We start from the raw sequence: 71,426 nt of genomic DNA on the forward strand, positions 1-71,426 counted from the left end.
ACAGCCAGCCTTGAACTCCAGTTCCGTTCCATTGTGAGGAAATCCGGCGCACCCGGAGCGTGATGCGACGGGCGCACCTTCCCCGTCGCTTCGGCACAGCGGTGGTCGTCACAGCTCCGTGACTACGCGTGCGTGCGCGTAAACTACAACGGCCCCCGAGCCCCGGGCGTTCAACCGAGCATGGGGCACGCCGCGCTGGGAGCTCCGACGAATTTCGCTCTCGGCACCAAAGAGGCCGCCCCCCTCGAGCGGCGACAGCGTGCGTGTCTGTTGAGGTTTATACGTACCGGGCGTAGTGTGTCCTGAACTGGAATGGCAGTTTGAGCACTTTCACAATGGGAGACGGAGCTGTAGCGCAGACGTGGCCGAACAGGCCACCCCTGCTAACACAGTTGGTGGTTGCAGTGAATGCCCCTCATGCAGCGATTGCTCATTGTGCTTCTGCATTGTGCTTTCCCATTCGTGGAGCAAGCACCTTGGAGTGACCGATCGATATCCCCAGTGCACTTTCTCTTCTTCTTTTATTCTTTCACTCCCCTTTTCTCTTTCCCCAGTGTAGGGTAGCCAACCCCGCTCAGTCCTGGTTAACCTCCCTGCCTCTCATTTGTGATATGTTCTCTCTCTCTCTCTCTTGGAGTTCCTCTTGCTGGTGGTACCAGCATGGTCCGTCAAAATAGAGGTTAAAGAAGTCACATGTACCATCAACGATAGCTGATGAACTGGTAGCCCTCCGTGCGGCTCTTCATTTCATTCAGGAGCAACCACTCCATGCATGGCCAATCATCTGTGATTCCAAGGCCGCCCTCCAGAGTTTACTCTCAGCACTGCGCCGTGGATCACATGAGCAGCTGGTCGCTAAGATCAGACTAGTCCACCATCGAGCAGTTGACGACGGACACGACATGCTGTATCAATGGTTGCTTAGTCGCTGTGGCATACGTCTCAATGATCAAGCGGACGCAGCTGCCTGACCTGCACATGACGGCGTCAACAGCGTTGACGTTCCTCTTTCGAGAGCCGACGCAGCGAAAAAAAGCTTTCCGAGCTTGTGTGTAACCTAACGTTGGTTCAATGGATAAAATCCGATTTCACAAGTGCACGCCTTTACACCCTGGACCCTAATTCAGAGCTTCGTATTCCATCCGAGCTTCCACGACATGACTGCACTGTTCTAGAACGTTTGTGGCTTGGAGCAGGATCTTCAAATGCGTACTCCTTAATTATCGGAAGGGGCAATAGCCCACTTTGTGACTTCTATCACATCCGTTTACCCTCCCCCGGTACAGGGTAGCCAACCGGAGATAATCTCTGGTCAACCTCCCGGTCTTTCCTTTGTATTTCTCTCTCTCTCTCCCTTTGAAGTTCTTCTAGAACAAAAAAGGAATCTTGTCTTTAGGGTCAGAAACATGAGCGGGGGAGGGGGGGGGGAGTTACAGATGCCAGAGAGTCGCGAGCCACACTTGTACCCGCAAGGAGCCGCGTGAGGCTCGCGAGCCAGTTTCGCCACCTATGCTATAGTGTACTAGAGAGATTTAGCTCAATGCCGTTCTTTCTTTACCTCTACTTTGCTATAACTTTACCTCCCCTCTCCTCTTTCCCCAGCCTAGGGTAGCAAACCGGATCTTCCCCTCTGGTTAATCCCCCTGCCTTACCCCTTTCCTCTCTCTCTCTCTAGCTCGTTGCTACGCGTGTTATCCGTTAGAGAGTTTTTAACTTGCCCGTAAGCTCGTCGCAGTTAACGGAATGCCGTAACACCGAGAGTAGTCGACGCCGCCATCTGCGCTGCAGTATGACGCCACTCTGTGACGTCTTATCTAACCACGGCGAGTTATAATCTGCTTCGTAGTGAATCGTGCTTGCGTAGCAGAGAAATAAAAAAGAAACAGCTCCTCTGTGCGCCCGCGATTGATGGCGGTGAGGTGTTTGCACAAGGCACTAGTCGGGACATGGCCGTTCCAAGCGGCCAAAATAATCTGCAGCCTTGACTGCGGCGTCGCTCTTAAATGTCTGTGCAATTTCGGATTGTTAGGACTCGCAATTTCATTTAATTTATCACGGCAATTTAGCTCGGCTTAAATTCGCAAAGTTGAGAAAGTTACACCGAAAGGAAAGAAAAAATAAAGAAAAAGGTCACTCACCTGACAGCGGAACGTGTTAGAGTGACCGCCCAGGAAAGACGTTGATCCTCGGTTCAATCCCTGGACCAGGATAAGGGTTCCGGTCAACCTGTATGGGTTTTCTCTGTAGCTCTGTGGTATTGTCAGGTGAATGACGTGTTTTCTTCCTTTGGCGTGCCGGGAATGACGTTTCCAGCAAAAGCACCTGCTTTCAGTATAGTGGCTGACTTCGAATCCTCCAATTATAAGTTGCCCCCAAAGTCAGTTCGTTTGTGACAGGTTGTAAATTCTTGATATAATCTCAAAGGTGGCCCGAATTACGTGCTCCGCCGCTGCGGTGTACAGCTTTTTTAACAAAAATAAGTTTCGATCGAGTTCCTTATTTACACAATGTTTTCAAGAAACTTTCCCCGCTGTTTTATTTTGAGGGCTTTCATATGTTTGTCATGTGTTCATAAGCGTCATTCGAACTTTTTCTGCTTAGAACCATGAATTAACCTTGATCGGATTCGCAAATGTTGTATAATAGTAGTGCTTTGTTGTGATCCTGATGCTCTTTCTTGTGCATGTTTTACCTTGGACTTTATTTTCCACTCTTCGGTGTGATGCGATTGACTCTGAGGATACCGTAAGTGAAGTAAATGTTAAGGGTAAACTATTACACTCACAGAAGAAAGCAGCCTCAAGAACACGCTGTATTCTAAGCAACCCATATTTATTCGTACGTAATGAAGCAGAGCAGTCTTTCGTTTTCACCTACTCACGTTCCGCACCACGTGCTCAGTCGTCGATCATTAGGTAAGGCTCCGAAGGTCCTTGTGTCATACAAACATTTAGACTATTAAACACATTTGTTTATTTGCTACGGGACTGCTCTTAACAATTGTTACGAAATTTAGGACACGTCCTCAGCTGCAGGGACTTCTGGTGATTTAATTGTTCCGCATGCACGTCCTACAATTATTTCCACGTGGCGCATAAGAACATTTCTAGCTTCTGCAATTCTTGACACGGCAAGACATACTTAAGTACTCCACTTCATACATATTGCGTGAACAAATTTAAAGAATATTCTGACGAAACGAACTGTTCAGCTTAGTATTAAACATTTTATACCGGCAACTTTCTCGGGTACTGCAACGACGTGTCGCAACGCCTATCAGCGAACAACATATCTGAACAGGAAAAAAAGAATTGACGACCATGGTCGTCAGTTCTTTTTCGTCAAAACATTATCTTCGATATGCACAACTGCACATTTTGGTTCCGCTCGCTGTCATATGTGACACGCATGGAAATTTACAACGGGTAACGCAGCGACGAATGGGCGAGTTTTCGTGCCGGCGGGAATGATGCATTCGTGTAGTACCGGTAATGTCTGCTCTTAACAGCGTACAAAGTGTCACGGATAGTGCAGAGGTCTTCCTCCTACAGCACCCGCCTTCAACGCGCAGACAGTCCGGTACTCGTCGCAGCCGCCCTCACGTTCAAGGTGCCCGTCACAGAGCGATCCTTTCGGTATGTACTGGCTGCCTTTGCACGCGACCTCTTTGGACGAGCCTTTGCAGTTCCTCTCGTCGGATCGGCCGTCGCAGCCTGCGAAGCCGTCGCAATGCGACCAGGGCGTCGCGCGCGACCAGGGCGTCGCGCGCTCGCCGTCTTCGCTGCAAATGTTTGCCCGTGGAACTGATTACCGAGCAGCCCTTCTCGTCCTTCCCGTCTGCGCAGTCTCCGTAGCCGTCGCACTGGAACGTCGCGGGGACGCATCCACCGCCGGCGGGACCGCAGGCGAACTCGTCCTCGCGACACCCGGCGGGAACGCACGTGGTTGACTTGTCTTCGTCCGACGCGTCTGCACAATCCAGACGGCCGTTGCACAGCAACGCCCTCCTGATGCACCGGCCGTTGGAGCATTGAAATTCCCTCGAAGAGCAGGCCCTGCGCGGACACATCAACTCGTCCGAGCCGTCGGCGCAGTCCAGGGTCCCGTCGCAGCGCCACTCCGACGGGATGCATGGACCGCCGTGGTCCTTGCACCGAAAGAGGTCAGGCCGACACGTCTCGGCCCCGCAGAAGGGCGCGGTTTCGTCCGAGTGGTCGTCGCAGTCGTACTGGCCGTCGCACCGCCGCCAGCTCGAGATGCACTGCCGACTGGTGCACTGAAACTGCGTGGCCGAGCACTTTCGAGCCCCCGCGCAGTTCTCCTCGTCGGAGCCGTCGCCGCAGTCCATCACGCCATCGCAAAGCCGCGCTGCTGGGATGCAGACGCCGCTTCCGACGCACTCGAACTCGCTCGCCGAACAAGGACTGGCCAATTTTTTTACATTGGTGCCTTCGATGGCGCTCCTTAAAACGACGGTGCAATTCAGCAGACACAGAAGGTACATTGGGTGCGCGCACAACTTGAGGATGTTCATGTTTGCGGGAATTTCGCCCTTGTATGCCACTGGTGTCAAATAAAGCTGTTTGGCTGAACCGAAATTCAAGCTCCGATTAGCGACTTTTTTTTGTCTTGCAAGCATCACCGGCCCACGCGGCGCTTTTAAACTTTAGAGACTCGTCAGCGGGCTCCTGTGCAGTTTGAATTGTGAAGCTCGCTTAGCGTATGGCGTCCAGGGAATGCAAGTCGTGCAGCCAGTCTGTCTGTCCCGCCTAGTGGCGCACAAACTTCGAAAAACAACTCACCTTTCCCGAAAAGCAAGTGATGCCTGTGCTGGGCAAGAGAGAAGAAGAAAAAAAGTGCAAAGAAAACAAAGACACTCAATCGGCCACAGTGAAGAGTGGCTTTGTGGAATACGAGAATTGCGCAATCAGTGCGCTTTGCGTGCGTGGGTGCCTCGGATCTCCCCTAGCCGTGTACGTGTAGCGTGTTTAGATTGAAGCTCAGATTTCAAGCTGACTCAGTCAGGCGACAGACAATTCACTGCACCCCCCGTCCAATTCGCAAATTGTCGACAGGGGATGAACAAATGGAAGCCTAAAGTGCGTGTGAGTGCGTATATCACAGTACGTTGCCCACTCAACAGTTGTGTGAATTACCTGCAACCGTCGATAACAGTAAATATCAGTAACAGTGGCCGTCGATAACAGTAAATATCAAGTTTGCTACGTGGCGGCAAACTGGTTAACACTCGACGAAGCACTCTAAAGCATGCGTCTGGCGAGGTATCACGTTGATGGCGGGTATGTGAGCGTTTCCTGTGCGCCAGACGTTCATCAAGTTTCGTACGATGCCGGTACGCGTTGTCGAAGCTTTTCGAAGCAGCGAATGCGAAAAAGAAAAGGTGGGGGAAGGTGGGGGAATGTAGGAAGGTTTAGGCGCTCCAGTGTGACGTGCAGTCCTTGCCTAGACTACGCATTTACCTGTCATTTTGTGCTGTGCTTGTGCCTTTTATTGATATGGTTAGTAGAAGAAGTTGGCGCCTTTATGATGGCACCGGATACTCCTTGTCACTCCGCAAAGAAAAAAGAAGACTAAAAAAGGGTGACTAATGTCACAAGATACGGCACTCAGTGGAACATCAGATGTACAAACAGAATATGATCCAACAGCACTTGAATCATGAAGTTCTGTGGATGACATCAGTACATATGTGCATATACAGGGTGTTTCAGCGAACACTTTTAAATATCTTTAAAGGTTGCCTGTGCCAAATATCACAATTCTAGTTCATGAGCTGGTCTACTCGAAGTGGCGGACACAATTTGCACAAAAAGTTAAAATGCAAAATCAACTAATTAACAAAATATCATTGATTAACTTTAAAACTAATTGTATTATTGTCCATGTTGCAATATACAAATTCTAGCCGTGGAGTTTGCAAGGCGGATCCACTGGGAACGAATTCTCAGGAGGACAACAGTTTCGAGATATTAATTCCCGAACTTTGCGGAGAAATGCATCGGCGTTCCAGTGAATTTGTTAACAAAACGTCGTTTTATACATTGAGGCACAGAAGTAAATGGATTACCTATCTGTCTGTCTGTTTTGTCTGCATGTTTTGTCTGTATGTTTGTCGTGTCTGTCTGTTTCAATTAACTCTAACCGCACACTACACCTGACTGGATGTAACTGTAGGCAATTTGTATAATTGTAGCACGTTTCTATTTGCACTCTTTGGTAGGAGCAGACGGCTTCTCTCAAGATGAACGCAAGAACATCGTTGCACTGCGCAAGACCAGACAGCTACAGGCACAGGTATCTACGAATGCGGGGCGGCAAGGTAACCAGCGAGAATCTCCCAACATCCGCTAGGTTACGGATCTCGGAGGTCGCGTAACCACTAGAGGCAGCGCGAGCGATGAAGTTCGCTGCCAGTCACGTTTCTTCGAACCATGCCCCTCGCGTTTCTGTCCCATACATTTGTCAGCAAGGCTTCATTTATAAGTTTTTTACTGTCCGGTGATGCACCACGTCACGCACGCCTCCTGCACTTTTCCGGTTTCTCCGTTCACCGGCTGCCATCTACGAATCTCCCTCGTTGGGCTTACTTTATTTATTACGCTACGGGGTCACGCTATTCGGTGCTTCTCTCCATCGGTGCGAACGTGCGAGGAATACGAAAGTGTTTTAGCGGTACTGCTTTATTGTTTTTCCTCTCTTAGTACGCCGAGTTGAAGCACGCGGAGCATACTCGTTACCCCGACGCAGGATCCCAAGTCCATTGCCAAACTCATCGTCTGCTGCAGGCCGTTGAGTATAAGCAGACGAACCATAAATGTATAGGCCGTCTGCTACTCGTAAACTGGATTAGTCGGTCCGTGTAGACTAGAAAGCTCGTTATGTGCGATGTTCATCAACGAGGAAACGTTCACAGGTTAATACACATCTGCTTTCGTCTGTTCATGTACGTGCTGCTGAACGGTGGGGAGCGTGAACATGATTTGTCTCAGAGCGACGTGTGACGTGAGAGGCGGCATACACTTGATATTTAGGGGACAAGCTAAACAAAAAGAAGTCACTGGAAATCTGATCACGTGATCTCTGTCGATTCCACGGAGAGCAACAGACGCCAATGTTTACCAGAAAGATGGTCGGTTTGCTCCTTAATAGAGTACACTGATAGGACATTTTCCAATTCTCATCTTTTGTTAGGGTAAGTAAAGGTACAAAGCATCTAAATCATAGTCATTACTGTGGGGAGCGTCACGTTGTAATAAGTAATTTACTATATTACTTGCTCCTACGAATCAAGCTCGGTTGCAGTACCCAGGAGTTGAATGCGTCATGACGTCATGGTGCACTCGGGTGCTCTGTTCCTTCGAACGCTGCGGCTGCGCTACCAAGTGAGCACAACCAGAAGAAAGTCATGCGGCTCTTTTTTAAAATTTATTTATAAGCAACATCATCGTACCTTGCATTGGTGCTACAGGCCGTCAGCAAGTTCTTGCTCTCTTTCATGCCTTACCGATAATGTCAATAACGCAGGAACAGTATTTTGACACAAATATTACTGTTAAATTAAACATTTTTTATCAAAGTTTTGCAACCGTCATAACCTCGCAGTGTCATCGTTTTACGCACACCTGGCTATGACAGTCCACACAAGTTTCTACAAAGTATGCTTGCGTGCTGCTTTAAATGACAGACTGCAAACTCTCAGTTTGCCGCAGGAGTTTAGCACCAATTAGCATCAAGCCGGGGACAAGGGGAGGGGGGTGTTGCATGTTGTGTTTCACAGCTTTCATTGTTAATGAACTGTCGGCTACGTGCCTTAGGGGGCGTTTAATCACACAGTATGTAAAGTGTGATCAATTTCGCGATTAAACGTTCGTGCAAGTGAACCCAGGACCGATGAAGAAGTTCTCTTGCGTAAGAGACGTCTATTTAAATGCAGGCCCCGGTCGGCTGATCTTGTTTTTTTTTTACTACTGCGCTGCTGAATTTAGCATAGCCCGTCGGAACGCCTTGGTATGTACTCGAGCCTCGAGCTCTGGCACCCCAGAATATACAAAGAGCAGTTCCTGAATCTTTGTTCGAGAACGTGCAACGACGCTGTATACGAAAACACGATGTGCGCAGCCAGGCGATTAAAATCTACTTTTTAATCTGCACACCGGACTTTCCATCTTACCTGCATTACGAAAGCTGTCAGTGAAGCCCTGTTTCCTATGAGGCTTTATGACTTTATCCTGTATATAATCTCTTGCCTCCACTTTGCTGGAGCTATCGCGAATGCTGGTTGCATCCTTGCTTGAAGGCTCTAAACTGAACCGTTTACGAAATGTTGATTGAAGTATCATTGTGCTCTATATTATCATATTCTGTCATATTCTATATTCTATTGTTATATTCTATAATAGGGCGATTGTTAGTGATGTACTCTGTTGTGAGGATCGATAAGTTTCATCACTCTCTTGCTTGGTCTTTGCCAAACTTACCGCAAATTGCGGCTGCATGGCTGCTGGAAAGGTCAAAGCTGCACTATTTTAATCAAATGTTGATAGCAATATCTTATGCACAGAAACTTACCGGCCACGTGATTCGTTGGGAGGGTCTGTAAGTTCGCCTAATCTCTTGCGTGATCTTTGCCGACGTGCCAAAACGTCTTGGAATGTGTTGAGCACTCGCTTCAGAATGTACACAAATGAGTTACGTAATCTACGTAGAGCACGCCATGCGAAAAGAGGTTCTGTACGCACCATTACAACTTCATTTTGAATGTGTATCGCTGGCGTATTGCGTCCATCGGTACACCTGTCAGTGGAGAACTTACTTGTTGTGAGGATTTATAACTATTTTACGCTCGTTGCCTGGACTTTGCCAAGCTACCGAAGTTCTGGTTGCAAGTTTACTCGAAGCTTCAAAGCCGAACTTTCCGAGAAATATTTATTGAAATATCTTATGTATATGGAAAAAGCTTATGAGAGATATGCTCCGCGGCGACTGCCAGTGAGCTTGTTCGATCTCTTGCCTGGACTTCGTCGAAGCCACCACTAATTTTGATTGCATTGTTTCCTCAGACTCAAACCTAAAACTTTTGTTAAATTGGTTGCATAGCAGTGAATCTTAATTTTGGTGCAACCGAGCGTGAGAAACCGCCACTGCGAAACCTATTTGTTGGAACAGTCTCTAAGTATGCGTCACACGTCACAAAAAGCTGTCAGCAGGGTGCTTCATTGTGAGGCTTGGAGACTAACTTAAGTATCGGATGGACTTTTTTCCCGGTTCACTACAAACGTCGAATAGCAGTAAAACACTGCTTCGGCGTGATAGGCTGCGTTGAACTGCCGCCTCACATTATCTTGGTGTGGCTAAGTATACGAAGCCGCCTTGGTATGAACAGTGGGCAGAGGAAGGAATTCTTGTACCTTTTAAGTTCTCATGTCGCCATTCGAGGACGCACAGATAAGTTACAAACTGTCAGCGGGAATCGTTGTCTTGCATTAAAGAAGATAGCGTCGAGGACAATACAGTGGGACGCGCCGTGAAGGCTGATGACCCGCTAGAATGTGAGGAATTTTATGATTACGTTTCTAAGAAAAAAAAATAATGTCATGTAGAAAAAGGCAAGGAAAGAGGCTCTGTAAAATTGTGAACTGCATTCCGAAAACCAGCAAATAATCGTCCGTAAACGAAATAAACTACTGAAAACTAAGTGAAATCCTAGCTTACGACCTGCCAATTCCCTGCTATCCTTCAGAGCCGGTGTGGCAGACCTGACGACTACAGTCATCAAATTAAACTAACCTTTGTTTGAAATCAACTGCTGGAGATCAGTTACAGGCTAAAAGCTCGAAGCTTCGCCTTGACAGGGCCTCGCCCTGTAAGGTGCAAATTTTATGGCACAAGTGCTACTTCTAGTAAAACAAATAGCAGGTACAAACGCAAAAATACTACTAGTAATCGGGCACAAGATTCAGTTCCAACGAGAAAACTCCAGTTTGTGTTCCACCTTATCGTTCCATGGCAAATATAGTGCCACATAAACAATTGTTGTTGTCCTCTCAACTCGTGGCCGATGCTCGCTATGGGGGATTCGCCAACTCACAGGTGGATAGAGCTAAATTAACACAGAAACTACATTTCACTTGCAACTTTGCGAAAACTGATCCATACAGTGTAACAGATGAAAGGCATAATGAGTGCGTCTTTCTTCTCTGCCGTCGTTTTACGTTTTGCCAGTTCTTGAATTCTGCCGGTTAGCAAGTGCTTTTATTTATTTGCTTCATGGCTTATGTAATACGCGCCTTTTTGTTCCAGTTTTTTTTTCGGCATATCAATTACAGTGTCGCTGTGGTTGTGTCTTCCGCTTCCATGATCGGGAGCTTTGTGGTTTTCACCCAGCTGGCGGCAGCATAATTTCTATCGGGGTGGAATGCAAAATCATTCGTCCACCGCGCTTCAAGTGCCTTTGTAAGGGACACTCAAGAAAAAATGTTAGGTCGAACTAGGTCTAAAGATCAAGCCTGTTTATTAACGAATTCCTCATTAACAGCGAGGACAGAGCTCTTGCAACCCAGAAAATGACTAAAATGGAAAGTCTGAGTGGCACCAGTTGCTTTTCTTTGACTATGGCGCCTCTCCTGTGAAGTCAGCACTGGCTGACTCACGGAGATGCGGCAGAGAAGGGTGGTCACGTGGGGACTACGTCAACTCGTCCGCTTTGGCGTGGCCGATTCAAATTCACGGGCAGCAGTGAGGCCTCGGGCGGCAATATTCTATGCAACAGTGACATGTATTGGCCGACAGGAGGCGATGATTGCCTTCTGTACGAATAATCTTTAGGTCTATCTCGGCGTAATATTTTTCTTCAGTGCTGCTTTAATTAACCCCAGGGGCTCAAAAATATTTTGGCGCTCGCCATTACGGCACCATTCACAGCCTGGATGTATGGGGCGTTCCCACGAGTCAAAACGAAACTATCAAGTCAAGCACTAAATCACGTTAAACTGATAAGGTATTCGTAAAAAAAAATCTTTTGTTGATTTCGTGGTAATAGTTTGATTACGAGCCAAGGGCATTGAGGCCAAATTGGCTTTACGTTTTTTTTTCCATCTAGCTCCGAAACTCCTGTGCCGGTACGCCAGACCAACATTATGGATTTTCAGCCGTCTTCTCATATTAGGGCCTTTGTGGCACAGTAAAAGCGATCGACGCTCGCTCGAATCTCTCTAGCTTTTTCGGGTCATTTAGCATACCTTGGCTTATATGCGTGGCTAAATGCTAAATATGCGAAACATGCTAAATGCGTGGCCACGTCACGACGAGCTGCTACAGGAGGTTCAAGGTTCAAGGCCACCCGTATCTAATATTTTTTTTTTCAGTTATCGTTTCTGTCTTTTCTCCAGTTCGCAGCCTTCTCTCGCGGTAACAGTGGTCTTTTCGGTGTAGTGAAAGCGTACTTTGTTAATGTAGATTTCTCACCCGCTGTGGTTGCTTAGTGGCTATGTTGTTGGGCTGCTAAACACAAGGTGAAGGGATCGAATCCCGGCCACGGCGGCCGCATTTGGATGGGGGCGAAATGCGAAGACGCCCGTGTACTTAGATTTAGGTGCACGTTAAAGAACCCCAGGTGTTCCAAATTTCCGCGTCCCCCATTATGACGTACCTCATAATCAGAAAGTGGTTGTTGGCACGTAAAACCCGGTAATTTTAATGTAACATAGCTTTGGCGTGTCTTCGAGTTTTAGATGTAGCATATTATGTCGTAGTTTTTTATTCTTCTTTTGAGGGAGGGGGGGACGAAATCGATGGTCTGACCCGATTTAGTCTGGTTGGGGGACATCACACAGAGCTAATTCAGAACAAGATCCCAATTGGCGGGAAGGGGGGCTAGGCGATACATCTTTTTAAAAACATTTTATACCCTGGTCGTTGCTGTGCTACCGCAAACAACAGCACTAAACGTGCTGTGGCACTCTCGTCTCGGCGAGCTACAGCCAGGCGGCAAAATGATAAAAAAAAAACGAAAGGAATTTCCTGGGGAGGGTCGAGATTGAAGGCGTCGCCGCTGTTGACACAGGCGGGTGTACACGGCGTATTTGAGCTTCGCGTAGTTTTGCTACGCCTGGATGCACGCAACTATGCATCGGACGCTCGCTGGTGCTCGTCGTCGTGGGCGGAGTCCCGCAAGGCCGAAGGTCAGGCGACGGGGTCACGGTGGATGAACGACCCCGGGAGGAGCCCCTTTCCCGACCAAGGCGAGACGCGTGCATGATGGATGGATCCATCACACGCGCCATGTAACACTGGGATAGGGTCAGGACGTACGGAGAAGTATCGCCACGGGCGCGTCCCGTGGGTGCCGGGATGTGCAGTTTTCGCACTCGCCTAGAGGGCCGTGAGTTCGAATCCTTGCCCCGTCAAATTAGGTGTGTCTGAGAAGCGGTAGCGATCGAAGCATCGTCGCAGTTAACGAGTTGGTTTTTGCTTTTCTGTCCTTAGAAAACGGACACGCGCTGTAATGAGGTGCATTGGCCACAGAGTGAGGGTCAAAATCTGCACAGCTTTGGAATAAGCCGAGGAAACGTAGACGACAGATAAGCGAGGGCAAACAGGTGCGTTGACGGTGGTATCAGAAAGAAGTGCAATAAAATGCCAATAATCAACAACGCACGTGCAAGCAAAGTTGATTGTATGATCGCTCTACAGACAACAGCCGGAGCACCTTATCTTACCGTAGGCCACAGGCAATCAGTGAAGGACAGCATGAATGACCTTCATTAGGGTCAAGCGGAAAAAGCACCAAACGTGCGTTGAAATTTGCGTAAATATCAGTGTTTCGCTGAAAACGCAGCTTGTTCAGATGTTTGTTCAATGAATGTATCGCGCTAGAAGCGTGAAGCGCCATGTGCAAGAAGGTGCTCACCTTTCTTTTGGTGATGGCAAAAGATTCGGAGACACAAGTTCAATCCGCCGTGCTGGTGAGGTTAGCAATTCAGAGACGCCGCGCTCGAGGCGGAAGCCATCCATCGTCAGCTCACGCTGAGAGAAAACGCTTTGATGCGTTTGTCAAAGAAACTTCGTGTAAGGGAAAACCTATGAGAACTAGGGGGATGTACGAATACCTTCATCCATTTATCACCAACGGACGCGAAACGCATATTGAAAGTAGTAAAGAAGGACTCGCGCATGTCAACCTGGTTTAATGAAAATACTCAGGAATCAATTCTTTACGAAGTGGACCCTCAACTCAAATACCAGCTGGATGTAGAACTTCCGGAAAGTACCGAGACACTAATTCATCGACTGCGCCTTGGGACAGTATACACCAAACATTTCCTGTATCGAATAAAATGGGCTCCTTCCACGGCTTGCTCCTGTGGCCACGACGATGAGGATGTTCGCCATCTCCTCCTCGAATGTCCCATATACGCGATGCAAAGACGGCAGCTAGAACAAAAGCTACACTCCATTGATCCTCGGTGGCCTTTCTCACTCGCGAAATTGATGGACCCATGGCCATCGAAAAGAGCCCAGCGAAAAGCGTTGAACGCACTTGAACATTTTTACTAAGAGGAAGGCATCCTTAACACTGTTGCGTTTCGCCTGCGACACGTGGTTTTGCCGGCGCGACTGCGGCGGGGCGGCAGACATTTTGGCCCGATCGTCGTCGCCGCAACACTCATCGCCAGGTGTTTCCAGGCGCGACTGCGGCGATGCGACCGCCTAGGGATCATCCTCGCATTCCAGTCATTGTGCCCGAAACAGGCGATGCCAAAGCAGGGATCTCATTCCAGTCATTGTGCCCGAAACAGGCGATGCCAAAGCAGGGATCTCATTCCAGTCATTGTGCCCGAAACAGGCGATGCCAAAGCAGGGACCATCCTCTCATTACAGTCATTGTGTCCGACCGGCAGCGCCACGACAGGGTGCTACGAGATCGTGCTCGTCATGGTGCTACGGCATCGCTACGACAGTGTGCGTCACCATTAGCCCATTGTACATTCACGTGCTCGTCTTTTGAGGGGTTCCTTCTTGCCCTCAACTGCGAGAGTATAAAAACAGCTGCCCCCGGACGCCAAAAGGAGGGCTCCGATTTCTTCTGTTGAGTGAAGTGCTCTCCCGTCTCTCTACTTCGGTCAAACTGACCGCCAACTCTTTGCGATGTTAAAATAAACAAGTTGTTTCGTTGTTACCAGTCGACTCATGCTTTGCCGGGACCTTCGGATGCTTCCAGTTGTACCCCAGGCCGCCAGGCCAACGCTACCCTTGGGGCTTGCGACCCAGGTACAACCACGGGCGTCAGCGCCGAGTTCCCAACAGATCGTACCAGCGGTCCGATCCCAAACATCTGGTTGGCAGCGGTGAGATCGCCTCCGACTTCAAACAACTGTCTGCCAGCGGCGAGATCGCGACAACGGAGGCCAGCAGCAAAGAGATGCAGTTGACAGTATGCTGAGCAGCTCAACGACGATCCGGGAGCAGTGCAACGAGCCCTGTGTGACGACTGGTTGCCTGCAGCGGAACGACTGCGCGGAATTCCTGCCTGCGAGGTTTGGTGAGTGCGGGACTTTCTTCTTCTGAGCTTTGCCAGGCTTTTTGTTAGTGTCAGAAACAGAGCTGGTAATTGTGGTTGTCGTTGCTGCCGGGTTAGTTGCGGCAAGACAATAGTAAGCAGTAGAGAAAGCAGCATTCAGAGCAGCCATGGATTTGAAGTCGTTGCGCAAACCGAAATTGTTGGAGCTTGCAAGAGAGTTGGGTCTGGATGTCTCAGACAAACTAAGAAAACCGGAACTGATAAAGGCTATTCTTGAGTTAGAGGCTGAGGATGACGAGCTGTCGGAATGCCTTGAGACCATTGAAGAGAGAGAGACTGCAAAAAGACAGGAGCGCGAACTTAAAGAGCAAAAAGAAAAGGAAGAGCGCGAACTTAAAGAACAGAAAGAAAAAGAAGAGCGTGAACGTAAAGAACAGAAAGAAAAAGAAGAGCGTGAACGTAAAGAACAGAAAGAGCGAGAGCAACAAGAGCGTGACCGTCAACACGCTTTGGAAATGAAGCGTCTTGAGGTAGAGATGGAACGCGCTCGTAATGGAAGTCAGGCACACGGTGCAGGAGAACGCGTATTGTTCAAAATGACGGACCTGATGCGGCCGTTTAAGCTTGGAGAGGACATTGGTTTGTTCCTGGTTAACTTTGAGCGAACGTGCGAGAAGCAGGGGTTCTCTCGGGAAACGTGGCCACAGCGCTTGCTCACTTTGTTACCCGGCGAGGCGGCCGACGTAGTCGCTCGCTTGGATAGAGAGGAAGCAGAGGATTTCGACAAAGTAAAATCGAGTCTGCTAAAAAAGTACCGGCTGTCTGCGGAGGCGTTCCGTCGGAAGTTTCGGGAAAATGAGAAAGGCAGAAGTGAGTCATATACAGAGTTTGCGTATAGGCTTATGTCAAACATGCAGGAGTGGCTCAAAGAAGAGAAAGCGTTTGGTGACCACGATAAAGTTCTGCAGTGTTTCGGGCTAGAACAGTTTTATAGTCGGTTACCGGAGAACGTGCGATACTGGGTCTTGGATAGGCCAGACGTTTGTACGGTGGCTAAAGCCGCTGAGCTAGCCGAGGAGTTTGTGACGCGTCGGGCTCGCGGAGCTAAGGACGGTCAAAAGGGTGAATTTGGCTCGAAGTTTGAGAGGCCAAAGTTCACACCCATGAGATTAAAGGGGGACACGCGTAGTGCGGATGCGAGCGAAAGCAGTCCGACCAAACGTAAAGAGACGGCGGCAGCCAAACGCAGAAAGCGGTTCGAGATGAGGCGAGCGCGCTTGTGTTATACGTGCCAGAAGCCGGGTCACTTTTCGGCGCAGTGTCCGGAAACGACACCAAAAGTTGTGTTTTTTTCAATAGGCAGCACTGACGAGAACATGAAGCTTCTCGAGCCTTACATGCGAGACCTCCTCATGAACGGGAAAGAGTGCCGAGTGCTTCGCGATTCCGCAGCTACGATGGATGTAGTTCACCCGTCTTACGTAGAACCCCATATGTTCACGGGCGAGTGCGCGTGGATCAAGCAAGCCGTGGAAGCTCATAGCGTGTGTCTGCCGGTAGCAAAAGTGCTTATTGAAGGACCTTTCGGAGCGCTTGAGACGGAGGCGGCAGTGTCATCTATGCTGCCACCCCAGTACCCGTACCTATTTTCAAACAGGTCCGATCACCTCCTGCGCGAGAAGGGGCTTTTGTTTGGTGAAGCTAGTGTTCAGGCCTTAACCAGATCGAAGGTTCGGGAGCTCGCTGCAAAGGCGGTAGTTGCGGGGCCGACGTTATCAAACAACGAAAAAGGGTCAGAGGCGCAGCAAGCTGATATTCCGAGCACGCCCGAACTGAATAAACTTGAGTCTGTAACGTTAAAGGCGCCAGATACTGGAGAGGAAACGCCCGACGCGGGAAAGTTAGAAGAGCTATCTACTGATTTGCTCATCGCGCCTACGTCAGACGGACTTGATAGGTTGCTAAAAGTCAGCCGGACGGCTTTGATAGCCGAGCAAAAAAAGGATGGCAGCCTGGAAAACGTGCGCTGCAATGTCAAAGAAGGTATCGCCAGGAAAACTGCGCGTTTTGTGGAAAGAGGTGGAGTCCTGTACCGGAAGTATCTAGACCGCCGAGGAGTGGAGTTCGATCAGCTGGTCGTGCCTCAATGCTATCGTCAGGATCTGTTGCGCTTGTCACACGGGGGTTCGTGGTCCGGACACCTAGGAGTTAAGAAAACTAAGGACCGTCTCTTGCAAGAGTACTATTGGCCAGGGTGTTTTCGGGACGCAGACCATTTCGTGAGGACATGTGACACTTGTCAGCGGGTGGGCAAACCAGGGGACAAATCAAGGGCGCCGTTGAAATTGGTACCTATCATTACGGAGCCTTTTAGACGGCTCGTTATTGATACAGTGGGACCTCTGCCGGTAACAGCCACGGGGTACAGACACATTTTGACTGTGATCTGCCCAGCGACAAAGTTCCCTGAAGCAGTGCCGCTTAAAGAACTCAGCTCAGTTGAGATAGTCAATGCACTACTGTCCATATTTGCGCGAGTTGGTTTTCCTGCAGAAATTCAATCAGATCAGGGCACAGTGTTTACTAGCGCTTTGACGACAACTTTTCTCGAAAGGTGTGGGGTAAAGCTGTTACACAGCTCAGTGTACCACCCACAGTCGAATTCCGTTGAGAAGCTCCACTCCGTCATGAAGCGCGTGTTGAGAGCCTTGTGTTTTGAACATCAAACTGACTGGGAGCTGTGTCTGCCTGGGGTGATGTTTGCTTTAAGGACCGCGCCGCATGCAGCTACGGGGTTTTCGCCAGCTGAACTGGTGTACGGTCGCTCGCTTCGGTCTCCGCTTCGCATGCTTCGAGAATCATGGGAAGGTAGGGGCGACGACCCAGTCGTGGTGGAGTACGTGCTTAAGCTCCTCGAACGCTTAAGAAGGGCACAGGAGTTGTCAGGTGAAGCAATGGCAAAGGCCCAGCAGAGGGCCAAGGTTTATTATGATCGGACAGCCAGGGCCCGTCGTTTTGAGGTTGGCGATGAGGTCATGATATTGCGCACATCGCTAAACAACAAACTAGACGTGCAGTGGGAGGGCCCAGCACGAATTGTTCAGAAACTGTCGGACGTTAACTACGTGGTAAGTCTGCCAGGAAAGCGGAAAGCACAGCAAGTTTACCACTGTAATCTGCTCAAACCTTATAGACAACGGGAAGCAGTGGTGTGCATGATGATAAACGTTCCTGAAGAGCTTCCAGTCGAGCTTCCGGGACTAGGCTCAGTGACGAACAGGGAAGACACCGGTCAAGTCATTAGTGACCTTATCAGTAAAGCACCGCTGTCGCCCGAGCAGAAAACCGAACTACACCAGCTATTACAAGAGTTTCAAGGTCTGTTCTCTGAGAGGCCTGGTAGGACTTCTGTACTTACTCATGATATTGAACTTACCTCCCCAGAGCCAGTACGATCCAAGGCATATCGGGTGTCACCCCGCCAGAGCGATATTATGGAGGCTGAGGTAAAGAAAATGCTACAGCTCGGTGTTATTGAGGCAGGTGAGAGTGATTATACCTCCCCTTTGATTTTAGTTGAGGTACCGGGCAAGGAACCTCGTCCTTGCGTCGACTACCGCAGGCTTAATTCCATCACTAAGGATCAAATTTATCCGATCCCTAACATCGAGGAGCGCCTTGAGAAAGTTAGTAGCGCTCAGTTTATTTCCACCCTAGATCTTGTCAGGGGTTATTGGCAGGTTCCACTTACAGAAGAGGCTAGTAGGTATGCGGCGTTCATTTCACCAATGGGAACATTCCGTCCTAAAGTGTTGAGTTTTGGTTTGAAGAACGCGCCATACTGTTTTTCAAGTCTCATGGATAAAGTGTTGCGGGGACAGCAAGAATTCGCTTTACCGTATCTAGACGACGTAGCGATATTCTCCGCATCCTGGTCTGAGCATATGGCACACTTGCGGGCAGTGCTAACCCGCCTGCGCGAAGCGGGCTTGACAGTCAAGGCTCCTAAGTGCCAGTTAGCACAGGCCGAGGTTGTCTACCTCGGTCACGTGATTGGTCAGGGTCGTCGCCGCCCCTCTGAAATAAAAGTGGCCGCTGTGCGAGACTTTCCGCAACCGCGCACCAAGACCGATATTCGGTCGTTCTTGGGTGTCGCCGGCTACTATCAGAGGTACATCCCTAGGTACTCTGATATCGCGGCTCCCCTGACGGATGCTCTAAGAAAGACAGAGCCTCAAACAGTCGTCTGGGACGAGACCAAGGAAAGAGCTTTTAGCGCCCTAAAGAGTGCCCGAACAAACCAGCCTGTGCTACGATCGCCAGACTATACAAAAGGGTTCGTTGTTCAGTGCGATGCTAGTGAGCGAGGCATGGGCGTTGTACTGTGCCAACGGGAAAATGGAGAAGTAGAACACCCCGTCCTGTATGCTAGTCGTAAGCTGACCAGTCGTGAGCAGGCGTATAGCGCCACCGAGAAAGAGTGTGCATGTCTCGTGTGGGCCGTTCAGAAATTGTCATGCTATCTAGCCGGCTCAAGGTTTATCATTGAGACGGATCACTGCCCTCTCCAATGGCTGCAGACCATCTCTCCCAAAAATGGCCGCCTCCTGCGCTGGAGCCTCGCTTTACAACAATATTCCTTTGAGGTGCGTTACAAAAAGGGGAGTCTCAACGGTAACGCCGATGGCTTAAGTCGAAGCCCCTAACGTAGGAATCAGCCTCAAAATTGTTTGTTACTGATGTTTTTCTTCCTGAGGCAGGATTTTTTTTTAACATATTGCTTTTGTTTAGTGTTTCAAAGTGATGATATGCTTTCTAGTGCAATTTTTCAATTTGTGGACGCGTTCTGAGTGATGCTAGACTACTGTAAGGAACTAGGCAGTGGTATAAAAAGGGGAAAGAGCCTGGCAGGGCTTAGTGAGGGTTGTGCCGTGCTTGCTGACTGAGCGGTTGAGTTTCAGCGTAGTTCTAACGCTTGCCGGGAACGAGAACAAAAATGTGAACTCTCCCGAAGTCACTTTGCAGTGTCCCGTGCGAACCTGAACGAGAGAACGAGGCCTTCTCTGTGCGCTGCGCTCAAGAAACGTCGAGGGACGCCCGACTTCGGTTATGAGCATCATCGAGCGACATCCCTCCGGACAGCGGATGCAGTCCCCTGTCCATCGGGATCTCCTTCCCCCGGCGGGGCGGTCTGTTGCGTTTCGCCTGCGACACGTGGTTTTGCCGGCGCGACTGCGGCGGGGCGGCAGACATTTTGGCCCGATCGTCGTCGCCGCAACACTCATCGCCAGGTGTTTCCAGGCGCGACTGCGGCGATGCGACCGCCTAGGGATCATCCTCGCATTCCAGTCATTGTGCCCGAAACAGGCGATGCCAAAGCAGGGATCTCATTCCAGTCATTGTGCCCGAAACAGGCGATGCCAAAGCAGGGATCTCATTCCAGTCATTGTGCCCGAAACAGGCGATGCCAAAGCAGGGACCATCCTCTCATTACAGTCATTGTGTCCGACCGGCAGCGCCACGACAGGGTGCTACGAGATCGTGCTCGTCATGGTGCTACGGCATCGCTACGACAGTGTGCGTCACCATTAGCCCATTGTACATTCACGTGCTCGTCTTTTGAGGGGTTCCTTCTTGCCCTCAACTGCGAGAGTATAAAAACAGCTGCCCCCGGACGCCAAAAGGAGGGCTCCGATTTCTTCTGTTGAGTGAAGTGCTCTCCCGTCTCTCTACTTCGGTCAAACTGACCGCCAACTCTTTGCGATGTTAAAATAAACAAGTTGTTTCGTTGTTACCAGTCGACTCATGCTTTGCCGGGACCTTCGGATGCTTCCAGTTGTACCCCAGGCCGCCAGGCCAACGCTACCCTTGGGGCTTGCGACCCAGGTACAACCACGGGCGTCAGCGCCGAGTTCCCAACAGATCGTACCAGCAGTCAGATCCAAACAACACGTACCAGATATTTCACTGAATAATCACACCGTGTTACTACAACTTGCTTCTATTATTTGTAATTATTAGTGCTTCTATATTACGTCCTATACATTTTCTTTAATTCTGTGCATGCATTATTTTAAGTATGCGTAATTCCTCATCATGCTCATCGTAGTCTACATCACGACCGTTTGCGCGTGTTTGTGACTGTTTACAAACCCGTTGTGGTACAACTTGCATTTGACTTTTATGTTGTTATGTTCATGGGTGTATGAGGCTGTATGCTGTGGATTGCTGACCCTATGACGTGGTTTCTTTTCATTTTCTTACGTATGTTTTTATATTGTTGTCTCGCCTATGAGAAAAGGAGTAGCCGTCGCAATTATAAGGTGACCACGTCTCTTTCTTTTATTTTCATTTCAATAAAAAAACAGCGAAAAATGAACGTTACAATGACGAAGAAAAGCAGGCGAACGTACAGGATATACTCGCCAGCGAACTCCAGGGTTGAGGGTCCAGATCGCGGAGCAGCAAAATATATGGAGCGTCTCTCGCCTATCCAATGGCCAGGCACTTTGGCAAACCATACACGAGTGAGTGTTACAAATGATATCAGTCCTTGGGCAGCTCTTATTACCTACGTACATAGATGGGGCTGAAAAGGAGTTTTTGCCTCTAATTCACAGAGGTACCTGCGGTACACAGGCCGGCTTTTTCCCTCGTTTGTTGCGACACAACGGCCGAAAGTCAGTTTTCTCAGAAGCTTTCCCGCAAGGGTAACATTAAGCCACTTTCCATAATTTCTGCGTGCCTCAGATATCATATCCGGAGTGGGTATGTTACGTAATCACTTCCTAGATAATTTTGAGAAGTATTGGAGGCAACGGGAAATATAATGCACGCTGGGCATTGGGAGGATATGGCACCTTAATATATCGCGGATGTGATACAAACCTCAGATGCAAACCTGTAGAGTCGACAACGGGCAGTAGCCAATTTTGAATCTCCTTGCCTCATCCGTCAGCTACGAGGTGAACGGGGAAACACGAACATCCACCGGTCTTGTAGTACGAGGCAACAAAGAAGCCCCATGCGGGTTTCTCAGAAAGAAGGCTTCGTAGTTGATAAAAAAACATTTGTACTGGTTCGCGATTCGAACGCGGGACCAACGGGTTTCCGGGGTGGTTGCTCTATCATCTGAGCTAACCAGGATATTTCAGAGCGCGGCTCTAAGGCGCCCGTTCCTGCGGTTAGCGTCGGCCTAACCGAGCGAACGGGCGCAGCGGATGAAAGAGCGAAAGCGGAACGCAGCAACGGATGAAAAAAGCGGCGAGAGCGAAGAGAATTCGAGGAGAAAAGCGGAGGACGAGGGTGCAGCGGAAGCATGAGGCGGAAAGCGGAGGAAGAGGACATGACGAAAAGCGTGAGAAGAAAAGCGTAGCACCCAGATGATGCCACCCTCCTTTTAACAAGAAAGAAGCACCTCCGGCGCCGCACGCGTGCTCTCATACCTCCGCGTGCGGTAAACCTCCCCCGCGGTCTTACTCGTGCAGAGGAGGTTGCGCTTCGGAGGATACGAGTCGGGGTTGTCCTGACTCCTGCCGTGACTCGGAAGTGGCCTCACTTTCGCCAGTTATATCCTCGCCCTGGGTGTCCAGTCTGCGAGTCGCGAAATGCTGAAGCCGACATCCACCACCTGAGGTGGGTTTGCGCTGCATTGAAGCCGACCAGGCTCCGGCACCTCGCAGCAGCGGGACCTTCGCCGCATAATCCGAGCGATTGCACTGCGAGGACGCAGGGACCACATTATCGATTCCTCTTGGACTTCATTAGATCCGCAAATCTTTTTTCATTCATTTAGTCATCCTTATTCACCCCCATACCATATACCCCTGTATGCCATGAGGCATTTACCCTCGCGTTAAAAAAAAAAACAAATAAATAAAAAAAGCGTAGTGCCGCGCAAGACGCGCACTGCGGCGACGATTGCTACGAGATGGCGCCAGAGTCGCGTACGTCGTCTTGGAGGTCTGCTTGAGGCGGCGGCTGTGAATCGCGTCCACGCCTCACCCACGCGCTCCTTCTCGCGATCTCCCGATAATCGAGGCAGTTGCGACGCACTTCGCTCCGTTCGCAACGTGCAGCACGAGACAGATTGTCGGCGCCAGCCAGTATGTCGCGAAATATATACGTATAGTATACATAGTATGTATAATGTGTATATATTATATGTATAACATATACAATATATACACGTATAGAGCGGCATTTAAATTTCGCATTAGGGAGTATCGTAAATGCCGGTGAATTTCTTTTCCACCAATACTGTAAATGCACCTCGCTTATCTCGACCGCCTACCCTTTGATGCTTCCGTCCACATTAAATCGAAGCTCTTCTAGAAGGTGAACGTTACCTAGGGGCCTCACTGGGGGAATCCCTTTGCATTACATTAGGATGTGCTGAGTGGTCTCCCGATTTTTGCTGCGGCATACACATGCCCCCTCTAGCTGGGAATATTGGCTCCGGTATGTTTTCTTTTTTTTTAGGCAACCAGCTCGAGCCTCAAATAGCAAGGCACTTCCCTTCGAAAATGCCTTCCCTACGCGGATGGATGGATGAATGGATGGATGGATGGATGGTTGGATGCAAGCATGCTATGAGCGTTCCCTTTCGAGCGAGGCGGTGAGTTGCGCCACCAAGCTCTTGTTCTTGTGCTGCATAGTATCCTGCCTATATTTAAAAACAAACAAACACGAAGAATTCCCATCCCTAAACTCTTCTGAACTCCTAATGGGAACTTTCTTTTTGTACGCCTCCGTCATTTGTAGTTTCCCTACTTTCACCAATCTTCCAATCACCTCTTACTGGGGTTGGATGAATGAATGGATGATATGAGCGTGCGCTTTGGAACGGGGCGATGGGCTGCACCACCAAGCTCTTGTTATTATGTAGTCTAATGATGTACCTATGTTAAAAAAAAGCCAATGAAAAATTCCTATCACAAAACTTTCTGATACCCTATTAGGAACTTTGTTTTCGTACGCCTCTGTTGTTTTTCGTTTCCCTAGTTTTCTTCCACCAACCTTCCTATCACTTCTTACCAATCTCTACTGCGGACAGGTTTACTTCCCCCTGCTCTCGTTGAGCCCAAGGGCCTCCAGGGGGCCAATGATTCCTAAATCGACCGCCGGGTAGATATCTTCACATTCTAACAAAACATGCTCCGTCGTTTCCCTAGCTTTACCGCAGCAAGTATATACTTCTTCCTCCTCGTAACTCGCTTTATAAGTGCTTGTTCTAAGGCATTCTGATCTTGCTTCGAAAAGTAATGAACTTCCCTTTGAGTCATTATAAATGGCTACCTTGCGGATTTCGTTTTTTTCCTCCTAAGCTTTAACACAAACTGGTTTCTTTTACATTGCCGCCACCCATGAGATTATCTCAGCCTTTCTGATTTTCCGTTTGATGTGCCGATGCTCGGAGGCAAGCGCCGTCTGGTTGTGGAACAACGAACCCAGCGGCGTGCGTACTCTGCAGTGATTGGTTGGCTGCATATTCGGCAAGAGAACAGCCAGGCCGCATCCATGTCACGAAAACTGGCGGGGTCGGCAAAGCAAAGCTTCGCTTTTAATAGCCAACGCATCTGACCCGTAGATCAGATTTTGACGTTCGACGAGTGTGCTCGCCGTTGTCATTGCGCTGAGTGTTACTTGTTCTGCTGGACACAGCCTCCCCCAATAAACAGTTTATTTCGGGAATAGTGCTGTGCCACTGCGGTTGTTCGCCATCACTGGTTGACATCGCGGCTTGCTACGTGGCCTTTCTAGTAATTACTACGAACGGGTGGTCGTCTGATTTTCCCTTCATCAACTGCTTGACTAGTACATCGTGGCCATTTCAACACACCGTGAAAGGTACTATTATTGCGATAGCAACTGTATGGACACTTCAGACGCAGTTCTGCCGTCGGCGTCGCCGTCGCCGTGAGGTTCCGTATGAGTGAAAGCGCGTGAGGGTGAGCCGCGGTGAACGCGGTTCAATCCCGTGTGCGCTAGCGGGGAACCCGGCCCGGATGCGTGCCCTCTCCTGTGGCGCGCTAGGCGGGAGGGGGGGAGGGGTTGAGGCGAGGAAGGAGGGGCATTCTCCAGCGGCTGATAGGGTGTCCCGATGACCTCCTCGCCCACCGCTCCGTAGAGAGTAGAGACAACCACGGCGTCTACTACGGCTTTGGCCACGCGATTCGCGCACGCTGTAGTAGAAGCCTTTGGCGGACGCCGTAGGGACGCATTATCGGCGCTCGTGTGTCTTGAAAGCGATCTGCGACGTGGCGAAAGTGCGCGCCCACGTGGGCCTAATCTTGAAAGTGATCTGCGATGTTCGCAGAGTGCGCGAAGCGCCGGTAGCTTCGTATGCGCAGTCCTTTCGACGTTTCGTTTGTGTTGAAGCAAGAGATGCATGAAGGTTAATTCGCTTGCTGCTGCCGCGATTCCTCGCTCCAGAATTTTGACGGCGAGTTTCCGCGTTCATCGAGCGAGATGCGTTCATGTTTACCTGTGCGCGCGTGACACAGTGCTGGTTAATTTAGCTAAAGCACGTTGGCGGGCTAGTTGGTTTGAATCCATGATAGAATGTGTAAGCGCGACTGAATAAGGACGTAGAAAGAAGCCGACACACAAAGCGATGTCTCTGTGTGTATGTTTCCTTCTACGTCTTCGTTGAGTCACGCTTACACATTCTATCACTGTTAATTTAGTTATTGTACGAATGTTTACAAGTTTATACGGCCAATAAGGCTACTATCCTTACTTCGTACAGCGATCTACTAATGATATTCTATCGCAATCGATGCGTTCATCTTTGTTAGTAGTGACCCGCTTATGCCGCGGTAGAGCGTGCCGCAAGAATTACCAGAGAGGAGCCGTTCGTCTACGGTAGCTGCTCGTAGTTGCCACCTGACAAGTCCGCATTAGTTCTCCCAATCGACTGTAAAGTGTTTTTTCTGCGATAATGTCAGCAGTTGCCAGTATTAACATATGCAAGGAGGCATTTAGGCAGCTTTATTGATAGCGCATGCCTTTTATTTTAGTATTTTCAGCATAAGCAGGAAAATGAGGGTAAAGCAGAGTTTGGCGTCACTAATTCTGTGCCATCGTTTCTAGATGGCGGGTATCATAAAAAAAAAAAACGGCGTCTTTGCAGCAAGAGCACGCTTTCTTTGAAGCTGCCCTGAAAAGGAAGCCTGAGCTCGTGCCAAACTCGGATGACGGCTATTCAAATACATGTAAATCGCAGAAACGATTTTCTGAGATAGCCACTTGGTCAATTTTAATGACATTTGTTGCGTCTGAGAGAGAAAGGGGAATCCTAGTGACTGTTGCAAGCAAAATTTTGATTGAAGTACTGAGTTTTTAAACAGAACCAACGAAAATTTGTATGTCTAAAAACTAGAAGCACGAAGTTTACAAATTTGTAGCTCTCCACCCAGAGCAGATACCACAGTACTGTAAATTGCATACGTTAGAGCATCAAAGCGGACAGATTTAGTAGAAAAATTTGAACCCATATGAACCCCACATGATGATGATCATGTACAGATGACAAAGAATAGCTGATAAATTCCCACAATATATGTAGAATAAATGAAATTTGTCCGCTTCAGATGTGCTATTAGATGCGAATTACGGAAATGCTATATCATTTTTCACTGCTGAGTTGCATAGTTATAATCTTAAGTTTCATTTTCCTAGACTTGGTTGTTTCGGAAACTTTTATTATAACATTGGCGGACTAAATAAAAACATTCGCTGGCTAGCGTACCTAGACTTTGGCTCGTGATGCAGTATATATCACATAGAATCCCACAATATAGAGGCAGTAACGTCTATTGCCCTTTCATAATCTAAATACGCCTATTGCGCACTGATAAAGTGAGGCTAAAAACTGTGAAGTTATCTGGTCAGTGTCTCTTGGAATAAGAGTAAATGAGAGACGATCTATTTCAATGGTAATAGGTAAACTGTTAGCAAGAACCCGTAACGATGGAGCGCGTATTGGTGAGATCGCTGTAATGGCGAGCAGTGAATTACATTGAATAGGAGTATTTTAGAGCGCAGATATTCGCCTCCCTTTCCCGCGTTGAGCGTCGGCGTGCCTCGGCGGCGTAACTGAGCGAACGAGCACAGCCAGAGATGAAAGAGCGAACGCGGAGCGCAGCGAGGGGACGAAGTACGGCGAGAGCGAAGAGAGCGCGAGGAGGTAGGCGGAGGAGGAGGATGTAGCGGAAGCATGAGGAGGAACGCGGAGGAAGCCACCTTGAAGCACCACCAGATGGCGCTGACGTCCGCTTATCCGGGGCAGCTGCGGCACCGGCCGTGCGGGGGACAGAAAAAAAAGAACCAGAAAGCTCGCCTTCGGGCATAGCCTTCGCAACAAGTGTTTCCCGGTAAAGATTACGGTTGCATAAGCTGCAGTTGCCGGGAAGCGGCAACTGTGTTGCCGGTCCACATACAGGGTGTCCCAGCTGACTTTAGCCAGAGCTTAAAGATATGCAAATGCCACGTGGCTGGACAGAACAAAGGTAATGTTGTTTGCTGTCGCTTGTAGATACTAAATTTTTTTTCAATCCGCACATTTAGATAATTAGTCTTAATTAATTATTCACCTTCTCGAACATTATTATTAGCTGAATAGCGTAAATGAGAAAATTGTAGAGCGTCATGAAAAACTCCCGATACAGCTTTCTGTTACTCAATACGTGCTGTGTAAAAGTGTTTTTCCGAACGTGAAAGAAGCATGCGAATACACGCAAAGTGCGTAAAGCGACCATTCGCGTGGTAATTGTGAGTGCACTTGCAGGCTTCTTTCACGTTCGCAAAAACACTTATATGTAGCACGAATTGAGGAATAGAAAGCTGTATCGGGAGTTTTCCATGCCGCTCCACAATTTTCTCATTGACACTTTTCATCTAATTATGATGTTGAATTGAGCAATTAACAAGGCTAATTATCTAATTAGGCGGAGTGAAAATATACTTTGAGTATCTCCAAGCGACGTCAAACAACATTACCATTGTTCTGTCCAGCTACGTGGCATTTGCTTATTTTTTAATCTCTGGCTAAAGTTATGTGGGACACCCTATAGCGTCGTGCGTCGTGGCTCCGCCAGTTAGTGCGGTTATCGGAACAATGCCTAAAGATATCGCGAAATGAAAACACATATACAGCCATGATCAAATATCAGATTAGGGAGTATCGCAAACGTCGGTGACTTTTTTATTTGATGGAACTTATTACGCATGTAATACGTCCTTACGTAAGGTATCTGCATAGCGTCCAAAACAGTAATCAAAAACAGTTTACAAGCACAAAAAGAAAATCACTGTATAATTATTAGAGCAAACATCGCTCTAAGAGGGAGGCAAAAGGATACACTGCATCAGCAATGGAAACCACTTTCGTGGGAAGTCTCTTCAATCATAAATCTCCATTTGTGAAATCATCTGAATGAAATGTGACTGCCGAGATACAATTAGTTCTGCATTCATATCAAACATGCTAGTTTTCCATAAACTGCGCAGAGCCATGACTAGTGGCTTCTCAAAAGCCACATCTTCAAATTTAGGAGGCATAAGATATCGTATCCTACGTGTATTTACATCAACATCCTTTTAAAATGTCCTTTGGAGAACATTCCAAAACAAAATGACGTCCCTGCAGTCAATGAGGCAGTGTTCTATGGTTTCGGGTACATTACAGAGAAGTCGTGACTCGTTCACTAAACAAGAAAAATATTTAGCTACTGAAAGATTACCGATATCAAGGACGCCGGGTCCAGGTGGCGCTCCACGCGATCTTAATAAAGCTTTTAAAACCATAATTACTCCCTTGTCACTCAAGACTTGGTTTTGATCGGGATACTCTTCCTCAATAATTCACTAGAAAAACACCACGTTCATTCCAAAATGTACAGACAAACAGAAACTGCGATCTGTCTAAGCGCATAGGAACCTGCTGCACTGTCTAATGTATATTATAAAATTTTTGCAAAGGTATTATCAAACAGACTACAATTTGCTATGTCGATTCCTATTGGGTCTCGCCAGAGCTGCGATCTGAAACGCCGCTCAATGGAAACGAACATACGCATCGCCCGTGCAGTAACGAAAACTTTTTCCACTTCTCGTGACCATCTAGCAATGCTCCGAGCAGACATAGCTAAGGCGTTTGATAGGGTCGGTCATTCTTTTCCGTTTTCTCTTCGCGAGCACACTAACGTCAGCTTCGTTATGTCTGAAGGTGGGAAAATGTGCCACAACGGTTGTTCAACCAGTTTGATTGTTAATGGTCACCTGTTCAAGCCACTCTCCATTCTTTCCTCTGCGATGCAAGAGTGTCCCTTGCCGCCATTATTTATTACCCTTTACTAGAAATCACTGTGCTTAAACGTAATTCACTCTAGTAATATTCATGGTTTCAGTTTTTACGGAACAGACGTAAAAGTTCTGGCACATGCTGACAACCTCCCTTCCTTTTTTTTTGTACGGACAATTTCAGTATCAGAACTATTGGTGTCCAAGCTAGAGGAATTCGCCACCCTCTCTGGTGTACAAATAACAGTGCTACAAGGTTTAGGCTGTGGTTTGGCTCATGGATCTTTAAGCCAACAAACTTTGCTGGTATTGAATGGTATTGTCAGCCACCAAAATACCTGGATGCACATCAATCAAGTGCACACTGCTGGAGAGAATGTGTACCAACCCTATGGTGTTATGCCCAAAGATTCGTTCCGCATACTATCTGAATATTTGGCAGAGCTAACCCGTGAAATTTATTTTTCGCAGCAAAGCTCTTCTAAGTGCTGCAAGTAATTCATTGTTCCAGGCTTTACATTCAGCGCTTTCACGGAATCTTTGCAAACTGTATTTGGTCATTACCTGATGAGCCAATGAGGCGTGGCATATTTTCAAACCAGTTAGTGCAGGCTGATTTGGCTTGGAACACCTTTATGTGGGATATGTTAGTGTCTCGTTTCGCCTTCCTTCGAGAAAGTTCTCACCCATTACGTTGGACGTTCTTGCAAGTTAATCTCGTCAACGTTTTACCATATTTAGTAATTTCTACAAATTGTCCTTTTTGTCAATATTTGCAGGAATTCATGCGTGATGTGCACCTCTCAGTGCGCTGCCTGGGAGTGAAGTTCACAAATGAATGCTTGTTCTCTGTCTCACGGAAAGAAAATTTGTATAAAGGTCAAATTGATACACTTTTTAAACATACGTTGCACCGATTTCTGTACATCGGATTACCTAGACATGACGTGCTTGCACGAGCCTGTAAAATGCCGGTTTTTCCACACTCCAAAACATCATTCGGAAAGTCCATGCTGAAACGCAACCTGTTAAAGCCTGCTCAAGTAGGAAATGCACTTTTCTCTCTTCGATTAACTGTCGGCTTTTAACTAACCAGAAAGCTAGGATATCGTAGAGCGAGGGCAAATTGTTCGACCGCTCGAAGCACCGGGAACACTGAATGTGGCAGGTAGGTTATACGGAAACCCACGATGTTGAGGAAACCTGTAGGAAAGGGAAAAATGTATATCCACCCGTTGCTACGACGTCTATGTTTCGACAAACACGCACATCTGCTTCGGCTTTGAAGCATTATGATACCGTGGAGTGGGATTACAAATCTTTCATTTATCTGTTTATACTATGCGTGGATGACACAAATACTTGCGTTTCTGACAGGAAGCAAGTTGACGTGCTCCGCAGGAGAAGTTGTGCTTCGTTTGAAAAGCTTCCGCTTTAGGAGTCGTGAAGATATGCTGAGCCTTTCGGCATGTGGGAACGATTTACTTACTCATTCGCGTTACGACATAGTTTTACGACGTTGCGTTACAACATCCTGCAACAGAAATTTCGGCAAAGGGCATGTGCCCCGTGTGCCAGTGAAAATGGGTGGAAAGACGCAGTTTCAAAGTAGCCACCCCCGAACGCGGGACAACCCGTGAAGGGCTTCGCTCGCCCTCTCTGTTTGAAAAGATGAACTGTAAGCGCTATTTTTCCGTTCGCCACCATAGGTGACGCGGCAGCGGGAATTTTTTTCCGAAAGCCTTTTCTTGCAGAGTTTCGTTTCTCTCGGTGTGAAGTTTCATTAACGTTTGCATGTACCGCCACGCTTTCGCGCAAGTTCTTGTTAAGTGGGTAATAGATGGATAAAAAAAGACATTTTACGCATAGCAGTGGTGAATGGCCGCAAATACAGACCAGTTGCATGCTGTTTCCAAAAGCAACAAACACTTTTTTAGTGAAGGTATGGTGTGCCAAGGACTTGAACATGAGGTGTAAGCAAAGTGCCAGTAGTGAGGTTTCTCACTGTGTTAGATTGTCAGCAACCCGCGTTTAATTTCAATAGATTCGAATAGATGTTTGCGGCTTATCTCCTTGCTTATAGCAATGGGTAGATAGATGCATGCGGTAGCGTAGTTGTCACAAGAAGTTAAATGTTCAGAAGCGTGAAGTCAGGTGAGGAATCAGTGGCTGCATTCCAGTGAAGGGAGTAGAAAAATAAGTGCCTAGCCAGGTGGGAATTCAAGAATAATGTCCGGATGGTTTGACTTCTCCCTTCTTCAGATTTCAGCTGTCTTTTACATCATGAAGTTGTCGTTTACGTCACTGTCTCTCACATCGTCATTTTACATCAAACACTTTCACTGCGCCATTCGCATATTGCTGCCTTCAAAATTCCTTTCGCTTACAATGAGCGATGTCGGATATTTCTCTCTTCCTTCTCCTCTTTCAATCCCCTTTCCTGCTTCCCCTGTGCAGGGTAGCCTACCGGGCTCAGCCTGGTTAACCTCCCTGCCTTTCCCATATTACTTATCTATGTATCTCTTAAGGAAGCAGGTTTTATGGAGAGTTTGATTTTAAATCATTTACGAACATCATGCTGAAAAGAGAGAGAAAGAATTAAATTTACCCGAGTTTCTCAACATGGTCCGTGCATTTACCACGCAGGTAGTTTTAACAGGAAGCTTGCGTAATAATAGAATTTCTATTCTTGGTGATCTGGCGCTTTCTACAAATAATTAATGTGAGTCCACTCTTCTGACTACTAAAAATTAAAATTGAAATTAAAGTATGGGGTTTTACGTGCCAAAACCACTTTCTGATTATGAGGTACGCCGTAGTGGAGGACTCCGGAAATTTCGACCGCCTAGGGTTCTTTAACGTGCACCTAAACCTTTCTAACTACTAGTAGCATTTAAAGGTACATGCTATTACCAGTAAATACATATTAGTAAGTATAGGTAGTATGAAAGTGACCTCGCTAGTAAGCAGATGCCCTTTAAAAGCGCTCGACAACAATCCAGGGTTCTCTGGAAACCTCAACTTCGCGAAGAAACAACAAAAGGCACACTCTGCACCAGCAAATTTGCTAGACATAACACACATGATTTCTTATAAAACATAACAAAACACACATGGTACTTTATGTAAGTCACTTGGGCAATCTATGAATCCCAACCGTTCGAAGTTCGATCTGTGTCTGAGGTTAGCCACTTACGATTGAAAGAAAGAAAAAAAAAGAAAGAAACGACACGTCAGGAAAGATGCGTATAATTTCCGCTTTATTTTCAGGAATTGTATTTCTTTTTCAGAAATGGATAATATATTATGGCTTTTGCGTAAAATAAGAGAACGCAAGACTTGACAATGAAAGAAGTGACAAAGTTCACGTTTAAGAGTAATAAACGAAAGATACATTCTTTCTCACTACAATACGACATTATACTGACTTACTGCAGCCATAGCCAAGTGAGACGACATGGAGATCGGCCTCATTTTCTTCTGCCAAATAAACGTGTCGTGTAACAGTTAAGCGTGCTCCTTGCCGCAGTCAAGGCGTTTGTCGACGTGCAGATGTTATATTACGCTCATTGAATGAACTCTGTGGCTGGTGCGTGCGGTAGTTGCATTTGCTTCACTGTGGAACGCCCTCCATGCAGCCTTCAATTTTCGCGTTGCTTATAATAATGGCAGCAGGTCTTCACACGAACTAGAAGCACAATTTGAACTGGTAGAAAGTCACCTTCTACGAATGTAAAGCCGAAATTTGCGAAAAGGAGACACAGTTTCATGTACGTATATAGTACTGTGCTCCTCTACGTAAAAGCATTAAAATACTCACACTAACAATGTTGTTCTAGTAACAAAATTGCCGAGAAAGAAATACGGAAGAAAACCCTGTTTCCAGTGTAAACACCGATGTAGAGGACACAGAGCTACAGTCCTGAAAGATTAAAACAGGAAGTTCTCATCGCTATTCGGAGTCTTCTTGCAGTGAGTGCGTTACTGAGGGAAGTGCGCAAGACACTTGGTGCATGTACTACGTCCGCAGCACACTGACCCACTGTGATGACAGCGCAAAAAAAAAAAATTCAGTCCAAATCAAAATTGAGGACAATCTCCCCGAAGGAGCAGTTGATTATGCTCCGTGTAACCTTCAGATTTATTTCCCCGTCATTGCATTTCCAAGAAATGGTGATGTTTGAGAGCAGAAAGGCAAAAACCCGTGGGAGGTCTTGACAAAGCTTGTACGCTCTATTTCAATACTATTATAAACGACAAGAAGTGACCATCATGAAGTCACCTAATGCAGGCAAACGCTAAAAGGCATTCGAAAGATGAACAGTTAGGTTCTCAGGCGCGAAGACTGATATTGTCAGGAAACATACGGCCATGAAATAAAAACTGGTATAAGAAAGGCGACAATATTTCCCTAGTTGTATATAATTTTGATTCCTTCCATCACTTGGCTGAAGTGCTGTCGGATAACTCTGCATCTCTGGAAAGCGTGAGTTGTCGACACAGTATTCTTCAGATGTTGGTACACAAACACTAGGACTACAGCGACTGAGTAGAGAGTGTTTGACTATATATGTTTCTATGAAGGTGCAAATGAGAAGGCGTTTGTCTCTGCGTACTTTCGTGACAGCTTGTAGTGCAGTGCAGTCTTTGTCACTACCGATATTCCTTGGAAACGCAAGCTCTTCTGGAATGATCTCTCAGTTTCACCGGGAGATGTGTGCCCTAATTTTGAAGATTAACCATATTGCCTCCAACTGGCTTTGGCAGCCTCCAGAACCATCACACACTGCAACCTCGAAGTTTTCACTGACCGCTCTGAACACATTCGCTTCTCGTGGGAGCTGGCTCATCTCCAGGGTGGAGTGAAAACTTTATTGTGAATCAAGCGAGGAGTGATGCACCGCACCTAGGTGACCCGTAGCCCCAAGGGCTCTGGCGGCCTATTCAGCCTACTGAATGACCTGGGCCTGGCAGTCTGTGCAATATTTCTTCAAAAACAATGCAATGCTGTTCTCGGGGCTATTGCAACGAAAGTTCAGGAAAACTTCCTCTTGGAAGTTCAGCTCCCAGGAGGAAGTGATTGTCTTTCTTAGCTACAAGACCGGGCCTACAATGAATCGTACCGACTGTCGTAGTGCGTCAAAACCCTGAAGCAATGGTCGTTAGCGCACGAAACGTCGTACCTGACGCAGGTCGTACTTTCGCACTCCTTTTCGTCGGATCCGTTGGCGCAGTCTTCGTGACCGTCGCATCGAGACTTCATCGAAACGCAAGTCTTGGCGGCAATCCCAAAGTCAAGCTCGTCGTCGTGGCACGCCCTTGCAGGGCACACGTTCGAAAATGTTCGCGCGACCCGTCCTGGCAGTCGCGGTGGTTATTGCAGCGTAGCGAACTCCGGATGCATTCGCCGCTGCGGCACGTGAACTTTGACGACGAGCACATTTCGCGAAGGGGCAGTTCTCTTCGTCCGACCCATCGCCGCAGTCTTCGTCACCGTCGCATCTCCAAGCCCGCGGGACGCATCGGCCGTTTCCGCAAGCGAACTCCGTCTCCTTCGAACAGGTCACATCCGGGCAGTCTTCTTCATCGGAGCCGTCGGCACAGTCACGAACTTTGTCGCAGCGCCACTCGGCGGGAATACAAGCGCCTGTGCGGTTCTTGCACGCGAAGTGATCCGGATGGCAAGCCCCGGACCCACAGATTGCCTTGCTTTCGTCCGAGAGGTCGTCGCAGTCGGGCCTGCCGTCGCACCGCTGCCAGCTCGAGATGCACTGGCCGTCTTGGCACCGGAACTCCGTCACCGAACAACGGCGGCTTCGTGAGCAGTCGCTTTCGTCGGAGCCGTCGTCGCAGTCGTTTATGCCGTCGCATAGACACGCCGCCCGGATGCAGTTGCCGTTGATTGCGCACTTGAACTCGTTTATCAAGCAAAGGTCCGATCTTCGAGCGACCTGAACGCTGTAGGTCGCTGCGGTGTTGAGAGCGCTGAGGAAGACCGATAGAGACAGGAGGGTTGCGGGAATGGCAGACATGACGGCACTGGTCCCTCAGTCAGATGGGGCTCAAAAAGAGAGAAACCTTAGAGGAATGTGACCACCTGGCCTGAACCACTAAAACTGTTGATGCTGTCGACCGGAGGCGCCGTGTTTGCAAGCCTCTGGACTGCGGAACGGTTTTGAAAAGGCTCGAGCTTGAGCGCGTGCACGTGTCGGTTGAGCTCTTGAGACTCTCGCAGCGCAGTCCGCGTGCCCTGTATTTCCAGCCTTCTTGCAACGCGTTCCGTAACGCCTGGTGGGGATGGGCTACGTCACTCTGTTGCTGATGCGTGATTGGTCGATATGTAAGGAGCTGACGGGTGTTTTTGTTCGCTGATCTCGAACGAGAGCCAAGCAGCAGGGATGTGGCGAAATGCTGTGAGCTTGCTCTTTACGGGCATCGGATGTGGGCGAGGAATGTGCGGTTTTCGCGCGGGGACTCGCGTCTTACGAGCCAGAGAATTCTATCTGCCCTGCGCTCGAGAATTATCCTTTTTTTTTTTCAAGGCGTTCGCGAGGGTGCGTAACATAACTCTCCCTACACAAGAAGTAAGCACAACTTCAGCGTAACGGCCCAAGCCATAAATAAAGCTGATTGCAGCCGGAGGCAGCAAGTCAACTTCCGCTTTAGAAAGACCTTGCCCGGCAGAGTATCAGGTAGCTCACGGGTGCACTGGCCTATCGCTCAATGCTACAAGTGGCGAGCAATATTTGCCGGTTATTTCGGCAATAGCACGGAGAGAAGGTTAGGAGAAGTTATTATCGAAAAGGCCAACTGGTTTGCCTTCTGAGGCAGCACGTTTTGACCATGCTGCTTAGCGTAGGGGACGGAGGAGAGGTGGCATAAAATAGCAATGAAAGATGACAATGAGGGCAGCAAGAATGGATGCGAAAGTAGAATAGCAACGACACACAGTACTTTACTGAGCCTCGAGTCCAGTTTGGTGGCCTGCAGCGTGTGGAAAAGGGCTGAGTTTTCCAACCGGTACTACGATACGTCGGCCTTTAAAAGCGCATATACGCGCACGCCAAGGAGACAGGTCTGAGTAAAAGACGCTATCTTTTCGCTGCCTCGCCTATCGCACCCCTGGGAGTTTTCTGTCGTGTTTTCAGTGCTGGACAGGAAGTATCTGTGAGGTACGAAAACAATGTGAGATACGCTGGTTCTACATAAGATATGACCGATTACGCTTTTCAGATGAGCTATCCACGCGAAACCTCACGTAAGTGTCGGCAAGCATGTGAGCGAACGAATGAGCATGAAATATTTATTGAGCCCTAGTAATTGTGTTCTTGTGCGGGTTGGGCGGATTCTTCAGGGGACTGTGAATTTTTGTGAGAACCATATGGCATTTTTGCTGTAGCAGCTCTGTGTAACCAGCCAAATCTTCGCCGCAAACATGTAAATTTTTCTTTAAGAACCTTGCGTTTTCCTGTAATAACAATGGAGTGTAGCCAGAGGAACTTTCGCCGGTATCGCAAGGACACGCACATACCCTACATCATAGGTGCGGTATGCAAGTTATTATGCGGGCTCGGGCAGGGCTGTGCTGTTGGATCTTCGGCCTGAGGCGGTGCTTAAGTTGGGCTCGTAATAGATCCGGTTACAATATTTGTAACTTGTAACTATCAACTGTAAAGATCGCCGCGCTTACTGAATTTTTTTGGTCAGTGACACCTGTAGACCTGCGGCGAATATTAAGTCAAGCTAACGTCATAGATTAGTGCCCGAGAATTCTTAAAGAATCCTTAAGGCGTCAATATTATCGCGAATAGAACCCTAATAATCGAGAAATTGCGGTAAATGCAGGACATAGAGACTCCCGCACGACGTTGAAGCACTTGCTCGATGACGAAAGCCTTTCCTCAGTCAAATTCTGTCACTAGTACCAAACTACTCGTTGTAAAAAACGTCCTTGTATTGTATTATGAGATGACATTAAATGTTACTTTTCCAGTTCTACTTCATCCTTAGAAAAAAAAAAAACTCGATGAAATTACTGTCGACGACGACGCGGGCGGTCGAAAGGTTTCGTTTTCGCTCGACCCTGACCGGCCCACGCTTTCGCGTTTCACTAGTTGGGTTATAGCGTGATGCCGCGCTGGTTTTGCGAGCTCGCGAAACTCGCACGAACTGCAAGTAGCAGAGAATTCAACTTCCATGTGATGCCGTGGCATCAATGCCTGTACGGCCTACGCCCCTTCATTAAAAAGCAGCTGCAGCGGCGGATCCGCCGCGCTGTCTACTCTGTCTTGGCTCGGTGTCGCCGTCTGTCAGGCGCCATTTTACTCACCGACGGCAGCAAACGGTGTTTGATGGCGTATGCAACGTCCCCATTTTCCCGGTTGGGTGGCGGGAGATTGGAATTTCGAAAAGGTATTCGGATTCTTAAGATGTAATTTTCTCGTAAACGAAGTCTTTTCTTGGCACGAAATGAACATTACGAGGTTTCTGGAATGGTATGTAAACAGTCCAAGTCGACTTAATATTTGTCTTTAATGTTCTTAATGCCAAAAAATTAAACAATTAAATTATGGGGGTTTACGTGCCAAAACCACTTTCTGATTATGAGGCACGCCGTAGTGGAGGACTCCGGAAATTTCGACCACCGGGGGTTCTTTAACGTGCACCTAATTCTGAGTACACGGGTGTTTTCGCATTTCACCCCCATCGAAATGCGGCCGCCGAGACCGGGATTCGATCCCGCGACCTCGTGCTCAGCAGCCCAACACCCTTGATGCCATGTAACGTCACAAGCACTAATATCGGAGCCGTTAATTTGTGCCCCGCTTTAAGACAAAAAAACTAAATTCTCTCCAAGAAATAACGGAAATGCACAACTAGAAACTACACTTTGCGTTAATGTCTAAGTTGTTTAAGATGCCATAAATACAGTTAAAAAGTTGAACCATTGCCGTAGTTGATTTATTTCACACATGAAATGTTTACATTGCAATGTAATTAAATAAACTTGCAGCGAAAGCCTTAAAAATATTTCCGAGGCCAAAGAAGAAGAAGCACTCTTCCAGCTTTTTATAACGGCATCAAATACTGATTTACCTATAATGCTTGTCATGTCGGATCATTTGCTGTATTTGTCATGTTATGTTACCGGTCACAATAATTTTGACTAAAGGGTTTTTATTCCTGGAAACGCAAAATTCAAATAACACATATTGAGCGAGAAGAAAGGAATCCTAGTGGCCGATTTTTATGACTTACATCACAAGGCTCCTTGTGAAATAACGCGGAGTGTCATTTCACGGGGGTAATGAGAGATTCGAGCTTTTTTTCGACGGAACTTCGTACTTGAAGCAAGAAATGTACAATCCTTGTAACAGAAAGAGAAAGGAAGCCAAATAAATTTCTTCTAATCTGTTCACCAGAACAGTTTGCACGTTTTCTCCGTCAATTCAGCTGGCTGCAGGAAGCTTAATCCATTTTAAGCTTCCAAATTTGCACTTTGCGAGTAAGAGCAGCGACAGAAATTCAAATAATTTTTTACATGCATATTAAGATATACGCCTTAGGGGACACGGTCCTGCGATGCGGCTTACATGTTTAATCTTAGCTCTCTGCACCGATCTATAGAAAGACATTCCCTCAACAAAGAATATTTCACTCCAAGCGCAAATGAAAGATCTAATTAGGGCCGCCAGAGCTATTTGGCTAGCTTGCGTCGTTAGGTATTTTTCTTATACACGTACATCTTTTGGATTGTTGCGATGTCTTACGAAATCACTGGTCAAGCAGCGAATACAGTGGTACCCATCAATTTAACAGAAGACTTCTGCTTTTGATCAAAATGCAACGAAATTGAACAGCAAGGGGTGCTTGGTGTTTGTGGGCAGCTGAGAACTTGAACAGATTTCGCTGTTAGGCTAGTTGGTACAGAACGCTTAAACGATTAAAAGAAGACCAGTGCCAGAAAAGGGACAAGAAAGGAAGGCTTAAGCCTAACTGGGAGTACGGAGAACATCTGGTCATAGGGCACTCAATGCCTACAACACTGGCATTGCAAACACTTGTTGCGGTGGCCAGAATGAAAAATACGTTAAGTAAAACTTTGTTAAAAATTTCATTAGAGAATGCATATGCGTTCGACAACAAAAAAGTTACGATAGAAACCATCCTCGATGATTGTCTATGTCAATACGAAGCATTTTCTCCCCGCTTGATCTCGGCGCGCACAATCTAACGTACAAAATGACATTCCCTTTGAAGACACGCAACATTGGTGACCTCACATGAAAGTGGACGTCGCGGACGAGCGAGTAACGCTCGTTGGCTTCATCGGGGCAGTCGGGGCGGAGGTCACACCGAAAGTTGACTGACAAGCAGTCCGGAACCCGAGAAGCACGAAATACCGGCGATGGAGCAGTTCTAGGAGCGTTCCTGGGCACCGGCACAGTCTCTTTCGTCGCTTCCGTCGAAGCAGTCGTCGTCGCCGTCGCACCTCCAGTGCTTCAGTACGCACCTGCCGTTATCGCAGCGGAAGAAGTTTCCTCGACAATGGGAGGCCCACTTGGCGCAGCCCCGCCTCTCGTCCCTGACGTCCGAGCAGTCTACGTGCCCGTTGCACCTTTGCTCGTCGCCGATGCAGATGAAGCTGTCGTTGTGCGAATAGCAGGGAAACTGGCCCGCCGTAGGGCAAATCGACCTATACACGATGCACAATCCCACGAATTCCTCCGCTCCGTTTGGGCAGTCCTCTATATCGTTGCACGTCCACTGTTGCGGAATGCAGCGCCCTCCCACGCAGCTGTACTCTCCCACGTCGCAGAGGCGGTCTTCGCAACCGACTTCGTCGGAGCCGTCCACGCACTGCGTTTGCCCGTCGCAAACGGACGTCCCAGGCAGGCACGTAACTGAGCCCCCGTAAGTGCGTCTACAAGCGAATTGGCCCGACGGGCAAGGCGTGCCACTCACACAGCCCACCCAGTCTTCGTCCGAACGGTCTTCGCAGTCCGGTTTACCGTCACAGCTCAGCGCTGCAGGTATGCACTGATGTAAGTCGACGCACGTAAACTCGTTCTCTGGGCATGATGGTTTGGGTCTAGTGCAGTTCTTCTCGTCTACAGCGCCGTCACAGTCAATGTCACCGTTGCATCGCTTCTGTGTTTGGATGCAGACAAAGGAACCGAGAGACTTGCAAAGAAAGTTGTCGGGAGGGCAGGTAAAACGTTTGTTGCACATGGCACCATCCTCGTCCGAACTGTCAAGGCAGTCGCGGTGGCCGTCGCATCGCCAAGCCGACGAAATGCAGCGGCTATCGTTCCTGCAGGCGAACTCGGTTTCCGGGCATTTCGGCGAATTGGTACAGTTCCTTTCGTCCGAGCCGTCTGCGCAGTCTTGTTGGCCGTCGCACCTCCAAGCTGCCCGGATGAACCGACCGCCCTTTTCGCAATGGAATCCTTCATCGAAACGCGCCCTGTTTGAGTTGCAGTCCTGCTCGTCCGATCCGTCTTGGCAATCAGACATTCCGTCGCATTGACGTTTTCCGGACAGGCAGTTCCCAGCAGTTATGCACCTGAACTGCTTCTCGGAACACGTGGTGGTTTCGTCCGCCCTCTCGGTCACTGAGTATGGCAACGCAGTGGCCAGAAACAAGAAGGGTACGAACGTCGAAGCCAAAATTGACCCCAGCCACGGAGACTTGCTGTTCGGTGAGGTGGCCATGCTGGTACTGGAAATGACCTTTGCTTGTACAGGGGTGGATTGTCTAGAGCCGCACTGCAAGGCGGCGCTCTTGCGCAGTTTGCGCGAGGCGATCTGCCAAGCTTGACTTCGCAGCGAATTGCAGTAACTAGCTCGAGGCAGTTGCTTTCCACCTCAAACAGCGTTTCTTCGGTAAGAGAGCGCGGCGTATCTTTAGCTGCGATAATTTATAGCCGCGCTTGTTAGCAGAAAAAATAGGCGTTTCTGTTAGAGCCCTGTTCACTTCCTCCCCTTTCCCGTTGTCAGCTGCGACTGGCGCACGGTAACTTCGGAAGTGAGTGCTACGACCTCGAGGTTTGCTCTCACTTGCCGCACGACAGGAAGTTGCGCGCTTCTGGAAGAGATTGATACGAAGCTATTAGCGCGGCTGCAATTACTGACGCCAACCCTCCTGCACTCCATGGATGTTCACATCCAATTATGGAAACTGACTGACTTGCCTGTTCTTATAGTTGGCTCTTATCAGACGGACAGACAGACGGACAGACAGACAGACAGACAGACAGACAGACAGACAGACGGACAGACGGACAGACGGACAGACAGACAGACAGACAGACAGACAGACAGACAGACAGACAGACAGACAGACAGACAGACAGACAGACAGACAGACAGACGGACGGACGGACGGACGGACGGACAGACGGACGGACGGACGGACGGACGGACAAACGGACGGACAAACGGACGGACGGACGGACGGACGGACGGACGGACGGACGGACGGACGGACGGACGGAGCGACATTATTGAATGCTGAGGAGCTACTGTCAGGACCTCCTAACGGGAGGCTTTTGTAGTCGCTTGCCGCGCCCATGTAGAGGACAGAGCACCGTGACGCTCCGTCCTTTCCTGGGCCCTCTGGATAGCCTGGGTTGCTTTCGGAGTACCGTGCTTCTGATAGCCTCCTCCCATTAGGCTTCGTTGGAGAGAAAGTTGTTAGGCAACGCGGGACATCGCCAGAGCATGTGAGTCATAGAGCAAGAGGTTTCACTGCAGTCGGGACAACTAGGGTCCACATCCAAGTACATCCTACTGAGGGATCCCCGCGACGAGAAAGATCCCGTCTTCAACATTCTAAGAGTAGCTGACAGCCCTACTGAGCTTCGGGTGAGGCAGAGGATAAACTCTCCGACCAAGTTGGTAATGTTTAGTAATTTCATTAAATGTGAGGAGTGGATCGTTCTGCTGAGTCCCTTCCTGCCCCTCCGGAGCCTCCAGACCGTGGCGGCGCGTGAGTTCTTCCGCATGGTTGTGGGCCAGCTCGTTGAGGTTTGGGAACCCTCGAGAACGTTTTTCCCCATGAGCGCGGAGTACCACGTGATATAATGAGAACCGGGGCAAGCCCTTTTCTCTAGAACAGAAGCAGCTTCTCGAGCGAGGTTACCCGATTCGCAAGCTCTGATTGCGTCTCTCGAGTCGGTGTAAACGTAGGAACGCTATGGGTCACACAAGGCCAGCGCAACTGCAATTTCCTCGTGGTGGCCGCTCTAACCGAGGCCCAGGAGCGAAGCACTCCCCGCCCGCCTACAACCGACAACGCGAACACTCTCCTGTTCCCGTACTGCGCCGCGTCGACAAAGACAGCGGATGGTGGTGGTGGTGGTGGTGGTGGTGATGTTGAAGCAGGCGGGGTTAGCCTGGCATACATAGCCGGCAATTGTTCCGCCTGATCCTCCTTCAAGTTGAGATCAGGGATGTGTCACCAGGTGTCGATGAGCCCCGTGTCTCGCAGGAAGGCTATCAACAGGCGTTGCGCTCTCTTCCTGAATGTCGCGGGCCCTCCGGGGAAAACAACGTCTTCAAAGGTCCTGTGCGGGAGACCGCTTTTTTGCAGGTTGACGACCAACGCTTTTCTTTCTGTGTCAAACTGTGGGCATAGCCAAATGAAATGTTCGATGTCACCAATGTCACCACAGAAAACACAGAGTGGGGAAGCGCGAAGCCCAGTTTTGAATAACCAAGCTGGGGTGTATGCGGAGTCGGTCCTGATGCGGTATAAAAGCGTCGCTTGTTCGCGTGTAAATCCATGAGTCACACAGGATTCGTGTGGATTCTTGTGCATCTGTCGAAAGTGAAGGCGGATTGCATCCTTAGGGTTTGGAAAAGCTTTTGGAGCTTTCACTTTTGGGACATATGTCAGCGCTAGGCGTGCAAGGGCGTCAGCTTCCTCGTTACCATCAATTCCTACGTGTGATGGAATCCACTGAAACCTTATGTTAAATCCTTTGCTCGTGAGGTCGTCAATCAGTGCCAGAGACTGCCTTGTAAATTTCTCTAGAGGTAGGCCCCGATGTAATCTTTGTAATGCTGACTTGGAATCCGTCAGCACCACGACATCTCGTGCAGAAAAGGCACGTAGTTTCCGCAAAGCCGCGGTGATTGCGGCGCTTTCTACTGTTGTAGAGGAAACTACGCGATCCAGTCGGCCAGACCATGACACATCAAGGGATGGTATGCAGAATGCCGCTGCACAGCTATCTGTTTGTGCACACACCGAACCGTCTGTGTACACTTGTAGATGGCTTTGAAACAAAGTGCTCAAGTGGTCCAACACAATAAACTTGGCTTCGGCAGTTGAAATGGTGCGTTTCGTCGGTAGGTGGGGTACATTGAGGCTGCAGGTAACGTCCGGCAAAGACCATGGCGGGCCAAGGCGACTTCGTTTAGGCCATTCCAATCCTAAAAATCGGAAGGTGTTCAGCGCAGCATGGAAATGTGAGCGAGTTCTTGATCTTAGCCGCCGGAGAAGCGCCGTGCCTGCGCGTGACTCGCCCAGCCTTAATAGCTGCGTCAGCAAGGCCTGAGATGCCAAGAGGCGGAGTGGAAGAGACTCTGCCTCATTAGTGATTTTCTTGTATGAAGCCGCCGTTGGAACTCCCATCGCCAAGCGAAGTCCCTTTCTGTGCACTGCCTCCAAGCGCTTGAATTGACTCGATGATGGTGATATCAGAGGGAGCTGATAGAGAATGCGGCTTGTTATCAGTGCAGCGTTCAGTTTAAGCATGGATATAGGATTGTTTCCCCAACGTACACCTGCCAATCGACGAAGTGCGTTGATTCTTTGCACCGATGCAGCCACAACACTTTCGACCGCACCACGCCATAGTAGCTTGTTGTCGATGGTGACGCCCAGGAATCGAACATGAGTTGCACGAAGAATTGAATGCCCTCTGATATTCAGTGTCAGACGTGTTGACCTGCGTCTCACTCCCGGGAAAAGCATGAAGGCTGATTTTTCTGCTGATAAGGATAGGCCAAGCGTCGATAAGTGGCGATCGATAGTGGAGATTGCGGCCTGGGCTATCCGGGCCAAACGTTTGTGTTGGTACCCCGAGATCCAAATGCAGATGTCATCTGCGTAGATGGACATTTTAACTGCCGTCCGACCTACTTTCAGGGAATCTGGAAGGCTGGCCATGGCAACGTTAAAAAGCAAGGGGGATAGGACACTTCCTTGTGGGACGCCGAGGGAAATGCGTCGCTTGACACTCATTATACTTCCCAGCTTAACTTGTACACATCGATCACTGAGAAATTCATGGACGAATCGAAGAGCATTTCCCGAGACGCCCATGGCTCGGAGTCCGTTGATGATGCCTGTATGAAGCACACAGTCGTATGCCTTGGCAACGTCCATAAAGATGGCGAGTGTGGAAAGGCCGTCTACGCGATGGTGCTCGATATGGCTCAGTAGATCCAAGACACTGTCCTGGGCACTCAACCGTGGACGAAATCCGGTCATACATGATGGCAGGCTAATTCCTTGCTCAAGATACCATGTTAACCTCGTACATATTAGTCTTTCCATCAACTTTGACACGCATGATGTTAGTGACACTGGCCGATATGAGGTGAGGTTTCAGGATCCTTTCCGGACTTGAGCACTGGCACCACCCATGCTGTCTTCCACGCTTCTGGGATCTCTCCTGTGCTCCAGACGTGATTAAATATGTCCAGAAGTGCTCGTTTTCGTTCATATGGCAGATTTGTCAGCATCTGATTGCTGATCGAATCGGGACCCACACCACAGCGTCTTCTTAATTTGCTAAGCGCCAAATCCAACTCACGAAAGGTGAACGGCGTATCCATGGTATGGAATGCTTCAGACAACAGAGGGTTCGATACTCCTGCTGATCTGCCAGATGTGTATACGTCTGCAAAATCTTCTGCAAGGGTTTGCAAATCTTTTCCTTGCTTTAAAGCAAGTGCTTCGAATGGCCTGTGTAGGCGAATCTTTCCGGATAGGCTATTCATTACTCCCCATATCCTTGTCATGGGAGTAAACGCCGATAAACTCTCACAGAAAGCAGCCCATTGAACTCGTCTTAATCTTTTTGTGTGACGACGGATGACAGCGTTTATCCTGTTGTATTCAGTTTTCGCAGATGGATTTCCCGTTTTTCTCATTAGTTTTCGCTCCGCTCTCCTACGCGCTGCGCAGAGGTTCTTTAGTTTCAAACTTTCCGATCTTCACCAACATCACCGGATTTCACACTGCTGGGCGACAATTCTGTGCTGTGACCCGCTGGGACACATACAGAGAAGCGTTGGACGAATCCCCTGGTGAGCTGTTCGCAGATATGCTGCGGAGCAAAAGAGTGGCTACCTCAATGTTGAAACTGCCAGATCATTTCCCTACTCCTGATTTGAAACTAAAAGACAGCGGAGTCTCTATCATCTCTACCATTCTTCAAATGGCTCGTGCACGGGCTTTACGTCTACCCTCGTTATACTGCGGATGTACGTTTTGCGGGAAGGGCCTCACCAGGTAGGTCGCCCTCGTTTCTGGTGTCAATGTCTTCTTGGTAGAACGCTTCTATCTGTGTTCTATAGTTTCTGGCGAAATCTTCGAAATTTCCTGGTGCATCGGCTCCCGGTCCTGTGGCCATGGACGTGGAGCCTTCCAGAGGCCCTCCTGGCCAGAGGTCATCAAGGCTGTCCTTCACGAGGAAGAGAGGAAGTGTGCTCAGTGACACCGAGGACACTGAGCTGTACTCCGTGTCGGGCCAAGACTCATCAGATGATAACTTCGTCTCTGTCCGCAGAAAGATGGCCAAAAGGAGGACTGTCAGCGCGAGTACATCAACGCAAGCGAGCACGGCGACTCTGAAGTCAAGGCCTGAACGCTGGCCTCACGCCATCGTGTTCGTACCCGAGGAACCCTCAAGCAACCTCCGATTGCTGAACAAGCAAGAACTATCTGTTTTCTTGGAAGGGGTCGTGGCGAATGAAATTAAGGACACCCGGATAAATACAGGCAAAAATGTCCTCGCAGTCGATGTTTACAACGGGAGTGCGCTCGAAAAACTGAAGCAAATCTCGGAGCTAGGACGCATAAAAGTGCGTTCCTATATCCCGATGAACGATGCATCCACAGCAAGTGTTTTTATGACATTGATGTCGCCATTCCTAACTAGGACTTGCCTATCATCGTAAAACCAGCAAGTGAAGGATTTGTCATCACGCGTGTGAGCCGCCTTGGAACTTCGCGCTGCGTCACACTGATTTTCAAAGGCGATTGAATACCATCTCACGTAAAAGTCAGTCACTTCCGATACCGTGTTCGACCCTTCCTACAAAAGTCTCTTCAATGCCATCCGCGCTTTAGGCTTGGACTTGTCAAAGGGGTCGGTCCAAAGTCGTTACTGTGTCCCCGGTGTGCTGAACCTCACGCGGAGGACACTTGCCGGGCTACTTTCCTCTAGTGCGGCAACTGTACTGGTTGCCATGCTGCCTCGTATAGGGACTGCCCTCGCACAGGGAGGCTGATGAAACGATCCGGCCTCGGCGTCGGCGTCACCGAAACTCCTCAAAAAAAGCAGAGACACGAAAGGAGAGGGGCCCTTCCATTGTAGCACCCACATTCTCCAATCAGGCCAAGAAGGGGCTGAACAGCACAAGAAAGTCGGCTGAAAGGAATCTTTCTCAGGAAGAATGGCCTGCGCTTCCTAGCCAGCAACTTCCCACAGAAGCACAGATTGACAAGCATGCTCGGGAGCCTACTCCTGCCGCTGATGACACGCCGAAAGCAGGCCGTCAAGTTATTTCAATGTTGCGTCCCCTCATAGATGCCATTCGAGTGATTCTGTCGAACCTTGGAAGCACGTCTGCTCGAAGTGCTCTGAAAGTACTGGACGCCTTAAGCCCAGTGCTAGAGGCTCTCGAATGGAGACATGGCCAACCATCGCCCATTCTTTCGAGAATAAGTTAAGGCAGACTCAGTCATCCAGTAGAACGCAAGAGGAACAATTTCACGCCCTTCAGTATATATATACAAATTTGTTCCAAATCATTGTCATATGTGAGCCTAACGTGTGTATACCAGTCAGATTATCGTAATACGAAGCTGTTATATCCGCAACAACTGATGCATGCAGCAAAGTCATCGTTTTTATTCGTCGAGAACTGACCTATGTTTTCCAGCCAATCCCGCCTCATGATGGCAATCAATATGTTTGCCTAACAATTAAAAAGGGCAAACTCATGTTTACACTTGTAGGCGTCTTATATCGCCTTCAAGTAATTTTGATCCCAAAAGATTTACGAACAATTTGTCGGTGTGCCCTGCTCCATACGTCATCATCAGAGATTTTAATGCGTGCCATATGGCATAGGGAAGCACAAGGACAAATGCAAGAGCGCAAAGACTTGCAAACTTCGCCTGCAGCCACGGCCTTACACTCCTGAATGACGGCAACCCAACGTTTATACGAGCCGTGAATAATGGCAGCTGCCTTGACATAGCTTTCGTTTGCAGCTCTTTCACAAGATGTGTTAAATGGTTATCGGATATCGAGACACATGGGGGTGATCACATTCACACGTACCTTGTCATCAAAGGGATGTCCAGGTCCTTCCCACGCAACTCCATTCGATTAACTGTTAGGACTAATTTTGCTTCCGCCATAGGAGATGTTTGTCGAGAGGGCTTGACCTCTGGATTAGAGCAAACAATCAAGTCTGTAATGCGAAACGCCATGCGCATGGTCACGGTTTCATCGAAGCACACGGATTGGATATAAAGTTGGAGCGATTTCGTGCATTCCGTCGTCGTGCGGAGAGGCGTTACCGGCGTACAAAATCCATAGAAGACCTTAGGACAGCCAGACGACTACAAAAGAAAATTCAACGTCGCATGTATAGATTGGCATCTCGACGCTGGACAATGTTTTGCCCGTCGCTAGACCCCCGAAAGCCGCTTTCCCACTTCTGGAGAACCGTACGTGGTCTGCTTTCCCTCCCTGAACAACGCTTCCCATTCAAAGCACTGGAGCTCTTCCAGAGGCGACCGGATGCTGAGGTTGCAGAAGACTTTTGTGCAAGGGTCGCTGGCAAGGTAACCGGTCGAGGCTCTCCAGCCCCCAGTGACATCCCTGTTTCCCGCAACTGCCGCATGGATCTTCCTTTCACAATGGAGGAACTAGAAGCGGCTCTTGTCTTGTTTTCACTCCTGGACTGGAAGTATCTGTGAGGTATGAAATAAAGGTGATACGCTGGCTCTACATAAGGTATGACCAATTACACTTGTCAGGTGAGCTATGCAGGCGAAAGCTCGCGTAAGCGTCTGCAAGCATGTGGATCAATCAATCAATCAATCAATCAATCAATCAATCAATCAATCAATCAATCAATCAATCAATCAATCAATCAATCAATAAAATGTTTTATTTCCAACAAAACTTGGGGGTCCTCAAGGTGAAAAGCTGCGACATACAGCATGACTGTGCCTGAAGGCCCTCACATGGCAGCAGTATGTCAACATATGAAAACACTGATCTATTAGATGTACAAATACAATGGGTCACATTTACATTAGTTTACATTTACATTTATATTTACATTAATTGTGAATGAATGAGCGTGACAGCTTTATTGAGCTCTAGTAATTGTGTTCTGCGGCTGGGGCGGATTCCTCAGGGGAGTGTGAAAGAGAGAGAGAAAAACATTTATTCGGACCATCGAGGTGGTTGCTCTTGAGGTCGAGTGGGTGGTGTCCTCATTCCAGGACTCCACTGGCCATGGCTGCTCGACGTACTTGCTGGACGAGAGCTTCTTGTCCCGCCAGGGTATCGCCGGTCAGCTGTACCTCCCACCGCTCAAATGACGTGCTAGGAGTCTTTAAGTGTTGAGGTTTGCCCTCGCACCCCCACGAGATGTGAAAGAGTGTAGGGCGTGTGTCGCCGCACCAGGGGCAGATGCCGCGATATGTATGTGGGAACATTTTACTGTATCTGTGTAGGTTTGGAAATGTGTTAGTCTGTATAAGTCGGAGATCTACGGCATCTTCAGGGCTGAGCTTTTTGTGAGGCGGAGGATAAATCTTGCGGTTGAGTCGCTGGATCTCGAGTCGGTCGCAGTAATTGGATGGCAGGGGCATGAAGGTAAAGGGTGGGGATTGATGAGACGATTGGCCTTGCCCCGCTCGGTTGATTAGCGCTCGAGCTAGGGCGTTCGCCCTTTCGTTCCCCTCCAGACCCGCGTGACCCGGCGTCCACGTGATTTGGTGGTATTCTTGCAGCCTCGGGCCTAGAATCTGAGCCGCCAGCAGCGGTGTTCGTCCGTTCGTAAAGTTACGGCAGGCCTGTTGCGAGTCGGTAACGACATGGACTTCCCTGCCTACCCAGTCTCCTTGCTTTATTACCAGCGCCGCGGCTGTGGTCTCAGCCGCAGCTGGGGTCTCTGCCCTTACGGAGGCCGCGAGGGTCAAGGAGTTGTCTCTCCCGTTCACGGCGGCTACTGCGAAGAGGCCCCCTACAGGGTACGCCGCCACGTCCACGTACGTTACGTACGGGTCACCCTTGAATTGTCGGCGCTGTCTGTCGACGCGAGCCTTGCGTCGTCCTTCATGGAGTTCATGACTCATGTGCTTCGGTATCGGGTTCGCCTTGATCTTGCCTCTGACCTCTGGCGGGAGTGATCGTTGCCCATCGAGGGCACGGAGCTCCGTTGCCGTTCCGGTCCGGTGGAGGATGGCTCTGCCCGCCGCCGTGTTCTGTAGTCTGGCCTTTTGCGAAGCCATAACCGCGTCCGACAGCTCAGCGAAGGTGTTGTGGATCCCGAGGGCCGCTAACTTCTCGTTTGAGGTGGTGACAGGGAGACCCAGGGCCGTTTTGTACGCGCCTCTGATGATGGCATCGACTTGTTCTTGGTCGCGTTTGTTTAGCGAGTGATAGTGATACGGCATGCTATACGTTATTCTGCTGATCACCAGAGCCTGGACGAGGCGAATCGTGTCCTCTTCTCGCATGCCCTTGCGGCTTCTTGTAATTCGTTTTATAATCCGCGAGATCTGGTTGGTGGCAGACCTTAGGGTTTGGATGGTGTGGGAGGCTTTCAGGTTGCTCTGGATTCAAAAACCCAGAATCCTAGTCTTATTGCCTTCCGTTATTTTCTGGCCCTCAAGATAGAGGTCGATAGGGCCGGGGGACTTGTAGATTCCTCCTCCGTGCACCCGGATCACTTCGGACTTTTCGGGCGCACAACGCATCCCGCTCGCTGCCGCAAATCTCTCCACGGCCGTCGCGGCCTCTTGAAGAGTCGCCTCCTTTCGCGCTAGGGAGCCCTTGGTGGCCCAGAGCGTGATGTCGTCTGCGTACAGGACGTAACCTAGGTCGGGGATCTTCCGCAGCTCTTTGGTCAGCGCTAGCATCGCGACATTGAATAGAATCGGGGAGATTATCGCCCCTTGCGGTGTTCCTTTGTTCGGCACGTCGATCGTGTCCGATCGAGTCTTCCCTATTCCGATGGTTGCCGTCCGGCCCGTCAGGAACGATTTAACGTAATTAAAGATGCGCTCCCCGCAGCTGATGTCGTTCAGTCCCTTGAGAATGGCCTCGTGGGAGATGTTATCGAAGGCCCCTTTTAGGTCGAGTGCGAGCAGGAGGTGTTCTCCTCCCTTCGGGATGCCCTTGAGAACTTCTTCCCTTAGGATTAGGAACGCATCTTGAGCAGAAAGTCCCGGCCTGAAGCCAAGCATGGTGTGCGGGAAGCGGTCACCGTCCTCTATGTAATGTTGGAGGCGGGTTTCGATGACCCTCTCGTACAGCTTGCCGAGGCACGAAGTCAGTGAGATGGGACGCATGGCGTCGATCGCGGGCTTCTTGCCGGGTTTGGGAATGGTCACGATTTCCGCGTGTTTCCACTCGTTCGGTACGTGGCCCTTGCTCCAGAGTTCCCCGTTTAGGTATTCGGTCAAGTCCTGGATGTGCATCGCGCTCAGGTTTCTAATCATGGCATTGGTGATTTTGTCAACTCCGGGAGCAGTGTTGCGCTGTGAGGCTCGTGCCGCGGCATACACCTCTTCCTCCGTGATGGGAGCGTCCAGTTCTGGTCTTGGTTCTCCTTCATATTTCAGGAGGCAGGGTTGTATGGGGTCGCTACCCAGGTATCTGGTTTTTAGGGTGTCAATCAGATCCTGGTCGTTTCCGGGGAACTTGTGGGCGATTTCTAGAAGCGTCCGACTGGTTGTCGATTTCGCCTTGTCGGGCTCGATCAGGCAACGTAGGATGGCCCACGTCTGCGCCGTACTCAGGGTACCCTTGAGCGAGGTGCAAAACTGTACCCAATTTTGCTGCGTCAACTCGTTTGCGTAATTTCTGGCTTCGTCTGTTATTTTCTCGATTCGTAGACGTAGTTTCCGGTTTAACCGCTGTCGCTTCCACCGTTTGAGGAGGCCCTTACGGGCTTCCCATAGGTGTAAGAGCCGGCGGTCGACTTCGGGCGTCTCGACCGTGCGCTGGATGGTTTTAGTGGTTTGAATGTGGGCGTCCCGGAGGTGCTGCATCCATTCCGCTATGTCCGTTATACCATTTTCGGGCGGGGGGTACTGCCTGAATGCCTCCCAGTCCGTAAGCCTAATTTCGCCAATTGTTCTCTTGAGTTTCGGCGTGGATACCGAGATGCTGAGGATATAGTGATCGCTGCCCAATGTTTCGCCCAGGTGCGCCCATGAGTATTCCCTTACGTTTTTGACAAATGACAGGTCCGGAAACGTGTCTCGACTTACACTGTTGCCTACTCGGGTTGGTTGGAGGAGGTTGGTTATCAATTCGAGGCCCATTTGGTCAACCGCATCGAGGAGCGACCTTCCCTTTTGCGTGTCTTGTTGGTAGCCCCAAGTCGTGTGTCTAGCGTTCATGTCTCCAACCACAACCAGCTGGTTGCAGCCAGCGGCTCTCACGCTGTCGTAAATGATGTTACGGAAGTCGTCTTTCTGAGCCCTCGGCGGACTGTACAAATTCAGGATGAAAGTGCTACGTCTACCCCTCTTCTGCGGGAGGACTTCCACTAGCACGTGATTAATGTCATGATGTTGATAATGTTGTCCCACGGCCGTCACCGTTTTGTGAACTAAAACCGCGACCTTCGGTGATCCCGCGTGCTTAATTACGTAGTAACCCCGTAGCCTGATCGGCTGGTTCCCGACCTCCTGAAGGCAGATGACGTCGGGGGGGTATAGGTGATTTTGGATGAAGAGTTGGAGTGAACTTGCCTTCTTGTTGAAAGAGCGACAATTCCACTGCCAGATCTCGAGGTGTTCGGGCGCGCTGCGTGTGGTGTTAGCCATTGCTGACGTTCATGCCACCGCCGTCGCAGTTGTCGGCGTCCCTGACGTCCCCCGTGTTGTTTATGCGCCTGTACGCCTTGACGCGTGGGTTGCTGATCTCGTGAAAATTCTTGGCAGAACGGTATGGTATTTTTGCTGTATCAACTGTTCGTAACCAGCCAAACCTTCTCCGCAAGCATGTAAATTTTTATTTAAGAATCTTGCGTTTTTTTTTGTAATAACAGTGGAGTGTAGCCAGAACAACTTTCGCCAGCACCGCACGGACTCACACTTACCACGCATCATGGGTCCGGTTTGCAAGTTTCTATGCGGGCTCGTGCAGGGCTCTGATGTTGGATCTTCGGCCTGAGGTCGTGCTTAAGTTGAGCTCGTAATAGATCCGGTTACAATATTTGTAACTTAGCAAGGTTATCAACTGTAAAGATCGCCCCCTTACTGAATTCTTTTGGTCAGTGACTCCTGTCAACCTGCGGCGAATATTAAGTCAAGCTAACGTCATAGATTAGTGCCCGAGAATTCTTGAAGAATCCTTAAGGCGTCAATATTAACGGAACTAGGACCCTAATAATCGAGAAATTGCGGTAAATGCAGGACATAGAGACTCTCGCAGGATGTTGAAGTACTTGCTCGATGACGAAATCCTTTCCTCAGTTAAATTCTGTCACTAGTACTAAACTACTCGTTGCAAAAAAACGTCCTTGTATTGTATTATAAGATTACACAAAATGCTACTTCTCCATTTCTACTTCATTTTTAGAAAAAAAAAAAACGCGATGAAATTACTTTTGACGACGACGCGGGCGGTCGAAAGGTTTCGTTTTCGTTCGACCCTGCACCGCCCACGCTTCTACGTTTCACTAGTTAGTTTATCGCCTAATGCCGCGCTGGTTTATCGAGCTCACGAAACTCGCACCTACTGCAGGTAGCAGAGAATTGAACTTCCATGTGATGTCGCGGGATCGATGCCCGAACGGTCTACGCCACTTGACCAAAAAGCAGCTGCAGCGGTGAATCCGCCGCTCTGTCTACTGTCTTGGCTCGCTACCGCCGTCTGGCGGGCGCCGTTTTACTCACCGACGGCAGCTACTGGTGGTGGTGGCTTGTGCGACGTCACCGCTTCTGCGGTTGGTTGGCGGGAGATTTGAATTACGAAAAGGTATTCGGACTCTTAAGATGTAATTTTCTCTTAAACCCAGTCTTGGCACTAAACAAGCATTGTGAGGTTTCTGGAATGATATGTAAACAGTCCACGTCGACTTGATATTTGCCTTCATATAGTGCCCCTTCAATGCCAAGTTACGTAATGTGCACTAATATCGGAGCCGTTAACCTGTGCCCCGCTTTAAGACGAAAACAGCAACTTGTAAGACAGACATTCTCCAAGACATAACCGAAATGCACAACTAGAAACTGCACTTTGCGTTAATGTGTCAGTTGTCTTAAGATACCACGAATACAGCTGAAAAATGATACCATTGCCGTAGTTGATTTATTTCACACATGGAACCTTTACATTGGAATGAAACAAAAGAAATTTGTGACAAAAGCCTTAAAAGCATTTCCGAGGCCAACGAAGAAGAAGCACTCTTCCAGCTTTTTATAACGGCACCAAATACTAATTTACCTATAATTTGCTGTGTTTGTCATGTTATGCCACCTGTCATCATAATTTTGACTATAGGCTTTTTAATCCTAGAAACGCGGAATTAAAATGACATGGAGTGAGCGAGAAGAAAGGAATCCGAGTATCCGATTTTTATAAGTTATATCATAAGGCTCCTTGCGAAATAACGCGAAGTGTCATTTGATGAGTGTAATTAATGTGAGGTTCAAACTTTTTTTAAAGGAACTTCGTGCTTGAAGCAACAAATCTAGAATCCTTGTAAATGAAAGAGAAAGGAAGCGAAATTTCTTTTTTAATCAGTTCACCAGAATAGTTTGCACATTTTCTTCGTGAATTCAGCTGGCTACAGGAAGCTTAATCTATTTTAAGCTTCCAAATTTGAACTTTGCGGGTAAGAGCAGCGACAGAAATTCCAATAATTTTTACAGGCATCTTAAGATATACGCCTCAGGCGTCACGGTCTTGCGATGCGGCTTACGTGTTTATTGTTAGCTCTATGCACCGATCTATAGAAAGACGTTCCCTCAACAAAGAATCTTCCACTCCAAGCGCAAATGAAAGGTCTAATTAGGGCCGCCAAAGCTATTTGGCTACCTTGCGTAGTTTGATATTTTTGTTAGTCACATACATCTTTTGGATTGTTGCGATGTCTTAAAGAATTACTGGGCCAGCAGCAAATATAGCCGTACCGATCAATCTAACAGAAGACTTCTGCTTTTGAGCAAGATGCAACGATATTAAACAGCAGGGGTGCTTGATGTTTGTGGGCAGCTGAGAACTTGAAGAGATTTCGCTGTCTGGCTAGTTGGTACATAACGCTTAAATGCTTAAAACAAGAACAGCGCAAGATAAGTGAGACGAAAGGAAGGCGTAAGGCTAACTGAGAGTACGGAGAACGACTGATCGTCGGGCAATCGATGCCGGCAACACTGGTATTGCAAACACCTTTTGCAGGTGGCCAGAATGAAAAAGACGTTAAGTATAACTTTGTTAACAATTTCAACAAACCACGTATACGTTAGACAAAAAAAGTTCCGATAGAAAGTATCCTCGATGATTGTCTATGCCAGTACGAAGCATTTTTTCCTTGCAAGCGGCGCACAAAGCCCAAACGAACTGTCACGTCCTGCCGAGGAGACACTTACTCAAGGACCGCCACATGCACGGCTACGACACCCTGAAGACGTACCATCGGAACCAGATGAAGTCGTCGATGCTACACGCCACACCAAGGTTGTCTCCGACCAAGTGCTTTCGAGAGTATACGTCTGCGTCCCGCAAGTGGCGGTTCCCAAATCGGTGCCGCTTGGTATCTGCGGGTACAGACTAACGTACAAAATGGCATTCCCTTTGAAGACACATAACGTTGGTGACCTCGCATGAGAGGGGACGTCGCGGATGGGACAGTCACGCTCGTCGGGGCAGTCGGGGCGGCGGTCACACCCCAAGTTGAGTGAGAAGCAGTCCGAAACCCGCGAAGCACGAAACATCGCCTATGGAGCAGTTCTGGGAGCGTTCCTGGACACCATCGCAGTCTCTTTCGTCGCTTCCGTCGAAGCAGTCGTCGTCGCCGTCGCACCTCCAGTGCTTCAGTACGCACCTGCCGTTATCGCAGCGGAAGAAGTTTCCTCGACAATGGGAGGCCCACTTGGCGCAGTCCCGCCTCTCGTCGCTGGCGTACCGGCAGTCCACGTGCCCGTTACACCTTTGCTCGTCGCCGATGCAGATAACGCTACCGTTGGGCGAGTCGCAGGGAATCTGACCCACCAAACGGCACATGGACTTATACAGGAGGCATAACGTCGCGTCTTCGTCCGCTCCGTCTCGGCAGTCAGGCTTGCCGTTGCACGTCCACTGCTGGGGAATGCAGCGCCCTCCCACGCAGCTGTACTCTCCCGCTTCGCAGACGCGGTCTTCGCAACCGACTTCGTCGGAGCCGTCGACGCACTGCGTTTGCCCGTCACAAAGGGACGTTGCAGGCAAGCACGTAACTGAGCCCCCGTAAGTGCGTCTACAAGCGAATTGGCCCGACGGGCAAGGCGTATCACTCACACAGCCCACCCAGTCTTCGTCCGAACGGTCTTCGCAGTCCGGTTTACCGTCACAGCCCAGCGCTGCAGGTATGCACTGATGTAAATCGACGCACGTAAACTCGTTCTCTGAGCATGATGGTTTGGGTCTAGTGCAGTTCTTCTCGTCTACAGCGCCGTCGCAGTCAATATCACCGTCGCATCGCCTCTGTGTGGGGAGACAGACAAAGGAACCGAAAGACTTGCAAGGGAATTTGTCGGGAGGGCAGGTAAAACGTTCGTTGCACATGGCACCATCCTCGTCGGAACCGTCAGAGCAGTCGCGGCGACCGTCGCACCGCCAAGTCGACGAAATGCAGCCGCTGTCGTTCCTGCAGGCGAACTCGTTTTCCGAGCATTTCGGCGAATCGGTACAGTTCCTTTCGTCCGAGCCGTCTGCGCAGTCTTGTTGGCCGTCGCACCTCCAAGCTGCCCGGATGCAGGGACCGCCGTGTACGCAACGGAATTCTTCTCCGAGACACGTCCTGTTTGCGTTGCAGTCCTGCTCATCGGATCCGTCTGCGCAATCAGACATTCCGTCGCACTGTCGGATTCCGGGCACGCAGTTCCCTGCAGTTATGCACCTGAACTGCTTCTCTGAGCACGTGGTGGTTGGGTACGCCGTCTCGGTCACCGAGTAGGGCATTGCAGTTGCCAGAAATGAGGCTAATAAGAACGTTGAAGCCCAAATTGACCCCAGCCACGGAGACTTGCTGCTCGGTGAGGAGGCCATGCTGGTACTCGAAACGACCTTTGCTTTTACAGGGACGGATTGTCTCGAGTCGTGCTATAAGGCGGCGCTCTTACGCAGTTTGCGCAAGGCTATCTCCCAAGCTCAACTTCCCAGCCTCTTTAGCCGTGTGGTAGCTCGACGGAGTTGCTGCCTATGTCGTACAGCGTTTCTTCGGTAAGTGATGGCGGCGTATCCTTTGCTGCGATAATATATAGCCGCGCTTGTTAGCAGAAAAAATAGGCGTAGCTGTCACGGCACTATTTACTCCCTTTTCTTTTCAGTCATCAACGACGACAGGCGCCCGATAACTTCGGAAGCGAGTTCTTCGAGCTCGAGAGGGGCTCCCACTCTCTGTACAACAGGATGGTGCACGGCCCTGGAAGACATTGATACGAAGCTATTAGCGCGGCGGATGTTATTGCGGCCAAATTTCCTCCACCCTGTGGATGATTACATCCAGCTATGGGAACTAATTGACTGACTTGCCTGTTCTGGTAATTGGCCCTTATGTGGCTGTGGAGATATAAATAGATAGAGTTCACTGACAGGAAAGACAGAGAGGTCGACCTGGGCTAGTGCGCTCTAGTCTGCTACTCTGCACTGGGGAAGAGAGAAGGGCAATGAAAGTACTGGGATTGGTGATGACGATAATAGAAGTGGTGAGTGCTTATATTTACGAGGTAGTGGCCTGGCAGAGCCGCTCGTCTAGCTTGGTGTCCTGCAGAAACTTCAACAGCGCTTTAGTTGCCCGCATTGAAGTTGCAGTGTCAGGCCATGGGCCGAGGATAGCGTCCTCCGACAGTGGTTGCCTGCCTGCGTTGGCTAGGAAACTTTCCAGCGTTCTTCACTCCAGCATATATGCGGGGTAATCGCAGAGTATGTGTTCCAGTGTTTCAGGCTTTTGGCAGTGTTCACAATCGGGGCTCTTCGACTAGCCGATGAAGTGTGCGTAGCGACGGGTAAAGGCAAACCTCAGCCCGATCCTGTGTAGCAATGGCGTTTTGCTCCGCGTAACGATCGGAGGAAAGCAGAATTTACCGTCTGGGTCGATAATATTAGGCGTCTGTAGATGTTGTCGTCGTGGGCTCTGTATGCCTTTGTGAGGTCCTGCATGAGTGCCTTGATCATAGAGTTGGTGTCAGGAGAGAAGGCCGATATTGCCTCACTGTCAGCGAGTTCATTGCCAATCACACCACAATGACTAGGCATCCATTGAAAAGTGATGACGTGGCCACCAACTCGGCACTGTGATGAAGTTTGGCGATTACCAGCACGAGCAGGTAATATAGTTTTCTTTCAAAAGCATTTCAGCGCCTGTAGTGTTGGTTTGGCATCGCAGAACACCATTCATTTATGACGTGTCTGCGTTCTCATAAAACGGACCGGCTCCCCGTATTTCCACAAGTTCCGATGCCATAGATGTCGATTTTTGGTCTAATAGAAATCGCCGAGTAATTCCAAGTTGTGGGATGACAAATGCTGCCTTTGTGGAAGCTGGTGGGACCGAACAATCTGTATATACTTGTACAGCCCCACTCTATAATGCAAATATATGGAACAGGTTGGGCTGCTTCAAGCAAACGGAATAAACGTGGGATTTCTTCGTAAATAAGGGTACCTAAAGCTTCACTAGTGGTCTCGGCAATGTCCTTGGACGTCTCTCGGGGATGTTGGTGGCCTGGAAGCTTGCAGGTATAATGCTTGCGTGACATGCAACTGCTTTAGAAAAAGCACAGTCAAGGTTGGTTCTTGCAAGTGTTGACAGAGGATGGTGTGAATGTCGGGTCAGCAGGCGAAGATAGGTTCGCACAGGTTCACAAGACTCGTATATGTCGATTGGACAAGCCCGTGCTTCCGCTATTGTGCCCTTAGTTGACGTGCAGCGTGGCGAGCCAAGGCATATCGGCAGTTCCTGAAGGCTCTTAAGCGTGTGAATACAAGATGATTCGATGTTAGGTAGCACAGGCATGCTATAGCGTATGTAGCCCACAAAAATTACCTGGTACACTTAGAGCAAACTTCGTTCAGAGGGGCCCCTTTCAGTCCAGGTATAACACGAAGAACGGAAATAAAGTTTTACGGGTTTAGCCCTAGGCACAGCAACATGTTTTGTCTAAGAAAGATTGCGGTCCATCATTACGCCAAGAAATCTGTAGTGGGTGACTAAAGGGAGCGCTGTTCCATCGACAACAATTGGATATTACGACATTGATTTGCGCATGAATGCCAACACTGCACACTTAGTTGCGGCAGTTGCAGGCCTCTACGGCGCATGTACATCGCCGTGATGGTCGCCGCACGTTTAAACCTTGCACGCACTTGTGCACGTGTGATCCCAGATGAGCAGATACATATATCATCCGCGTATGTGCTGATATGCGTTGTTTCAGGTAGCTCGCCTGCAAAGCCCCCCAGTATGACATTGAACAATATTGGCCTAAGGACACCACCCTGCGGAACTCCCCTGCGAACGTCATGTCTATCAGTAGCGCTATTCGAAGTGGACGTGAAAATGGTGCGGCCACTGAGGTAACTGTACAGTCATGTGTACATCCGGCCACCAGCTACAATATCCTTAAGCGCTAGAAGAATCGAGTGGTGGAAGACGTTGTCGTAGGCACCTTGAATATCCAGAAATATTGCGGCTACCAGACTACGGTGTCTCTTTTCCTGTTGAACAGAAAGTACTAGGTCGATCACACTGTCAATGGACGATCGGCCTGATCGGAATTCATTGATAAAATCAGAAAATCCACCACATTTCTCGAGTAGCCATTCCAGTCTGTTCAGTACCATCCGCTCCATCTATTTATCGACACAGCTTGCCAAGGCTATTGGCGGATAATGTGAAAGATCATGCGGGCATTTCCGCGGCTTTTTGCAAAGACACGCGACGACTGCACTTCCAGTGGCCAAGCACAGTTGCGGTGCCACATACAGTTGTAGAGCGTCAGGAGAACCTCGCGAGCTTCTACCCCAAGATGACAAATGGCGGAGTAGGTAATTCTACCTGGTGCTGGACAAGATGACCAGTCGGAACTAGATCAGTAAAAGGCGCATACGGATGGTGATCACTAGACGGCGGAAAATTCAATCGCGATTGCGTTAGTATACCGTTAGAGGCACTCACAAGTAATTTGCAAAAGTCATCGGCGACCTCAACTTTACGCCGGCTTTGCAGTATGGCCACAGCGCTGCATGGGTGCAGCTGTTGTGGAGGCGAACGAAGGCTTCGCACTATATTTGTCAAATTCTAGACAAAGGTTTTCTCAGATCCAGAGAGCCACAGAAGGATCTCCAGCATTGTTTGTCGAGCTTGTCAAGGTGGCGCAGTACATGAGGCTGAGCCCGCTGAGATGCAGCGACGTGTAACGGTGATTTGGTCCTTCTGTATTTCCGTTCTGCTCTAGGCCGTATCGCGCGAAGTCGCCCGTACTGGCCATGAAAAGGTGATTTAGGTGCAGGTGCGTTGAGGTGTTTTGTTGTGTCACGTAATGTTGACGCGATGACATCTTCAATATTAGATGGTCATTGGATGGTTTGACAGGCGGTGTTCAGATTCTCCAGATGTTGGCTAATCGATGGAACGCACAGTGTGCGGAGCTGGGAGATGTAACCACTTCAACAGTGCTGGTAGATGACCACTTCCATGGGTGTCGAGATCAGTGCACCATCGTGCAGCCGACAGCAGGCTTTTTGAAACAAATGCAATGTCAAGACAACTGCTGTAGTAAGAGCCTCGAAGGTATGTTGGCGAGCCGTCGTTGATCACCATCAAACTTTGACTAAGCATGACGTCAGCTAAGTCTCTACCGCGGGCGTTCGTCGAAGCAGAGCCCCACATGGGATGGTACGCATTAATGTCGCCGATGTCTATATGGGGACCTGGACAAGTTTGCAATATGGATAGCAAATATGAACAGTTTATGCTCGATGTTGGGGTATATATCCTGCAATTACTGGAAATGTGCGCCGCTTGTACTTCAACGTTATGCAAGCGTGCTCGTTAAAAGAATGTGGAGGAATGTATTTACACAGGGAGGGTAAATTCTGACGAACAAAAGTGAACACTCTGCTTCATGATATATGTTCGTATAATATGTTCCATGACCAAAGTGGCACATATCTAGATATGCCTAGTACAGACGCCATGTTTGGTTCACATATTACAGCCACGGGAAACTGGTACTTGAACATCCATTGCCGAAAGTCTGCGAGGCAGCTTCGTAGGTCTCTGGCATTCCACTGCATTATTTCGGAACTTCTTAATTGGTTTTCAAAAGTTAGCGCCACCATGCCTTATTGTAGAGCCGCGAGGAGCGGTTCCAAGGCATCTAGAACATGTAGCGCGGTCTTAGCAACGGGCGTCTGTAGTCCGCAGAGAAGTGAACGCATCGTAGTTGTGAGGTGTTTCAGCATACTTCGTACATTTTCATTTTCTTGCATGTCATTCTCAACCACCTTTGCAGATACATCACCCGGCGCATTCGTGCCTTACTGTTTGGATCGGAGCGACGGCCATTCATTCTCAGAGTCGATCGGTGGGAGCGTCGTTTTGTGCTGCGCATTTGTTCCACGTGCTGCTACAGAAGACGATATAACGGGCTCGCATATTGATCGCAGAAGCAAACTTGGCAAGCGAGGAGTTCGGCATGCGACCGATGGTCCAACTGTTCTGGAAATACTCTTGTGTTGCTGTCGACTGAGTCGCGATCGGCGTTTGCGGTGGCGTATCGATGTAGCAGCCTGTCTGTGAGTGGAGTTGTCCAGCACCATATTGCGAAGTACTGACATTTCGTCATGCAAAAGGATAGAAAGTTGGACCAGTTGGTACGGTAACGTGATCTTGAATTGTAGCGCGAAGTGACACGGACAGAGACTAGAAGCAGAGACTAGAATACCGCTCGTCCTGTCTGTTTTTATTCTCTGTCCTGTCACTTCGCTCTAGAGTCCAAGGCATTTCGTCGTTGATTTTCCGGCAGTCTTTCGATGTGGCCTCATGTAGACCTGCGCAATTTGTACATTTTAGGTCAGCAGCATCACAGCTATCATGTTGATGAGACCCTTCACATCGTTGGCATGCTACGTCGCCTTTACGAGCCGCGCTTACGCGTCCTATTTTGAAACACGACACTGCACCAGTTTTGGCGCGTAATGGCGCAAACCGGGTCGTACGTGTCCAACTTTTACGTAATTAGGTAATGTTTCAGAATCAAAGACTAGTTTAATACGCCGGGATTGACCGAAGCGGTGAATCTCCACTATTCGTGCGGTAGAATTCAAAACCTTTCGAGGTCAGTGTCTGTGATTTCTTTGTCCACGCCAGAGATAACGCCAATCGATGTTTCTTTTCCATACGCAAAAACGGAGCGCACTGGGATGTTTCCTAGTGGCGTGGCAGTCTATAGCGTATCCAGAATTGACTTGTTCACTTCAACCGAGAGGATGTTCCTCTGTGCGTTAATTCTGATCTCGCTGACTTGGCCTGGAGCAATTCGTTCAAAATACTCTGTTAAGATTTTCCTGTTCAAGGCGCTAAGATCGTTAATTGTTGTGGCAGGGACGTAAGCAACAGTGAATGATTGCTTACCAGTGTCCTGCCTGGGCAACGATTCACTGTCTGTTGATGTCCTCCTGTGTTTTCTCTTCAAGCGACGATGCGCAGCAATTCTGAAATCGCTGTGCGATTCCATTTCTTGAACCGTTGAGTTGTCGGAACATCCAAGGGCGACAGTGGAAGGGCCAGTGCGGTCCCTTGTCTTCGATGCAGCCTGTGGTGGGCGACAAGGGCCAAACGCTTGGCTTGGCCCTGGTTTGGCCCAAAGTCATCCTCCATCCCGGAGGATGACGTTGTTTCGTTTGCACAACCTCTGATGCCGAAAAACGTCTGGGACACAAGAAAATGATGAGCCCACAGGTATGGGCGCTCTTATTCCTGGGGACTTCTGAGGCGATACAAAAAACGAGAAGCAAAGTGGGCGTGAAGGGGGGGGGGAGGGCTCTTATCAAATGTCAAGGCTTCGATAACTGCATAAAAAAGCGCTACAAGATGACTTAAATGGGGCATGATTGTTATCATGGTTTCGAGGCTTGGAGTGTTTTCTGGAGGCGATAGAATGTGTCGCCCCATTCTACGAAGCAGAACTACGAAGCATAACACGGCACGAAACTCAGCATTTCATTTAAAATTCCTCCACTGCCAAAGGACATGCACCCGGAGCACCACAAGGAGTGACAACGGGCAAGGGCGCGCCACATTGAGCGAAAATAGCGTGATGTAGAGGGCGTGGCGTACGTGGACGTCGCGGAATATGAAGAACGCAAAGGGATGGCCGTCGTAGAGGTAGACGCGGACGGAGAACCCATAGCGAGCGGAACCGTGAAAACGGACCACCCCGAACTTGCGGAGGAATCAGAAATAGCACTAGCGGTTGCCTCCACCACAGCTAGAATTATCGTGAAGTTAATAATTTCGCAAAAAAAAACGCATCTCGCCAGAGGATCGTCGCGGGACGAGCCAAATTATTTGGGTGCCCGCGCACTCCTCTCTCCCTCGCAACAAGGCAGCTCACAACGTAGCTCGTGGACTTACCGCAGGCTCACTTGCCAGTCCAGCCGAAAACGAGAGAAGACCGCATCGTCAGTTGCAAACAAATCACCGAATTGTATCGGCTGGGAATTACCCGGTACCCACCAGCTCATCCAGAGCTAACCAAAAAACAGGCGGTAGCCTGGCGCCTCCTGCAAGCCTAATCCTAACACGGTATCCTAACCTAACCTAATCAGGTGGCCTGCAGCAGATTCTCCTTAGGGCAATATAATGATCAATGTAAATTATGTAAGGGTAGAGAGGATCTGCCACATATTCTATGGGCGTGCTCGAAGGCGGTTCCTTTCGAGGGCCGCAAAATTCAAAGCCGGCAGCAGTGGGAGGCGCTGCTGCTAAGCTCAGACCAGCGAGACCTGGTCTGCTCGTCCGGCTAGCCGAAGCAGCCGCTGAGACACGGTGGATCTCGGCCGTCTTCTAGGCGGAGGGAGTTTGCGTTCACCCCCTGTGACTGCTGGCATCAATAAAAGCTGACTCTCTCTCTGCAGACGAGCCTCTTAATTACCTCTCCAAATTAGTGGAACCGAAACTAGTTTGCAGTCAGGATATCTGCGGCCTTGACTTCGGTGCTAGGCAGGTAGTAGGTGGTGGACTGATAAGGGAGATGACGAAATAGCTGTTACACTTTCGCCCACGCGGACTTTAGTATTGAAAAATTGTAGCTTGTACTGGCCGCGCACTAGTTTATGTTTATAATTTCGCGACTCGCTACGACGTTCTATAGTAAAGGAGTTGTTCCTTTTGTTAAGCGGTCACCTGTGTAGATAGTCAGATACGCAAAAGCCGTGTGAAGTTACCAAAGAAGACATTGTCTTCAAAACATTCTGCATACGTTGGTTGTCTCTTGAGTGTTAAGCACAAAAGGAACATGTATCTTATTGATATAACAGCATTAGTAAAATCGTAGGCCCATGCCTTATATACTTTGACTGCTAAAGTATCCAAATAGTCCAAACGCGCCATGCATGAGGCTGGTACTGCAGCCACGCTCCTTTCTCGCGCTTCTCTCTGCACGCGCTTCGCCTCCTGGTGGCGCCACCGCGAAGTCCGTAATTACCGACATAGCCTCCGAGATGGGGTGGCGCGCGTTCTCTTTTCCAGGTCATTCCACTCGACCGACGCGCTCCCCAGCAGTTCGAGCACAGTACGTGCTAGTTTGACCGCGCGTCGGCTGTCCACCGAAGCATCGCACCGCTTCTTGCTTCTTTCGCGTGACAAGTAAAATATTTACGTGCACGAATAACACAATGTGTTGGCGTGCGTCTGAGATTGTTTGCGGTCAACCACTGTAAATACTTGCACACGTACAAAAACTGACGGCCCCAAATAGAGAGAGGTAGCACAGAGAGCAAAGGCAGGGAGATCAACCAGACGAGTGTTCGCTTTGCTGCCCTATACTTGGGAAAGAACTGAAAGAGGAAAGCGGGATAGAGGGAACACTGTGTGTGCACGCAGCAAAACGCCTGGAAATCAGTCAAGTCCAAGCAAGTGCTCCGCCGATACGTTAGGCTGCCGTCATTATGCTGTCTGAAGCCAATCTTGGTGCTTCCCCGTAGCTGGTGAAGTCACCAGTGAAGACGAAGGAGTCGGTGGGCCTCAGCAGTGCATTGCAGCAGTGCGTGACAGTATATCGTTAGGCTAAACCCCAGCCTTCTTGACTTCATTGCGAATAGAATGATGCGGGTTAGCCACGATGCTTACTCAAGAGTTGCAATTACTGAATGGAGACCATCCAACACTTGCGTTGCACTTCGCGCTGACGGAGTGTGCAGGTTATTCAAGAGCATTCGAAGAGTATTTATCAGACGACTGGAGCATGCCGAGGTTATATACAGCGCTGCATAGTCACGTCGTTCAGCACCGCCGCTGGCTTCCGTCGGTCGCCCGAGTCGAGCCGACAGTTGGTGTTGGTCGAGCTGGTCTGGCCACAGTGACCACAATGCGTTGCGGTCGTGGTCGCCGCCACGGCTGGTGACAAGGGGGTCGGCGGTGTTCGGCCGCTCTTGCAGAGATCGTAGGGCGACGAGCACACGGCTTAGAACGACAGAAAGCTGAGCTAGATGGTAAGGATTCATTATGCATAAAAAGGTGAGGCTGCAGACAGGATACAAGAGTTGGTGTTGTCCACTTCTCTTGTGTCCTGTCTGCACGCCTCACCTTTTTATGCATAAAGAACACACGGCGGTGCTCCGCGATGGTGTTGCCGCTGCACAAAGTTGTTCGCGAAAGTTCGCTCCACAGAGGTTGGCGCTTACGTGTGTAAACAAATAAATAAGTAAATAAATAAATAAAAATACTTCGTGTTATTATCTTTGGAAATTGAGTTTGGGGATGGGCACACTTACTTTTTCCCCAAAATAAATTTTTTGACAATGTCGCTGCTGTCCTTTTTTCTTTCTGTTTCTTATTTTGGAAATTGCGCTCAAATCCCACAGATACCTCGTTGTTCGAACAGGTTAAAAGCATCGTGGGGTATCAACAGTGAATTGGACAACTTTTGTTATACAACTTTTGGACAACTTTTGTTATAGCGTCAGTGTTTCTTTTTCGTTATTTTTTAAGGGAGCGCTTTGGTTTCAGCAAACTTGATTGTTTCGATGTACGGTGGCCACATAATATAGACCAAGGAGGAGGGGATTCATAAAAAAGAGAAAAAAAAAAGGTGAGCACTACGAGTAAGAAGAGTACGTAGATGCGCTATATCGAAGGGTGAGAAAAAAATTTTTTTTTTTCTGGGAAAACCAATACACCTCCCAGGGAAAATCATGACAACGTCCACTTCTGCGTGAAGACTCTTTCACCGGTTGCGTCGGGGCTAGGCATATACAGGGTGTTTCAGCGAACACTTTAAGATTTTTTTAAAGGTTGCCTGTGGCAGGTAGCTCAATTCTAGTTTATGAGTCGGTCTACTCGAAGCGGCGGACCATACTTGCAAAAAAAAAAAAAATTGAGATGCATAATTGACATATTATTAAAAATTCACTACTTAAGTTTTTAACTAATTACATGTTGGCCCATATTGCCATTTACCAATTCTAGCCGTGGAGTTCCCAAGGCGGATCCACTTGGAACGAATTCTTAGGGCGACACCAGTTTCGAGATAGAAATTCGCGAACTTTGCTGAGAAATGCATTGGCTTTCCCGTTACTTGTGTGCATCAGTGCATGAAACTACGTTTTGTTAACAAATTAACTGGAACGCCAATGCATTTCTCCGCAAAGTTCGGGAATTTATATCTCGAAACTGGTGTCATCTTGACAATTGGTTCCAAGTGAATCCGCCTTGTGGACCCCACCGCTAGAACTTGTAAATTGCAATATGGGCCATAGTGTAATTAGTTAAAAGTTAATTAGTGAATTTTTATTTATTAGTTGATTTTACATCTCAATTTTGCTGTGCAAGTATTGTCCACCGCTTCGAGTAGACCAGCTCATGAACTAGAATTGTGATGTCCGTCACAGGCAACATTTGAAGTGTTCGCTGAAACATCCTGTATCTCTTCATAGTCTATTCGAAGTTGCACCGCTTAGTTATATTAAGAGACCGACGAAGAAAAAATTATCATACACACGTGTCAAGTTGTGAGTGTGATCCTGCTTTAATTCTTCGTGTATGTCTTAATTTGTACAGCTATATGCCGCGCAGTTCAGTGTTAGGGAACAATGTTTGCAGATTTTATTCCGTGAAACGTTACCAGACATTCACTTTCCTTTTTCTCATAAAGCGAGTAACAAGCGATAGCAATATGCTGTTGGCTGTTTGAAAATGAGCAAATAACAAAAGACCAAAAAGGGGAAAGAAAACCTTGGAAGAAACTGAATTGTATCAAAAGATATCGGCCAGTTAGGAATTATATATAAAAAAAGATAAATTAGAGTAATCAGTAAGAATGCACGTATCGTCGAAAAATTTGATTAGAGAGGAAACAGAGCGATGAAATATAAAGTGCATAAATAAATAATAAAAAAATCATTTACTATAAATTTGTGGTAAAAACATATATCTAATTGATTACTAAAATAATAAAATACATCTTATCAGAAAAATAGTAATCGGACGGGGGATTACATCAGCATTGTAATTATTAATCAGGCTTCTTTCTAACTTCTTGTTCAATATTTTGAAAGTCGGAGGCCTACCTCATGTTAATTCCCGTTTTGTTTGAAAATTTAGCTCACTGGATTCCCAACGTCTGCGTCCCTGTGAAGATTTGCCCGAATCAAGTCATACTGAAAAGCGTAAACCTACAAGGAAATGTGATAACTAAACGCCGTTGTATAAACATAGCCGTTGTTCTGAGTGATATAAAAAAAAAATAACGAAGTTCGGGTGTTGAGGCGTCACTCAAAAAGTCTTGCCGGTCGACATCCTCGATTTCTGTGAGTTCCATCCAGAAAGGGGGGAAGGGGGTTCAATTTCTGAAGCTAGCGACTCTAGATGTCCCAACGTGAACTCGCACGAACTTGCAACGACACGCCATCGGAGTCGAAATTCCAGTCGGTTCGAAACCTTGGAGCTCGATGCTCTCTCTAGACCGGCTCTTTGTCGACGTTGGACGTCCTGATTCTGCCTACGTAACCAGCGGGGGCCGAGTGGCTAACGACGCGAACGCACGAAGTGGTCAGCTGCACCGTCCCGTTGGCGAGCTCCAAGCCGCTGGCGCCGCCCCGATAGGCCACACGAAATGTGCTCCTCACCTCTTGACAACGGTAGTCGCCCTTGGAACTGCACAGGCTGCCCGGGCAGTTGCACTTGACCAGGGGCAACTCGGCCGGGATTCTCGTCGGGTCCACATCGACGCTGCTCGTGAACGTGCAAGTCGCGCGCTCGCCGATGTTCCTTCCTTGCGGCTTCGGCGAGCACTCGTCGCCAGCGGATACCGTGTTCTGACCAGCGGACAGCGATACGCGTTCTCCCAGTACCGATGCGTGCAGAAGGACGCAGGTAACGAGAATCACTGTGGAAGGCATCTCGAAGCAGACGGCTGACAGAAGGCCTGACACCTCGGCAAGACACTCGCACCCCGTACTATATAGTCTACGGTGGCTCCTTCTTGACAGCGTGCCAGAATGACTATCGACAGGCCTGTTCTTCACTACCCGGAAGTTCCGTCGGCGTTTCTTAAGTCGTAGACCGTTACGTCTTGCCTTCGCTGTTCCATATCTATCGCGGAAAGGAGAACGTGCATATAGATAAGTTATTCAGACGACGGAAGGATGTTACCGCCGTCGACGATGACGCTTTCCTTCGGGACGCTTATCGGCCACGCCGGCGCGACACCCTCAACGAATCAAAGCATAAATCTCTTGACTTGGCTCTCCGGTTCGCGAGCTAGTTAATGCCAGGTTATGTGCCAGGTTATGGACTTTCAATGGGTAAACAGGCATTATACGTCTTGAAACAGTCAAATCGGCCGTTTTTCTCGGCCCGCGTTCCGCGTAATTATTTTATTTCCGCGCTTAGCTCGCAGCGAAGAACATACGAAAGGTCTTCACACGATTGCACGCCCGCGCGCCGCGGAAGCCGAACCCTGAATGAATAAATTAGGAATTTGTTGAAATAACCTTACCCAACTATCCGTGCATAACTTGCTCACCGAAATTTCGAGCTGGTGAAAGCGTGGACTGATTATACTGAACGCCATAGGTCTTTTCACCTTCCAATATATTCTACTAGCTTTATTTAATGACTTGGCTGAAGTCGGTCGCTGACAGCTCGCTGTTCTTCGTCTGTAGCAAGAAGCGCATGACACATCAGACGCACGAACGTAACACAACACGTTTTGCTTGCGTATCAACAGCTGCAGCACAGCCTGTGCGACAGCAACAACCGTTGCACATACGCAGGCTTCGTATACTTCATGTAGGCGCACGCACGAGCGGCAGGCACGCGCCGACATAGAAAAGCGCCAGCAAGTCGATTACGCGAATCGCCCACGGTGTGGCACGCTACAAGTCAGCTGGTACAAGCAGGCCAGGTGACTACTTGCCACCGCCCCGTTTCGAAGGGGATGCCGATAAATCACCATCGTCATCGTCGTCCTCGTCATCGTCATCATCGTCATAATCGGTACACCTACAGTTAGTGCGTATATGGGATGCCATTTGCAGTAGCTCGAAATACACCCAGAATATACCGACAACCTGCGCATGTCACGGAAGCTGGAAACACACGTAGGCACCTGCCTAATGATAATCAACGCAGTCTGTGTATTGCGAAGATCCAAGGAAGTTTCGCTTAGACAACGAGTGGCATTCTTGATGTAGCATAATATTAATAATCATCATCATCATAATCTATGATATATGGTACTATAAGATAGGATATTATAGCTGCGACATTTCTCGCGTGGGCTCGTCATGGTGCCGGGATAAAATAGCTGTACTTTCTAACACTGAAGCCCCTGTCAGGGTAGTATAGCCTTCAGTTTCCCCTTTGGTTTTCTTTATTACGACATTTTGTCTCTGGACAGAAAAGCTAAAGAAAGAGAAAACAAAGCATGGCACTGGAACGTATGGTAATGTTACACAATATGAGAGAATGGCGTGTCCTTTACATGGTGATGAATTCCTCTGGGACTTTCATTGGCGCAGCGTTCTCTTTGTCTAACGTATCATCGGTATAAATTGAAACGCAAACAGGAAGCAACCGGTCAGAAAGATAACGGTATGCGTAATTACGTAGAAGTGGGACATGCAATCGCTGTGTAGCCGGTTTTGAAACAAGGAGTAGTCGCCAGTGCGTATATTGCAGTCCATATTTAAGTCACGGTTACAAATCCGGGTGAACCCGAAAACGCAACAACGCACTAGAGTGACGCATTTGAATTTAGGCTGATAGTACACATGGTCACAGCAAAGACGTATACTGCATACACAGCTCCCTATGGGCGAGTTCCTTATTTGGGCCCTCGATAATGGGCTATCAGACAGCGAGGGTCAGGGCGAGATCTCATGCGAGACACGAAACGGGAGTCCTTTTGTTTGCGCTCCTTTCTTTCTAGGAGCACAGCCTTGGCGCGGTCGATCTTGTCCGGTAGAGAACGGCCCGAGGGCTGGTCCTATACGATTCGGGCACGGTGATGGTTCTCGTACGGGTCACGCGTCTTGGCAGTATATAGTATATCTGGATTCGCTCAGTTCCTTTCTCTCGGTATTCTTTGAGTACGTCCTCGTATTCTTTTACTCATTGCCAGAGGGCTACATTTAATTAATTGCTTTGTTGTGTCGGACTATAACGTGACACCACGTGAATGACGATGGTAGCCACGACTGCAACTGTTTCGAAGTACCGCTACGAAAAACGTTCATATTGTCAGACGAATCGCGTCGTCGATGAACACATACGGACGGTCTTGAAAGCGATACAAAAACAATTATTGGGCACCATAGGGTTACGACGAGCTTTCTGTTATTAAAGTGCTTCGCACAGGGTTAGGTCAATAGACTCATCAAATAGTTGGGACATATTCTTTTCTGAAAGATTACCCCATCAAAAAAGGAAAAAGAAATACAAGAAAACAAAACAAGAAATGAGAAAGGGCAGAACTATGCAGAAGCGAGCAAAACTGATGCATCAAAGGCGTCAAAGTTCAATGAGGGAATTCTCACAACTTTCGGAAATTCTAGGGGCCTGGTTTCTCAATGTTTGAAATGTTCCCAAGAATTTCCGAGTTCTTCTTTAGTTAACAGGTAACTACTACGCTATGGCGGGGCTTTTCAGACACTTCATTATATCCAGGACATAGCACGCGTATACTCTCCGCTATGCCTGACCGATGTTCCTTTTTTTTTTCTTTCTTTGCGTAAGTTGTGTTCAAGTGGCACCACGCGACGAGGACAACAACAATACTTATTGACGATTCAGCTGTAAATTTGAGAGAAAATGCGTCAGCATTACGTTGCACCTCTTTGAAGTCCCGGATGCAAGATTTAAACCGCTTTCACCACATCGCAAATTGTTGTTCAGGAGCTCACTCACTGCACGTCCTGCCTCTTCGAGGAGAGAAGTGCAAGTGACGGCGGTCTGGAGCTGACAGGGGCGATGACTTTTAAGTTTTCCGGAATTTTAAGAAATCGGTTGGGGCAGGTGGCATAATGCTTGACCTTGAGTTGGATTTTTCTTTTTTCAAAGAGGGGGAAATTGCTAGCACGAGAAATCAAAACACTTGTTCAACCACTTAAGAAAAAAATAATAATGAACTGTTTAATTAAAGTACGGCACA

The 71,426-nt window shown here is 48.8% G+C and overlaps 3 protein-coding genes across 3 annotated transcripts; all 3 read right to left on the bottom strand.

Moving 5' to 3' along the window:
- Positions 1-2,861: 2,861 nt before the first annotated feature.
- LOC142558527 (uncharacterized) lies at positions 2,862-40,681 on the bottom strand. The gene is made up of 4 exons (XM_075670661.1): positions 39,271-40,681; positions 34,144-34,889; positions 4,803-4,830; positions 2,862-4,656 (listed from the first exon to the last, which is right to left on the bottom strand). Exons 1-4 carry the CDS (start codon positions 40,556-40,558, stop codon positions 3,617-3,619), a joined length of 3,102 nt encoding a protein of 1,033 aa, XP_075526776.1. The 5' UTR covers positions 40,559-40,681; the 3' UTR covers positions 2,862-3,616.
- Positions 40,682-53,634: 12,953 nt separating this feature from the next.
- LOC142557384 (uncharacterized) lies at positions 53,635-56,763 on the bottom strand. The gene has a single exon (XM_075669182.1). It carries the CDS (start codon positions 56,593-56,595, stop codon positions 55,231-55,233), a length of 1,365 nt encoding a protein of 454 aa, XP_075525297.1. The 5' UTR covers positions 56,596-56,763; the 3' UTR covers positions 53,635-55,230.
- Positions 56,764-66,793: 10,030 nt separating this feature from the next.
- On the bottom strand, positions 66,794-68,258 carry LOC142558160 (uncharacterized). Its single transcript, XM_075670321.1, has one exon. The coding sequence runs from the start codon at positions 68,170-68,172 to the stop codon at positions 67,732-67,734; it is 441 nt and encodes a 146-aa protein (XP_075526436.1). The 5' UTR covers positions 68,173-68,258; the 3' UTR covers positions 66,794-67,731.
- Between the last annotated feature and the right edge of the window lie 3,168 nt (positions 68,259-71,426).

This window comes from Dermacentor variabilis, chromosome 9, assembly GCF_050947875.1.
Source record: "Dermacentor variabilis isolate Ectoservices chromosome 9, ASM5094787v1, whole genome shotgun sequence".
Classification (NCBI taxonomy): Eukaryota; Metazoa; Arthropoda; class Arachnida; order Ixodida; family Ixodidae; genus Dermacentor; species Dermacentor variabilis.

Excerpts from the sequence above, each read along its gene's own strand:
- LOC142558160 (XM_075670321.1), bottom strand. The coding sequence starts at position 68,172 with ATGCCTTCCACAGTGATTCTCGTTACCTGCGTCCTTCTGCACGCATCG.
- LOC142557384 (XM_075669182.1), bottom strand. The coding sequence starts at position 56,595 with ATGGCCTCCTCACCGAGCAGCAAGTCTCCGTGGCTGGGGTCAATTTGG.
- LOC142558527 (XM_075670661.1), bottom strand. The coding sequence starts at position 40,558 with ATGGCCACCTCACCGAACAGCAAGTCTCCGTGGCTGGGGTCAATTTTG. Across the intron at positions 4,831-34,143 it reads AGGGCGTGCCACGACGACGA|CACAGGCATCACTTGCTTTT; the intron begins GCTTGACTTTGG and ends TCTCTTGCCCAG. Across the intron at positions 4,657-4,802 it reads TCACTTGCTTTTCGGGAAAG|CGCCGCGTGGGCCGGTGATG; the intron begins GTGAGTTGTTTT and ends AAAGTTTAAAAG.